Source organism: Haliotis rubra, unplaced genomic scaffold (genome assembly GCF_003918875.1).
Source record: "Haliotis rubra isolate DU_JTF1 unplaced genomic scaffold, ASM391887v1 Scf1004, whole genome shotgun sequence".
In the NCBI taxonomy this organism is placed as follows: domain Eukaryota; kingdom Metazoa; phylum Mollusca; class Gastropoda; order Lepetellida; family Haliotidae; genus Haliotis; species Haliotis rubra.
Genome location: NW_025764898.1, coordinates 117,721 through 189,809, shown reverse-complemented (window position 1 = coordinate 189,809; position 72,089 = coordinate 117,721). Strand labels below are relative to the sequence as shown.

General features: G+C 39.9%; 4 protein-coding genes and 1 long non-coding RNA gene across 5 annotated transcripts; 4 read left to right on the top strand and 1 right to left on the bottom strand.

The window, feature by feature from the left end:
- The first annotated feature begins 749 nt into the window (after positions 1 to 749).
- On the top strand, positions 750 to 4,080 carry LOC124267485 (scavenger receptor class F member 1-like). The gene is made up of 3 exons (XM_046702406.1): positions 750 to 1,446; positions 2,828 to 2,942; positions 3,794 to 4,080. The coding sequence occupies exons 1-3, from the start codon at positions 750 to 752 to the stop codon at positions 3,936 to 3,938; spliced, it is 957 nt and encodes a 318-aa protein (XP_046558362.1). The 3' UTR covers positions 3,939 to 4,080.
- Positions 4,081 to 13,437: 9,357 nt separating this feature from the next.
- On the top strand, positions 13,438 to 20,333 carry LOC124267427 (serine/threonine-protein phosphatase 6 regulatory ankyrin repeat subunit B-like). The gene is made up of 8 exons (XM_046702348.1): positions 13,438 to 13,544; positions 14,593 to 14,659; positions 14,909 to 15,190; positions 15,659 to 15,679; positions 15,856 to 16,003; positions 16,545 to 16,573; positions 16,996 to 17,028; positions 17,440 to 20,333. Exons 2-8 carry the CDS (start codon positions 14,626 to 14,628, stop codon positions 18,753 to 18,755), a joined length of 1,863 nt encoding a protein of 620 aa, XP_046558304.1. The 5' UTR covers positions 13,438 to 13,544; positions 14,593 to 14,625; the 3' UTR covers positions 18,756 to 20,333.
- Positions 20,334 to 21,122: 789 nt separating this feature from the next.
- On the top strand, positions 21,123 to 69,009 carry LOC124267435. Its single transcript, XM_046702360.1, has 11 exons — positions 21,123 to 21,213; positions 21,937 to 21,997; positions 22,295 to 22,720; positions 24,300 to 24,644; positions 47,861 to 47,916; positions 48,243 to 48,339; positions 48,584 to 48,649; positions 49,130 to 49,186; positions 65,834 to 65,890; positions 66,210 to 66,269; positions 68,449 to 69,009. Exons 2-11 carry the CDS (start codon positions 21,958 to 21,960, stop codon positions 68,862 to 68,864), a joined length of 1,620 nt encoding a protein of 539 aa, XP_046558316.1. The 5' UTR covers positions 21,123 to 21,213; positions 21,937 to 21,957; the 3' UTR covers positions 68,865 to 69,009.
- LOC124267455 lies at positions 50,707 to 53,919 on the top strand. Its single transcript, XR_006896032.1, has 3 exons — positions 50,707 to 51,128; positions 52,122 to 52,310; positions 53,403 to 53,919. It is a non-coding gene; the product is annotated as an uncharacterized LOC124267455 (long non-coding RNA).
- LOC124267444 lies at positions 54,274 to 55,234 on the bottom strand. Its single transcript, XM_046702369.1, has 2 exons — positions 54,737 to 55,234; positions 54,274 to 54,457 (listed from the first exon to the last, which is right to left on the bottom strand). Exons 1-2 carry the CDS (start codon positions 55,071 to 55,073, stop codon positions 54,291 to 54,293), a joined length of 504 nt encoding a protein of 167 aa, XP_046558325.1. The 5' UTR covers positions 55,074 to 55,234; the 3' UTR covers positions 54,274 to 54,290.
- Positions 69,010 to 72,089: the final 3,080 nt, after the last annotated feature.

Sequence of the window (72,089 nt, the reverse complement as noted above, 5' to 3'; positions counted from 1 at the left end):
GCGTGTGAAGTTACGTAACGTTTGCCCCAACCCCCGGTAACATGTAAAAAAGTTGACTTTCGTGAGTGGGGCAACTGTTCTCAAGTGTTTTCTGACACCAAACTGTCTGCAATCAGGATTTTCTAATGCATCGAATTTCAAACCGACGTCACACGACACACTACAGAATTAGTATTTTCGTTGTTCGGATACTGAGGACCTATTATCAACCTTCATGTTTCATATGTCTTCTCATTTGTGTTTGTATTTCTTGTTTACTCAATGCCATTGTTGTCTCGCAGGAACTGTACTGCCCTCTTCGTCTTTCCACTGTTATTTACTGATGCACTTGACATTATTTTTACCATTTTGTGAGGGATTTTATGATTCAATTACTGTAGTTACTTTCATGTTTGTAAATTATACATAATAACTCCATATCATTTCGAGAAGAAGATGTTCCTTAAAGGCGTTGCTAAAAAGATCAAAGGTGAATATTTATACAATTTGTTTCTTTATCCTATGTCAGTACCAAATACTAAATGGTATTTGTTGTTATGTTTTGCAGCTGAACATTGCTTGGATGGCCAAAAATGTTCGAACTGCTCAAGTACAACAAAATACTGCACTACAGAGTGCTTTCCTGGGTATTTCGGCCTCAAATGCATCCTGCCTTGTGGTGAGAACTGCAAACACAGTAAATGTAGTCAGGCGCTGCGTGGTACTTATAATTGCTCAGGCGGTTGTGTACCTGGTTTCTATGGTACTCAATGCGACGCCGCGTGCACTCGTCCGGAGGAAAGTGCACAAAATGTCCAGAAGAATGTGATGGAACGTTCCGCTATCTGACATCATCTTGTGTTTCTGGATGTCATGACCAATACTATGGGACCAACTGCAAGGATTGTTCACCCAGATGTCGACATTGTAACAGGATAACAGGCAGATGTGATGTGTGTCATGATCCTTATCATGGCCTGGACTGTGAATACTCATGTGAACATTGTATAACAACTGATTGTATACAGACATGCGCACCTGGATTGCATGGAAGTACGTGTTCCAAAAGATGCAGCCTAAACTGTCTAGTTTACCCTGCAAGCAACAACACTTTGACAAGTAACAGCTCCAACTCGTGTATTTCTGAATGTCAAAGATACAGTGGAGAGTGTATCAACGGTTGTGTAGATGGCTGGTCTGGTCCACACTGTTCCTCGCAGGTTCAGTGTAACTCAAACTGTTTGGGTTGTAATGAAACAGGTGTTTGTGTTGAAGGATGCTCACCTGGCTACTTTGGAGAAGACTGCAAGCCTTGTTCTAAGACCTGTTACAATCACACGTGTCACCCAGAGAGCGGGTCTTGTGTCAGTGGTTGTATCCGGGGACAGTATGGACAGTTCTGTCAACTATCCTGTACAGACTGTCCGGGAGGTGCCTGTGATGCTAGTACTGGGAAATGCGCTGAAGGTAAATGTTTACTATGATGAATTAAGAAAAGAGTTAGACATATCTACTCCGGGATTAATGTACTAGACGTCATAAGACGTCATTTGTGTGCAAACTGTACTGATAAGAACACTTCCTTTGTATTGTAAAGAGCGAAGGATATTTAAGGAAATGTAGAACCATGTGGTAGCCTAGTGGTTAAAGCTTTCACTCGTCACGTCAAAGCCTTTTGTTCGATTCTCATTTCTAATGTCCCCCGCCGTGATATTTCAGGAACATTGATCAAACCATACTAACTCATCTAAGGAAAGGTTTCGCAAATATATTTTCCCGCAAAGCTTAAGATTGGCATCCTACCATTTAGCTCATGAATGAGTGAGTTTAGGTTTACGCCACCCTCAGCACTTTTTCAGCTGTCGAGGAATCGAGGCTAGAAGAAACAATCCAGTGATCAACAGCATGGACATCGATCAACGCAACTGTGATAGGTTGACATGTGTCAACCAATTCAGCGAGCCTGACCACCCGATCCCGTTAATCGCCTCTTACGACAAGCATGGGTTACTGAAGATCAATATTCTATCTAGGCTCTTCACTGGCCTGTAGCACATGACAATAGAAACATTTGTTCCCTGAGTTGCTGGCGGCTTTGTGCCCATGTTTTAAGAAATATAACTAATGTTTGAAATATGAATTTTATTTATGATGAAATGTTGTTTACGGAATCGCTCTATGTCTGAGATAATGCCGATGCTGTTTTTAATGTTTAGCTCACTAACTCGTTGACATCAGCCATACCGTCATCTGCTTGACATTGTCAATGATTTTGGTATGATAAGGCATTGGTCAACGAATGATTATGTTCATGTAGTTATTTTCGAAAGCACAACATTTACCTCACATTATGCCAAGCACAGTTCCCTTTTTGCATTACTTTTCTTAAAAGCAATATGTTTATTTTTTCGTATATTTCGTATTGTCTCATTTCGCGAGCACCGGGTTTCGAGTTTCAGTAATTCATTCATGTATAATTTCCTCCACTATTTTGTTTGTTGCGCCCAAATGAATGTCACCCAGTGTGTCGTGCCTGATTCATCTCTCACGCTGATGTCTTATATTTCTTTGTACTGGGTCATTGTTTCTGCTGATGTGCTCTTTTAGATACCACTTAACAAGAAAGTGGTTTTTTCCTGAAACATTAAAGCTTTCCCCCACCGTCTTGCAAAACGAAAGTAATTCTGAAACATTTTTGGATGATACATAAAAGCCGCAGAATCCTTCACTTGCATAGAACAGAATTATATAATGTTATGTTGTTTGGCGTTTTTAGGTTTTCATGGAATGGCTTGTAACAATATGTCATTGTTGACATTTGTTTTGTTTTAATCCTCTTTCTTTTTAGACCAGAATGCCATAGGCGGTGCTACAATTGGAACGTCAACTGCGTTGGTGCTTTTGGTCTTTGGAATCATTGTAACAGTTGGATATTTTCACTGCAAAAGAGTCGTAGCAAACAGGTTTGCATATCATGTGTATCCAGTCAAGCACAATATCATCTTACATACAATTGATCTAGATTATATTTAACATATATCATTTCCAACATACGAAATCGACGTATAGTGTTAGCCATTCCGAGCTCTGAAATACTTTTGAATATAAAGTATAACCTGTTATCTCGAACAACCATATCTAGAATGTACTGACGTCACGAGCCTACGCTCCGGCCCCGAAGGATATACCAAAGGGACTGTTTTTGTCGTATTCGGGATACACAGTGCTTTCTGAAAAGTTGGACATGGTCCAAACTTCGACCTAACTGAAGAACTATGTATGTACCTCCATCTCGAAGTGGCATTTTCTACATTATTAGTTTTGAGGAGCACAAATATATTTAGTATCTGCCCCCAAACATTTGACATTGTTGTGCAAGTACTGTCGGATTTCACGAATGCTGCAACGCATCATTGAATCCAGTTTGCCACAGTTGTTGTAAAGTAGTGCCGGTAATAACATTCTATTTTGCCATCGCATACAGGTGTTGTGCTATGCATTAGGACGTTGATGCCTCGTTACGTGTATTTTAAGTCCTGATCTCTCGAAGGTACAACGCTATCCTTCAAGGTTCGAGATGTTGTTTTTACTGCAATGAACTTCAAAGCTTGTGTGAAGTTCAAGATGTTATGAATTCAGGGCACATTTTAGGGGTGTTATGGTAAGTTTTCATGTGTATCTGTTTTAGAGAAGAAACAGGGCTGTTATTGTTTTTTTATTTTTGCTTGTTTGTTTACAAGGTTGTGTTATAAGAATATAAGGGAATTGCTGTTGTATGTTGTTGAACTGAGGTTGTCCCATTAATATGTTTCAGAGAAGAAACAGCCCAGTTGCCGGCCATGCATCCACAGTGTGGTACAAACAGACGGGGCAACTCATCTTCGAGGTTCCGACAGTCGGAACACATCTACAGTGAAGTCAAGGAAGACGAGATGGGATCAGTCATAGTTTTTCTCTAAATTTATTGACATAGCAAACATCAAACACAGCGTTATATCTGAGTCAAATACTCATACTTGTAATCCTTTTCAGCTTTCAGTCATATGACTCAAACAGAACGTTAGGGAATAGTTCTTGTAACATTTCTATTGAATGTTTAACAAACACAGGTAAATTATTATTGAGTCTTCTTCCTTTTAATATGTGTTTGTCTTTGTGCGGAAAGAGAGAGACAAGGGAAAGTGAAAGGGTGCAGAACAGATAAACTCACTATGCTAATCTGAAATTTAGTCGTCTTGGAAAAGGCATAACCATTTTGTTTAAAATCAGAGTAGTCGACATTCAAATCCGCGGAGGTATATCTTACTTTATTGATATATTCCTCGGTAATAATGAAAATAATTAACTACTACATTTGCTTCATGTAGAAACTTAGTAATATCGATACGGAGGCAAGCCCCAGCCTTTAATTGTACCCAGTCTTGTAAACTGAGAAATTAGATGTTTAGTTTCTCGCACAGAAAGAATAAGTGCTCAAGAGTTTCTATTTCTGTGTCACATAAAGCACAGAGATTATCGTGGTTAATACCTATTTTACATAGAAATTACTTTGTTAAAACTATTCTGTGCATCAATTTAAAGTGGAAGTTCCTTGCCTTTACCACCGACATAAACTTAAAAAGGATATAAAACATATATGGGTGAAGGAGGTAATTATTATTATTATTATTATTCAAACCTATGTACACTATTCAGTTGATGAGGTCTTCGGCCACTACTGTATACCAAGTATTCAGTGGAATTATGATTATTTCTATGACAAAGCTGGATGCTTGGTGTGGTGATAGTATCATGAAGCATGTTGAATACAAAATATGGAGGAACCAGAGAATGCCCCATTTCACCTCATTGTCTTGGTCAGAGGTTGGGTGCTGTTACAAACCAAGGGGTGGGTATATTTACTTGTATAACGTGAAATGGGGAAATGACTACAGGTATGAAACAAGTAAAGTGGGGATCAAGATATATCCAACAGGTTTACCCTTTATCAAGCACCTACTTGGTCAGCAATAATTTTAGTATTGTCGCCACTCTGATCACTGGGGAACGTCTCTAATCAGGAATCCAAACAGTAATTGGTTTATTAAACAGGCATTGCACCTGGCCAATACTGTAAACAGTGCAAGTTTGTAGTGAGTATTGTTACAAGATTCGTTTGGTTTTCGATCACCAGTTATTTATCTCACTGTCGAAGCGTTTCGGTGAAGCAAGTGAACCACATGAACTTTATCTGGTCCTAGATATGTTACAGTCAGATTGTGAAATCAGTCATTTCGTGAAATGACTGAAATATATTGATTGTTGTTACACAAAATGACGCGAAATGTCTGGCCCTCTTAGTCATTTTACGAAATGACTGATTTCACAATCTGATTGTAAAAGATATACATCTATGGGGCAGAGACTAAGTAACTTTCAATGTACTATTGTGTATCATGAAAACAAACTAGTGATCGAAAACTGAACCAACACGAATGCAATCAACGTCATTTGTTTTACTGGCGCCATGCGTCGTCATATCCGACACCAACGTAGTTAGATCAAGATCTTGAATAATCAACAAATAATGATCAACTCAGTCACAATATACGGTGATATACTTGAATACTGACCGGTCAGTGCCAGTCATAGATAATACCCCGCTATAGCGTGCGACACTTGTTATGTTAAATTAGAAAGGAAATATTTACCCGATAAGAACATGATGAATTGAGAAAATTTTAAAATTACTACTTCAATTAATTTTTTGAAAGCACCTGTTCTGGTCAGATCGATCGCCCTGTTCCAGTTGCGGAACTGTGGCATTTATTTACATTCATAGTAACAATTATTGATTGATGGTCATGCAAGCGTTTCACGATTCGGTTGGTTCTTTTTATTTTGGTATAAAAGGTTACTAAATTACACTTTCTTAATGTCTCACATGTTCTCCACACATTGCATTATGGGTTGTTTTGCGGTCTAATAGAACCACACAAACATAATGATGAAAGATTTCAAACGTTTGGCCTTTCTTGGTACTTTGATATCGGCTAAGGTTGGCTTTTGTGACTGAATTTGAGCAATTAAATATTATGATTATAGATGTCAGCAGAGTATACATGGCGAAGGAAAGCACTTTCATGAAAGCCATGAGAGTAACGGCCTTTGGCATCTATATGACGTCACTCACCCAACGGCATACGGTATAGGCATACCCCAACCATCATGTTCCTGGTGAAAACATGAGCAACCTTAAGTTTAAAGTTGATGTCTCTATTTGTAACTAAGTAGGTTTTACGACATAAGCAGGACAGTGTGACGTGTTCTTTGACATGACACCTTTCAAATTTGACAGTTCTTGTTGTTGGTTACTTTTATTGTCCAACCGTACATATACTCTTAAAGCTTAACTTAGCGTATACATCGGATGAGCAAGTGGGGTTTTGTCCTACGATATATCAAGAAGAAGGCAACTGTACAACACTAATATCTAATAAACAGCGAGGCTTCTCGTATTCCGTTTTTCTTATCAATCGTGATTTTGAGGCCAATGAAATTTGTACATGCTGGGCAAAGGACTGGGTGAACTTGTGAAAGGTTCGTGTCGTAGGTCCTGCACATTCCATACCTGGTCAACAGGAAACCTCTCCGTGGTCTATTTTTGCCATAGGTACAATAAATATGGATGTATATATTAGTGGATGTGGACTCGTGTATTGCGTTGATATATAGGTATGTATTGTATTATTAAGTTGTGAATTAATGTTGCAAAAATGATATTTTACGAAGTTCCCAATCCAAACATTTATCACATTGTTTCGAAACGTAGTGCGTCAGCTTGGGAACCTTATTAAGTGAGGGAGTGAGTGAGTTTAGTTTTACGCCACACTCGGCAATATTCCAGTTATATGGCAGCGGTCTGTAAATAATCGAGTCTGGACCAGACAATCCAGTGATCAACCACATGTGCATCGATCTATACAATTGGGAACCGATGACATACGTCAATCAAGTCAGCGAGCCTGACCACCCGATCCCGTACAGTCGCCTTTTGTGGCAAGCATGGGTTGCTGAAGACCTATTCTACCCCGGATCTTCACGGGCAACCTTATCAAGAAAACTTGCTGCCCCTAATGACACACGCAGTTACAATGTTAACGCCACACCAGGGGCTATTGTTTGACAGCGGTGAAATCAATTTACACCGAAACCTCTCATCTTGATAGAAGTTATAGTCCCAAAAAGAATATTTGCCTTTGTTGTCAATGTGGATCGTGTGTTCGTGCCTTTTAACCTTACTGAGATCATAGGATCGTATCCCTACAGCATGATGCGAATGTAAATGTACATATATATGAGCTACACCAGCACGCACCCATTAAGACGCTATTTGTAGTGTAAACCACACTTTTCAAAGTCATCGTGTAAAAGGCTGACAGTTTACTTGGGTGCGTATCACAATCAGGAACTGGCAATAGTGGATACATACATCCTCACACCTATACACTTATACAATCCAATAGTTAACATCCACTCACACATCAGTCCACTCAAACAAAAATACATCCATCCACACATCCATACACCTACACAATCAAATAGTCAACATCCACTCACACATCCGTCCAACCCAGCACAAATACATACATCCTCAAATCTATACACCTATACAATACAAGAGTCAACATCCACTCACACATCAGTCCACCCCATCACAAACACATCCATCCACACATCCATACACCTATACCATCCAATAGTTCACATCCACTAACAAATCTGTCCACTCCAGCACAAATACATCCATCCACACACCCATGCACCTATACAATCAAATAGTTAACATCCACTAACACATCTGTCCACCCCATCACAAATACATCCATCCACACACCCATACACCCATTCAATAGACTAGTCCACATCCACCCAAACATCCTTCCACCCCAGCTCAAATAGCTCTTTCCTCACACCTATACACCTATACAATCCAATAGTAAACATTCACTCACAAATCCGTCCACTCAAACACAAATACATCTATCCACACATCCATACAACTATACAATCCACTAGTCCACATCCACTCACACATCCATACACCCCAGCACAAATACATCCATCCACACACCCATATACCTGTACAATCCAAAGTGTTTAACATCCACTCACACATCAGTTCACCCGAGCACAAATACATCATTCCACACACCCATGCACCTATACCATCCAATAGTTAACATCCACTCACACATCAGTCCTCCCCAGCACAAATACATACATCCTCACACCTATACACCTATACAATCCAAAGGTCAACATCCACTCACACATCCGTCCACTCAAACACAAATACGTCCATCCACCCATCCATACCCCTACACAATCAAACAGTCTACATCCACTTACACATCCGTCCACCAAAGCACAAATACATCCATCCTCACACCCATACACCTACACAATCCAATAGTCAACATCCACTCGCACATCCGTCCATCCCATCATAAATACATCCATCCACACATCCATCCACCTATACAATCCACAAGTTTAACATCCACTCACACATTAGTCCATCCCAGCACAAATGCATCCATTCACACATTCATACATCTAAGCAATCCGATAGTCAACATCCACTCACATATCCCTCCACCCCAGCATAAATACATCCATGCACACACCTATACACCTATACATTCCAAAAGTCAACATCCACTAACACATCAGTCCACACCAGCACAAATACATCCATCCACACACCTATACATCGATATCACCCAATAGTTAACATCCACTAACACGATCTGTTTGATTGGCATTTAAAAGTTGGTGACTAATAAGAAAGTAAGAAAGTTTATGGATAACAACTTCTTTATTATATATGATGCGACGTTTCGGTATGGATTCTTATACCGTTGTCAAGCAAGAGTCCACTCCAGCACAGACACATTCATCCACACATCCATACACCTTAGCAATCCAATAGTCAAAATCCACTCTCACATCCATACACTCCAGCACAATTACATCCATCCTCACACCTATACACCTACACAATCCAAAAGTCAACATTCACTCACACATTCGTCCACCCCTGCACAAAATACATCAATCCACACATCCATACACCTGTACCATCGAATAGTCAATATCCACTCACACATCAGTCCACTTCAGCACAAACACAGCCATCCACACTTCCATACACCCATACGATCCAATAGTCTACATCAACTCAGACATCAGTCTACCCCAGCACAGATACATCAATCCACACATCCATACACCTATACAATCCAATAGTTAACACCCACTGACACATCCGTCCACCTCAGCTCAAATACATTCATCCTAACACCCATACAATCCAACAGTCCACATCCACTCCCACACCCGTCCACTCCAGCACAGAAACTTCCATCCACACATCCACACAAATAGACAATCCAATAGTCAACATCCACTCACATCTGCCTACTCCAGCACAATCCATCCACACACCTATACAACCATTCAATAAACCAGTCGACATCCACTCTCACTTCCGTCAACCCCAGCTCAAATACATCCATCCTCACACCCATACATCTATACAATCCACTAGCCAACATCCACTCACCCATCCGTCCACTCAAGCACAAATACATGAATCCACACGTACATACCTATACAATCCAATAGTCAACATCCACTCACACATCCGTCCACTCCAGCACAAATACATCCATCCACACACCTATACAATCCAATAGTCAACATCCACTAACACATCAGTCCACTCCAGCACAAATACATGCATCCACACATCCATTCACCCATGCAATCGAATAGTCCACATCCACCCACACATCCGTCCACCTCTGCACAAATTCATCCATCCACACATCAATATACCCAGATAATCCAATAGTCAACATCCACTCACACATCAATCCACTCGAGCACAGATACACCCATCCACACTTCCATACACCTATACAATCCAATAGTCAAAATCCACTCACACATTCATACACTTCAGCACAATTACATCCATCCACACACCCATACACCTATACAATCTAAAAGTCAACATCCACTCACACATCCGCTTACTCCAGCACAATCCATCCACACACCTATGCACCCATTCAATACACTAGTCCACGTGCACTCACACATTCGTCCACTCCAGTACAAACACAACAATCCTCACATCCATACACCTTTACCATCCACTAGTCAACATCCACCCACACATCCGTCCACTCCAGCACAAATACATGCATCCACACATACATACCTACACAATCCAATAGTCAACATCCACACGCACATCCGTCCACCCCTGCACAAATATATCCATCCACACACCTAAACACCTATACAATCCAATAGTCAACATCCACTCTCACATCCGTCCACCCCAGCACAAATACATCCATCCTCACACCCATACACCTACACAATCCACTAGTCAACATCCACTCACACATCAGTCCCCCCCAGCACAAATCCATCCATCCACAAACCTATACAACGATACAATCCAAAAGTCAACATCTTATCACACATCCGTTCAGCCCAGCACAAATACATCCATTCACACATGCATACACCTATACAATCCTATAGTCAACATCCACTAACAGATCCGTCCACCCCAGCACAAATACATCCATCCTCACACCTCTACATCGATACAATCCAATTGTCAACATTCACTCACACATCCGTCCACCCGACCACAAATACATCATTCCACACATCCATACACCTTTACAATCCAATAGTCATCATCCACTCACACATCAGTCCACTCCAGCACAAACACAGCCATCCACACATCCATACACCTATACAATCCAATAGTCTACAACAACTCACACATTCGTCCACCCCAGCATAGATACATCCATCGTCTCACCTATACACCTATACAATCCACTACTCAACATCAACTCACACATCAACTCACACATCCTCATACCCATACACCTACACAATCCACTAATCAACATCCACTCGCACATCAGCCTATCCCAGCACAAATACATCCATCCACCTATACAATCCAATAGTCCATATCCACTCACACTTCCGTACACCCAAGCACAAAAACATCCATCCAAACACCGATACACCGATACAATCCAATGGTCAACATCCACTCACATATCCCTCCACCCCAGCATAAATACATCCATTCACACACCTATACATTCCAAAGGTCAACATCCACTAACACATCAGTCTACACCAGCACAAATACATCCATCCACACAATAGTTAACATCCACTAACACGATCTGTTTGATTGGCATTTAGAAGTTTGTGAGTAATAAGAAAGTAAGAAAGTTTATGGATAACATCTTCTTTTTTATATATGATGCGACGTTTCGGTATGGATTCGTATACCGTTGTCAAGCAAGAGTCCACTCCAGCACAGGCACATTCATCCATACATCCATACACCTTAGCAATCCAATAGTCCAAATCAACTCACACATATGTCTACTCCAGAACAATCCATCCTCACACCTATACACCCATTCAATGCACTAGTCCACATCCACTCTCACATCCGTACACCCCAGCACAGATGCATCTATCCACACACCTATACACCTATACAGTCCACTAGTCAACATCAACTCACACATCAGTCCACTCTATCACAACTACATCCATTCACACTTCCATACACCTATACAATCCAATAGTCAACATCCACACACCCATACACCTGTACAATCCAATAGTCAATATCCACTCACACATCCGTGAATAGTCAACCACTAGTACAATCCACTAGTCCACATCCACTCACACATCCGTCCAACCCAGCACAAATACATTCATCCACACATCCAAACACCTATCCAATCCAATAGTCAACATCCACACACACATCCGTCCACCTCAGCACAAATAGATCCATTCACACATCCATACACCTTTACAATCCAATAGTCAACATCCACTCACACATCAGTCCACCCAAGTACAAATACATACATCCTGACACCCATACACCTACACAATCCACTAGTCAACATCCACACACCCATACACCTGTACAATCCAATAGTCAATATCCACTCACACATCAGTCCACTTCATCACAAAGACATCCATTCACACATCCATACACCTATAAAATCCAATAGTCAACATCCACTCACAAATCCGTCCACCCCAGCACAAATACATCCACCCACACATCCGTACACCTGTACAATCCAATAGTCAACTTCCACTCACACATCCGTCCACTCCTTGACAAGTACATCCACCCACACACCCATATACCCATACAATCCAGTAGTCCATATCCACTCACACATCCGTGCACCCGAGCACAGATACAGTCATCAACACATCCATACGCCTATACAATCCAAAATTCAACATCCACTCACAAATCCGCCTACTCCAGCACAATCCATGCACACACCTATACACCCATTCAATAGACTAGTCCACATCCACTCACACATCCGTTCAACTCAGCACAAATACATCCATCCACACATCCATATACCTATACATTTCAATAGTTAACACACACTCACCCATCAGTCCACTCCAGCTTAAATACAGCCATCCAAACGTCCATACACCTATACAATCCAATAGTCAACATCCACTCACACATCCGTACACCCGAGCACAGATACACCCATCAACACATCCATACGCCTATACAATCCAATAGTCAACATCCACTCACACATCCGCCTACTCCAGCACAGTCCATGAATACACCTATACACTATTCAACAGACTAGTCCACATCCACTCACACATCCGTCCAACCCAACACAAATACATCCATCCACACATCCATACACCTATACAATCCAACAGTCAACATCCACACACACATCAGTCCAACCCAGCACAAATACATACATCCTCACACATATACACCTATTGAATCCAATAGTCAACATCCACTCACACATCCATACACCTATACAATCCAATAGTCACCATCCACTCACACATCCGTCCACTCCTTCACAAATACATCCATCCACATACCTATACACATATACAATTCAATAGTAAACATCCACCCTCACATCCGTCCATTCCAGCACAAATACGTCCATCCACACATCCATACACCTATACAATCCACTAGTCCACATCCATTCTCACATCCGTCCACCCTATCACAAATACACTCATCCACACACCCATACACCTATACAATCCAATAGTCAACATCCACTCACACATCAACCCATCCTCCATTTAACCAAACATTATGATTTACAAGAGCCAAAGTGAAGTAATAAAGACAGTGAAGGCAGTTACTGAACTGCGTTGTATTGACCCTTTTTCCTCATTGTTATACATGTGAGTATAGAAATGTTTTGGTGCACAACGATCGCCCGTCAGTCGCAGGGCAGGTCACATTCAAATAAGTAGCACGCATTCACTTGTATCGGGTGTGCAGACATGTAAGAGGGGACTGTGAATGGAGAGGCACGAGTCGTTTGACGGCTGTGACTGTCATCATTCGGAATGTTACTGCACATGAAACACTACTCATCTGAAACAACGTTTACATATGAAGAGAAGCTTTGGTAAGCAACCATTCAGCACTTTTACTCGTATAAGAGATTGCAATAACGTTCTTATTTGACTTATCTCAGTTGCGTTCAGCGCTTCCTACATTAAACAGCAGACACATTCCAGACCAGGTAGGCCGGCTTACATTGAACAATTGTAATGCTTTTGTGCTCAAGCTGATGTCAGTAGGTAATATTATACTTTGTGGGAAACGATTACCTCCTGTAACGTAACATATGTGGTATCACCATTATTCTATAATGGTTCAAGGATATGGGCTTTGGGTTGAGTTCGGGTTACACTATGAACGGCGGACGTATATATGTATATATATTACAGTATTTCTTTTGTGAATTTTACTGAATTGTATCAATGCGCGCATTTCATTGTGAGGACTATTCAGATTTCATGTAGCACCAGAAGGCGTTGATCGTTTCGAACTTCAAGCATGTCATCTTCGAATATCATGAAGCCTGATTTTACTTGATCTTTTTGTATTGAGCTTACAGCTTCAATGGAGTCATATGCTTGTGTGATTATTCACATGACGGTCACTATTGTTGAGTACATTATCATCAGTATGGGATATTTCACAGAAATGTTTATATACCTAATGATTCAGAAAAGAAATGATATATGATAAGTCAATTCAAATTTAATTCATATGCGAAATAAACGAACTTACACACATTTAACTCCACAACGTCTTTTATTTCACCTCGAAATGAAAACATATTCATGAAGCTTGAACATGTTATTTGTTTGATCTATATTTCTATGGAAGCCAAGTGTAAACACTGTTGTTTATGTGAAATGCAGCATTTTGATACGACCTTCTTACACATGCATGAAGCAAGTCACCAAATCCGTCAACCCAATTTCATCAGTTGATGATTTAAGAACCATAATTACCCTTTACAACAAGCAGAGGTTGCAAAAACATAATTCAAACGGAATCTTGAATTGAGTAATTATAAACTATTGAGATGTCAAAAATAATGACTTGTCTTCTCAGCCATTCCTTTCATCAATTTACCAATGATGACCACAGTGTATTTACAGGTGACCAGCAGAGGAAACGTTCAGTACAACAACATGTGGATGATTGGCATAGTTGTGTGTCTATACAGTAAGTACCCTTGAAACAGATATGTCGCCTATTACGACAAATTTTGAGGTTTCTTGAGAACATTTCTGAAAGTAATAGATGATAATGTAATAATAAAACATTAGAACGCATTCCACTTCAAATCACATGTTCAAAGTCATTCGGACAACCAACATATCATGAGCAACCTGTATTTTCTAAACAGAACAGTAGTAGTATTATCTGCACAATGACAGAGCAAAACTTGAAATAACATTTTATATATTTCAGGCTTCACTGTAAATGGTAATGAGGAATGTATTCCAGGAACATTTGGGGCTGATTGCAATCAAATCTGTTCTCAAAACTGTTATATTCCTCCAAATACCGAATTGCACTGCGACATAGAAGACGGGACCTGTCATGAAGGATGCAATGTTGGTTTCTATGGAGATCGGTGTGACCAACGTTGTAGCAAGAATTGCAAAGAACTCATCTGTTACCAGATCAACGGGCACTGCAGTGAAGGTTGTATAGACAATCACATCGGGGACTTTTGTGAGATCGCCCAAGGTAATACGATGATTGGTCACTCGATAAAATACAGCTTTATACATACTTAAACGATAGTAAAGGTGAAACGTTTTGCAATCCTTTGGGTATATTGCATAATGTTATAACGCAAAATGCTGGTCAAAAAGGTAAGCATAATCAGAAGTGATGTGATTATAAATGAATTGCGATGACCTAAATACAATGTTTATGATATAAATAACATGTGTGGATAACATTAATGGTAGTCTCTCATGGCCTCCTTTCTTCATAATAAAACCTTTAGTGCGCTACAATTACACTTGCGTTCATCAACGCGTTTATCAATAAGCAGATCCGACCATACAGTGGTTGATATCCAAGTCAGTTGGGGCTTAGTGAGATAATGTTGATGATGTTGTTTTTACCATTTGCCAAAGACGTGGGCTAGGCAACGTTCACAATCAACTTGTTATATTGCGTTAAAATGTCTTCTTCTTTTTATGACAGATCCACCTCCAGTCTTAACAGGTAAACAAAATCATTTGTAGAAAAAAGAAACCAGACACAACAAACATAAATCACAATCCTCTGAGTATCATGTCTATGCTCTTATTGAACATGATGTAAAGATACATCTTTATATTACATAGTTGCTTGTGTATGGTACACCTTCAGGTTGTCTACATTTTGTCCCACTACTGCAGGTACAACCAATGATGTTCCTACAACAGTAACTACAACTGTAATACCGCCACGTAGAACCAGCTCTGAAACTGTCGCTATCACAGTCATCATTCCTGTTGTTGTCGTGGTACTTGTCCTGGTGGTCACTGTCTGCATCATCTTAACACGGTAGGTTGTTCCATCAATCAGATGTCTTCTTGAGTTTGAAACACTCTTCTAGCGAAACCTACCTACTAAATATGAATTCACATTCAGATGTGGTCAAGGCAGCTTATCTAGGAGAATGTTATCGTTGGTTGTTGGCGACAGGACCTCCAGGAACATGGCTTGCCACAGTTGATGACAAGAATGTACACGTTGAGCATTCAGTGCAGTGCATCTGATCAAATGAATAGAAGAGTTCATTGCACCGTCGACATTCCAATTAACATATTCACGGGGACATGCTGTAACTGTGTGGTCAGCCCACGCTAACATATAGGTACACTATATATAGTTGCAGTGAAAGTTGCTAGCTCTACTGATTCAGAGCTGATAACATATTATTGCTGTAAGGTAAGGCTGTTAAGGTTGGTGAATGTGTTTGTTTAGTGTAGTTTGATTGTCAATATCCATGTCATATATTTGAATGTCAAGGCGATGGAAAAGAGAAGAATGCTCTGTCTCATTATGAGTGAATCTTTCACATTGTTTACCTTTCCTCTTTCAGGTGTAGAAAGAGGAAAACCCACAGAAAGAGTAAGTAGTATATTTCATCATCCTTCAATGAAAGTTTAAATACTTGTCACGATCATTATGGCAATTGTGCGCTGGAGTCCTTTATTCTATCATCACAGAAATATGTAGGAATGCCTTCTTGACTCCGTAAAACGACTGCCCTGAGAAGATATAATGTGGTCTCATCTATTTGTCCCTTACAGTCTCCCTTATACTCTCACAGCGTTGTATCTTGTTATTTATATCATTACTTTGTTTGTCATATATTAGCAGGCTGATATAACATATATATCCGGCATCAAGTTGTTATCAGTCACTTGCCGTCTTAATGTCGCTGCTTTTTCAAGTTATGTATTACAAGCAAGGAATATTGACAGACACAAGAAAATTGATCAACGGCATTATTCTGAACTTATTTCATCTGTTTCGTTTGATGTTTTCAGGTGATCCTGAGGTTGGGCAGGAATTACTCCAAGGTATGACAAATGGCGATATCCCAATGTTACATTTGGGATTACACTTTCTCAATAAAGTAGTAACAGATACTTACTGATACTTCAAAAAATAAGAAGTGTTACATTTGACCCCTTTCTAAACGGCATTGTTTATTCATAACTGAGTGAGTGACATTCCACAAAGACCACTACCGTTATCATCACTGTCACACCGATTTCAAAGCTGTGTTGATCATTACAAATATCATATTTGTACAAACTATCAATGATCATCCGTCTCAACAACGTTATTGTTCCAGTGGCTGTTCCAAGCACGATTGCATCCTCAAAAATATACAAAAGTACACCAGTATGATAGATTCCGTTAGATTAGATGATCTTTGATCTATGATCAGATGCGTTATTCCACGTAACTAAATGAACATTTTTCAGACATTAAATCGAGGGACAGTCGCCGAGACGACACCGCTTTGCATGATGCGTGCAGAAGAGGGACCCTTGCCGAAGTCAGACAAATGATATCTGAAGATCCGGTAAACATAAACAGCAGAGGAAAGTGTGGGTGGACACCAGTCATGATAGCAGCTGATGGGGGACGCCAAGAGCTAGTTGACCTCCTTGTGCGACAAAGGTGTGACCTGTCACTGACAGATGATGACGGTAACACTATCCTTCACGTGGCTTCTATCAAAGGACATTGGAAGACAGTGAGATATATCCTCTCAAAGAAAACAGTTGATGTAAACATTACAGGACACTGTAACAGGACAGCAGTGATGGCGGCAGCAAGGTTTGGACATCGGAAAGTGTTTGACTTACTTGTGAAGAACGGAAGTGATCTTTCAACTGTTGATTCAGATGAAAACAACATCCTTCACATCGCCTGTATTGGAGGACACGTGGAAATCGTGAAATATATCCTTAAGAATGGCTTTGGTGATATTAACAGCAGAGGGCATAACAGGAGGACTCCAGTGATGCTTGCAGCAAACTCTGGACATATCCAAGTTTTTGAACTCCTCGTCGGAAAGGAATGTCTTTTGAGAACTAAAGATAGAAACGGTACGGGTATCCTTCACTTTGCCTGTGTAGGAAATAATGTTGAAATTGTTGATGGTATCCTCAAGAGAAACATTGTTTCTATTGACAGTAAAGACGGCGATGGAAAGACACCAGTCATGCTTGCAGCAGAGTTTGGACATACAGACATGTTTACGTTTCTTGTAGATAACCAGTGTGACACACAAGTAGTCTGTGAAAAAGGAAACAACGTCCTCCATACAAGTTGTGCTCTGGGCCATGTCGACATAGTAAAGTGTATTCTGACACAGGGTCCTGTTAATGTTGACAGTTGTGGACAAAACCAGATGACACCTGTAATGCTTGCAGCAAAGAATGGACACAGAGATATATTTGACTTACTTTTGAATAACGGATGTGACACGTCCCAGTTAGACAAAGACGGAAACACCGTCCTTCACATGGCCTGTTACGGGGGAAGCAAATACATCGTTGAAGATATCCTTTCAAAGGAACTTGTTGGCATCAATAGTAGAGGACAGTCTCAGAGGACACCAGCAATGGTGGCAGCCGCATGTGGAAACCAGGAAGTGTTTGACCTACTCTTCAACAGAGGGGCAGACCTGACACTAGCTGACTGTGATGATTTCGGGATCCTTCACCTGATCGCCATGGGTGGACACTTACAGATGATGGAACATGTTAAAAACATTATAGACTGTCGCTGATACTGGACATGGTTACAGACATTTACTTGTAGCAGCGGCTTGGACAATTTGTGAACCTTTCAAATGAGTTTCAGATAAGTACACACATAACGTACCAGTTAGTTATAGTGTACTCCACAGATTTAACACTTACAACTTCAACATTAGAAAGTTAGTGACAGTGCACATTGTAGTTGCATTGCGAGACATACAACTAACTATTCTGTTTCGTTTGTGCTCTGACACTACTTGTTAAAAAAGTTCTCAAACATACACAGTCTGGAGAAAATACGTCCATATCTACGTCCTGCATCAGCTTTGTATCTCCTCCACGTTACACCGACAGTATGTGATTATTACACATAAACAGGAGAAAGCAATGTTCATAATTCTTAATATAAAACGTCCTGGTCCGTTAGTTGAGAAAGAGAGAGTAGAGGAGTGGAGCAATTAAACATCACGCGCTTTTTCATTTGAGAAATATCAACACAGTCTTAGTTATTCGGTATTCTTTGGTTCAGTTTCCCTTCCTTTCACTGCCTCTCGTGAACTCCAAGGATGTCGTAGTAAATCACTGAACCCTTTATGTGTAAGTGCTCTCCCGATGGTGCTGAAGAAATGTTTGGTTCAAAGTTTTTTTCCACATGTATTTTTTTTCGAGTTCATGTGGGCTTTTTAAGCTTATAGAAAATCTCATTTTGGACCTTGAGACAGAAATCAAACAAATCATTCAAGGTTGCCTTGACTATGTGTCTGGTTAGACTGCCGAGGATTACACAAACAATCATGTTGTCCTCCAAAGCAACAGATCCGTATTGGATTGCTTTGTGTTTGTCGCTGCTGGGAGACAGATATTACATGATGAGATATTGATTACGGAGAATTAGGTATAAACCACGTTAATCACAGTCAAACCCATATTACGTACCACCAACCTGTAGCCGTTTGGCAACACCCATGACAATTTGTTCACATGGTCTTCATATTTACATACTTTTATCTTCGGGGCACATCATTTTGTATCTTATGTTTATGTCGTGGATAAATGCTGTAGTTAAATGTGTTATCGATATGATTGCAGGATTTGTCACAATCGTCGACTACAATAGTTCCATGGACTTGTTTAGTTGTAAATAGCTGTAAATTACTGTTGCATTTTTACATGATTTAAATAGCTTCAGTTGGTTAATCAAATAGATATAATAGTCTATATAACAGTTAAAGATATATTTGAAGCTATATTTAATCTACTTTGCCAAATGTATATATTTCTATAGTCTGTTTGCAGTGAAAACGTACTGATGAATTTCACTTTAAACAAAAAAGTAAATCAAATAAATTAAATTAAGATTGCGACTCCACATAATTTTACCTTGCCAACTGAACATTTAAAATTCTTAATTTTATTCAACTTAGGATAAAAGTTGTTTAACAAAGGATAATATTTTCAAATGGCTATTAATGGTTTGTATCACAAGGGAGTAAGGGTAGCTGTTGTAACAGTAAAACAAAGGCACGTGCGGGACGTGATGAGTGTGAACCACATTGACCAACCCTACTCGTTCTCGGTGTTTCATTTAATGTCCACACACCCTTGTAATATGTATATAGTAAACGAAAATTATGTCAACATATTACAGTTTTGTGTTGTGTTTTAACATTAAATTCTCTGGTACAGATTTCAGCATTAACTAAGTGTATGTATTCGATAGAGTGAGTGAGTGAAGTGGGTTTCACGCCACCTTGGGCACGATTCCAGCACTATCGCGACGGGGGACGAACAAATAGACTTCAAGTAGTAATCATATGGGGAATCGGACTCGGGCCTTCTGCAGTGTAAGTGACCGTTTTAACCATAGTACGTCGGAAATTGACACATAACATGAGACAAAACGATAAACAATGGGGAACGGATACCACAATGTCTTCCTAAATGAATCATTTCACTTTTTCCAAATGACAGGGCATCAATTGATGCGGTTGACTATCCATAGAACTTGTTTTTCCATCATCTTTACATCTTCTAAAATGCACTCAAAGTAGTTCATCATTACCAAACTGTCAATATATTTTGCCACAGAAAAGATCCTCTAGAAATGAAATGTGACCAGTTACACAAGTAACCACCTTAACAGCTATCCGCCTGTAAGTCTCGGTGTTAATCATATACACATGGTGGTTCTCAATACATATTCAAAGCCTCTACACTTAGTCAGTGACATTAGAAAGGTGAGGTTATGAAGATACTTGAAAGGTAGCGCAATGATCGTTCAGAGACGCTTTTATCATTCAAATATCCTGCATTAATCAAACGACCTACAGTTTCATTGGCTAGTCCAAACATATTGTTATCCAGTGTAGTCGTGCCTTAGCCCGCTACACAACAACACTAACACCCAGTGGGACTGCTCTACTGACACGGTACAGACCGTGTGTTGTCGAGCTGGCAGGTGGCGGTGGTGTTGCATGTACATCTAAGGTAAGCTGTTCATATTTCTGCAGACCCGTGAAAATCCGGGGTAGAATAGGTCTTCAGCAACCCATGCTTGTCACAATAGGCGACTATGCTTGTCGCAGGAGGCGATTAACGGGATCGGGTGGTCAGGCTCGCTGACTTGGTTGACACATGTCATTGGTTCCCAATTGCGAAGATCGTTGATCACTGGATTGTCTGGTCCAGACTCGATTATTTACAGACCGCCGCCATATAGATGGAATATTGTTGAGTGCGGTGTAAAACTAAACTCACTCCCCATATTTCTGCAATTTTGTTATTACATGTCCCAGTTCTGTTACAGAAACCTTTAACTGATATATAGTTCGTAAAGTGTATTAAAATAAGGAGATGGACCGGTTTTTTACCTTGTATATTTTGTATTTTGTGTATTTGCCAATACCAGATCTGTCCTTTTGTAAGCATTATAAATAGCTCATAAAATGACACACATCCATCAGAGGAAAAGATGTACAGGTAATGCACGCTCCATGTGAAAGACAGCCTCGACATGGCTGGTGAACTTCTGACGTCATACAAACTAACAACCACTGTTGCCAACTAAGTTTAAATGAAATTTTAGCCTATATCTTGCTGGGAGTGTATATAGTTAGGAAGGCAGCGCGAATCCCCTTATACTGTTCCGTTTGGAATTTGTAATCCGCCATTCAGGAGTTTTATACAAGCTATAAATGGATTTTTTTTCAGTTTGTCTTCATTTCCTGAAGGATGTCTACCACAGATATGCCCACCCATATCATACCTAAAGGTAAGCTGACATGCTCTCACTATCAAGTTCAAATTATCAGTCAGATGAAGAAAATACTTTTTATCTGTCTGCGTGACACATGATTTCGGCAAATGGATTAATGTAGAACTCCATGAACATCATCATTTGTGACGATTTCCATGTATTTCCATCACAAGAAAACAAAAACATTAATGCAGTCGGAAAGACTTTTCGGGTCAGGAATCGTAACCTGAATGTAAGTGTACGTCCCATTACTCTCAACATAAGAATATCTACCACTGATGTGCTTACTGTATATTGTTTATGTTATTACAGTGTATTGTGATAAAGATGGCGTCTTCACGGTTGATTTCACCGACAACGAAGAACTAGCTTGGCGGCACACTACAGAGTGGAAATGTATGCCTTCATCAGGGAAATGTGAAATTGTATATTCACGAGAAGTGCACAAATACTTCTGCAATTTAGTGCATCATTTTGACAATCCTCCAACGGTGAAGTTGGCGAGTTTACGTAACCCTGAACAGAAGGTCATTCTTGTACTTAGACATGACACAAGGAAAAGCGCCTTAGGAATGATGACTCAACTGACTGATGTGAAAGACACTGTCGTGACATTTTTGCAAACTGTGAAAATACCTGCCGATTATATCAACGTGAGTGTTCAGCTGAACGGATTGACTAAACCAGCCGAGCAGCAGAAAAGGGGATTGACTAAACCAGCCGAGCAGCAGAACGGAGGTAACAGATAATGCTATATCGCCTAACATAAACAATGTAAATATTGCACAGAAGACATAATATTATAAGTCTATTATTGTAGTAAATATTATACTCATGCGTTATGTAAGGAGTCGAGAAATGGATTTACAAGCTTGACTTTTTCGTCACATGGTCAATACACTTCTCTGACACCTGTGTTCGAGCCCATAATACGATGTGTTATGACGTGAAAACACAATGTTAACAACAAAACAGACTTTAACACCTATGTGATTATTTCTGCAGAGGGTATAGAATGGAAACAATATCACACTGTGCATTTACATATAAATACCTGAGGTCATCTCTCAGCACCTGTGAAGCGCCATTGCAGTAGCCACTGTATTGTATACTTGTAGTCTGGGGCGTACCATCCATGTATTGTTCACTTGTATAGTCTGGGGCGTACCATCCATGTATTGTATACTTGTAGTCTGGGGCGTACCATCCATGTATTGTTCACTTGTATAGTCTGGGGCGTACCATCCATGTATTGTTTACTTGTAGTCTGGGGCGTACCATCCATGTATTGTTCTCTTGTATAGTCTGGGGCGTACCATCCATGTATTGTTTACTTGTAGTCTGGGGCGTACCATCCATGCATTGTTCTCTTGTATAGTCTGGGGCGTACCATCCATGTATTGTTTACTTGTAGTCTGGGGCGTACCATCCATGTATTGTTCTCTTGTATAGTCTGGGGCGTACCATCCATGTATTGTTCACTTGTATAGTCTGGGGCGTACCATCCATGTATTGTTTACTTGTAGTCTGGGGCGTACCATCCATGTATTGTTCTCTTGTATAGTCTGGGGCGTACCATCCATGTATTGTTTACTTGTAGTCTGGGGCGTACCATCCATGCATTGTTCTCTTGTATAGTCTGGGGCGTACCATCCATGTATTGTTTACTTGTAGTCTGGGGCGTACCATCCATGTATTGATTACTTGTATAGTCTGGGGCGTACCATCCATGTATTGTTCACTTGTATAGTCTGGGGCGTACCATCCATGCATTGTTAACTTGTATAGTATGGGGCGTACCATCCATGTATTGTTTACCTGTAGTCTGGGGCGTACCATCCATGTATTGTTCACTTGTATTGTCTGGGGCGTACCATCCATGTTTTGTTCACTTGTATAGTCTGGGGCGCACCATCCATGTAATTCCTGGTTAAGACTATACTCCGTGATATTGTTTATCCTTATGAGTAACAAATGCAGCGGTTTTCATTGGGCATTGGGGAATGGGTCGGTGTTAGCAATATGAGAAGCAATTCATGAAGTTATCGGATGTACCAAGTGTTGTGACTTAACCCCAAAAGAGCTGGAATTTGTACTTCACTGTGAAAGTGAAATCGCAAATATATTCCTTGTTATACGTTACATATGTGTATTTTAAGGGTTATGTGGCATGGTTACCGATAAGGAGATGCATACAGCAATATTGGTAGAACGTTCATTTTCTGGTTAGCATATGAGATTATTCAGATGTGTGGGAAAGTTGTCTAAAATAAAACAGTTCAAAGCTGAAATCTATCAATCTTTTCTTTCATCTAAGGGGGGGCGTGTCTGTACGAGTCGACGCCGGACACTACTAGGAAATATACGTCGGAAACAATATGGCTGTGTGAAACTGATGTCGGGTTTAAGGTGGATGGCGGTGAAACGTCACAGAGACATTTTTCAAACTTGAAGGGCGCTGTGAGAGAAAAATACAGGGCATGGTTGAAATGTATTTGGAGCGGATCTGTTAAATTCTTCGTTCATCACGAAACTACACAAGACGCCCTGGAGATGACCAGTAACTATGAGGAAGTCATGGCTCTGATACTTACGTGTCTCCAGGGGATAGATTCTACAGTGAAGGAAATCCAGATGGACGTCCAGCTGCAAGACTTCATAGGTATGGTACTAATTGATTTAACAAGCTGTCCGTTGTTTGCAGATATGACGCAAAATGATTGAGATGCATACGAGGTGCGTATTGTGCGTATTGTTGTGCGTTCCCAGGGTCAGATCGGGTAGGGTAATAGGGGATCGGGTACCCGGGTAGAAATTTTGGACCCGTCCAAGCCCTAGTGTCCACCTTTTCGGACCGCTAACTGACCGCTCAAGTTTTTCGTGACAAGCACCTATTCAGAATTTTCCGACGTTTGAGCTGATGGGTGTCAATAAAACAACTGATGCTATTTAAATTGCGATCAACTCAAAATTATAAAGGAAGAAACGGAATAAGGGTTAAGCTGCAGTTGTGAAGCAGTCTGTGTCGTCTGAGTTGAGTGTGCAGTTGTAAATCTGCCTGTGCCGTCTGAGTTGGATATGCAGTTATGAAGCCGTCTGTATCGTCTGAGTTGATTATACAGTTGTGAAGCCGTCTGCGTCGTCTGAGTTGGTTGAGCAGTTGTGAAGCCATCTTTGTAGTCTGAGATGGGTATGAAGTTATGAAGGCGTCAGTGTCGTCTGAGTTGGGTTTGCAGTTGTTAAGCTGTCTGTGCCGTCTGAGTTAGGTATGCAGTTGTCAAGCTGTCGGTATTGTCGGAGTGGGGTGTGCAGTTGGCAAGCCGTCTGTGTCGTCTGGGGTGTGTAGTTGGGTATGTGGATGTGAAGGCGTCTGTGTCGTCTGAGGTGGGTATGTAGTTATGGTCTGTGTCGTCTGAGTGGGGTATACAGTTGTGAAACCATCTGTGTCGTCTGAGTTGGGTTTGTATTTGTAAAGCTGTCTGTGTCGTCTGAGCTGGGTATGCAGTTGTGAAGCCATCTGTGTGATCTGAGTAGGATATGCGGTTGTGAAGCTGCCTGTGTCGTCTGAGTTGGGTGTACAGTTGTGAAGCCGTCTGTGTCGTCTGAGCTGAGTATTCACTTTTAAAGCTGTCTGTGTCGTCTGAGTTGGGTATGCAGTTGTGAAGTCGTCTGTGTCGTCTGAGTTGGGTGTACAGTTGTGAAGCCGTCTGTGTCGTCTGAGCTGAGTATTCACTTTTAAAGCCGTCTGTGTCGTCTGAGTTGGGTATGCAGTTGTGAAGTCGTCTGTGTCGTCTGAGTTGGGTGTACAGTTGTGAAGCCATGTGTGTCGTCTTAGCTGGGTATACAGTTGTAAAGCTGTCTGTGTCGTCTGAGTTGGGTATGCAGTTGTGAAGTCGTCTGTGTCGTCTGAGTTGGGTGTACAGTTGTGAAGCCATGTGTGTCGTCTTAGCTGGGTATACAGTTGTAAAGCTGTCTGTGTCGTCTGAGTTGGGTATGCAGTTGTGAAGTCGTCTGTGTCGTCTGATGTGGGTGTACAGATGTGAAGCCATGTGTGTCGTCTTAGCTGGGTATACAGTTGTAAAGCTGTCTGTGTCGTCTGAGTTGGGTATGCAGTTGTGAAGTCGTCTGTGTCGTCTGAGTTGGGTGTGCAGTTGTGAAGCCATGTGTGTCGTCTTAGCTGGGTATGTGTTGTATATACGTCTCTTTGATCGGAAAGGGGCGTGGCCGAAGAGCGTCGTAGCGATTGGTTTCCGATCATAATTTCACCCAATTTCACTCAATCGGAGGCACTGGACCTCGTGACGTCACGAAAAGACGCGGTACCGTCACCGTCGGTTCATCGTCCTCTTTGTCTCGAAAAAAAATCGATACATTCGCGAGCCGCGATTGGTTCCGATCATAATTTACCAAAGGGAACGATTGCTTGCTATAAAAGACTATAGCGTCCCCACACTATCGTCATTAGCGTCATCAACATTCGAAATATCGTTCCGAGGACGTCAAATATTAAAAAATCGAGGTTCATACGTTCATTTTATGTATTACTGTATATATTAGGCGAAATAGAACTGACGATTTAAAAATAATAATCATAATAAAACCACACAAAAGCATTTAAAAAATAATAATAAATTGACCTAAGCCTTTAACATGACCCCTTTTGTTTCAACAGCATTTATTTCGATGCCGGTAAACTATACTATAACCTTTAGGCGCGTAGTAACAAGTCCTTATAAGCATAGACAGAAATCTATTTTCGGAAAACCACCAGCAGTGGTACACGAGACAATACAAAATTTACAACGATAAATATAATGAATAACGAGATGGACGGAGTTTACGCTGATTCAAACGCGCAAACAGTTGAAAATATATCGGGCAATACGGGTATTACGTACGAAAAAGGGTATATAAGTTCTTAGTCCGTTCACGATTGCCGGTAAGAGTATTAGGGCGGCGATAGTAACAGTTCGCGGACCCGATCCAGCCTAATGAAACGAAAGAATTCCATTCAAGGCTTAGCCTGACCCGAACGCGTGACCGGACAAAAGAATTTCATCGACCTCGCCAGGCCGTTTGATCGATATTCAACGGCGATCGATATTCAACGGCGATAACAGCGACTTTTACGCTATGACTATACGGGTGTGAGAAGCATTTGACGAAATGAAAACATAAACTGAAAGTACTCACCACGAGTATAAATCCAATACAATTCCTTCGTAAACTCCAAACACACCGCGAATGCCGCTCCAGATCCTGAGAAAATCTTCTTATTTTCCCCGGCGTTTTGTCGATTATTCGAGTCAGGTGAATATCTTATAAAAATGCGGCCTAGATTGGACAAAAAGAGCTAGCATTAACTATGGAGCTGAAATGCAATAATAAAACACTAAAGATGGACAATAAATTATAACTGAACAGTTTAAAGCGAAAGTTTTAAAGATGTACAGAAAAAAGACCATTTTAGCTTAGAATAAAAACAACAATAGCAATAACAATAACAAAATACTGCACAATAAATGGATAATCTTTGAAAGTTGAATCCTACCCGAAAAATATATGTCTGTATGAAAAATGAAATGATGAAATTAATATCGGAATTATTTTATTTATTTATTTATTTATTATTATTTTTTAGAGAACTTAAAATTTGAATAATTAATCGTAGTTGTCAGTAAAATAAAATAATGTACTTTAAAATCTAAAGGATAATTTGAGATACTAGACCGGGTAGGATTCAAATTCCAAAATTTACATCGTAGAGATACGCTCCTCATTTCTGATATGATTGCGCGGCCCAATTGTACTAGCAGTAGTAGATCTTGCTTCATCTGCAAAAGATAAGGACAAATACAATTCAGAATTAAAATAAATCTAAGTCGCGTTAGCCGTTTTATTTTCGCATCTATTAGTATAAATGAAAACTCACTTTGTCTGGGGACGAACTTTTCCCACTGACGGCTGTCTCCTCGATCCAGGAAGGAGACTGGGGGGAATCTTTCTGGGGGGAGATCTTTCTGCATTTTCTAAATTCACAGAAAACAAATTCAGGATTAAACGTCTTATATACGTTAACGCGCAGTAGAAATTAACCGCGTATGCGTGAAGATTATAGCTAAATCTAATTTGTACTGTTAACAGTGCGCTGGTTTAATGATACTCGCATATATCGTGTATGAAATCGATTTTGATACAAATGAAATCTAACTTACATTACTGACGACACTTCCCCGCCAAAACTAAGGCGTTGTCGCGCCTTATAGGGGTTCGCCAAGCCCAAAGGTGTGCTCACGGTCGTCTCCGTTATCCAGGACGGCGATCGTGGAGGACATGCTGCCGGTGTGTCCATCTTTCTGGATTCGCTAAATTGACAAAACAGAAACAAATTCAGAATTATGCGTCTTATATACGGTAACGCGTAGTAGAAAATAAACGCGCGAGCATCAAGATTATAGTTAAATCAAGTTTGTACTCTCTGCAGAGGACTGGTTTACTCATACTCGTATATACCGTGTATTATATCGATTTTGATACAAATGAAATCTAACTTACATTATTGACGGCACTTCGCCATCAAAGCTGAGGCGTTTCCTAGTCTTGCCGGGGTTCGCCAACCCCAAAGGTGTGCTGGTGCATCGGCTAGAAAAGCCGCCTCCTGTCACCGACAGTCAATTTTCTGGGCCTCCCTGCGCCTCCCTGGTGCTCAATGCCATACCCATTTGCAATAGTTTCAAAACACGATAAACAGTGGACAAAGGGATGCCTGTTCTACTTGAAATCACTTTAGCTGATTTGATGTCCTTGTTAATATAGTCTAAAATCAACTTCCTCTTCTCAAAATCATCCATACTGAGGATCACTGAAAATGTCGTCTGCTAGCAAGTAAACAAAGGGGGATAACTCTTCACAAACTAATGAAAAAGGATTAACGGAGTTGTCTTTCTAGAATGAAACCAAGCACTTGATAGCTGGTCAAAGTTGTTTATACTAGAAATCCAATTAAACATATTCCTAAAATTCTGAATAATTTCTGGTCATACTATACTTTTATGCAGTCATTTAGCACAATAACAATCCATTCCATTTGTAAAATCCGTTTTTCTTTACATGAAACAACGGACGCACAAGGCCAAACTCTTTCTTTCTTTATTGCTTGCTTAACGTCTCACTCAGCAATATTCCAGCTATCTGTAAATAATCGAGTCTGGGCCACACGCACCAGTCATCAACAGCATGAACATTGATCTACGCTACTGAGATACAAACTCAGCGAGAAAGATCACCCGATCCCGGTAGTGACCTCTTCCGACAATCATAGGTTGCTCAAGACCAATTCTAAACCGGATCTTCACGACCCATACTATTCACTGATTAAGGCTGATCAATGGCGTCCTTGTCCACGAATCTACCTGCGTTTTGCTAAATACCGTCTTTTTGAAGACCTGACGGAAATGTTAGGCATCAGAGGTATATTTCGATGTTGTACCAGTCGGCTTGGAATGACTCCCTAGTAACAGTTATATAGGTTTGTAAACAAATTTACCCTGAAGTATGAGTCAAGTCAAGTCAAGTATTTTTATTCCCTATGTAGGCTACAGGCCCATATACAACATACATACTTTTGTTTACAAATATAGATACACTTTAAAGGGCATACATATCAATAATACACGTGTTATTTGTTCAAATAGATTTCTTGTCAGTATCAATATAAATATTTAATATAAACATATATGCACACCTTTAAAAACATTTAAAAGGAAAAGTGTGTGGTTTAAAGAAAAGTTATTGGAGTTTGATTGCTCTGATTTTATAAGCATGAAAGATGTATTTACACAAATTTCTTAAAAGTGTTTCATTATTTGTTGATAACAGGGTCTTAAATTTATAGTAGTTTGGTTGTTTCTGATATACATATGGCAAGTATTTTAATCTAAAGGAGTTATATTCAGTACATATAAAAATAAAATGATACTCATCTTCTACACCCAGCTTACACAATGGACAATTACGTTCTGCAACCTCAACATTTAACCATCTTCCCTCATTATACTTTAACCTTAATAACCCACATCTAAATTTGATCAAAATATTTCGAAACTTTTTGTCCAAGATACATGATAAATATTTTTCTGGAGTTAACAGACTTTTTAAACTCTAGGTAAATACGGTATCGTGAACTGTTATTCAATGTACAATTCCATGATTGAAAAACATATTGATTGCAACAGTCTTGAATCTATTTACAAATGAAGCTGCATCACCCACTGTCTGAGACATCCAGACGTAACCAAATCCATGTGAAAAAGTATTTCTCTAATATATGAAGCATATGTCTTATATCCACGGTTATCGTAATACATTTGCATTTTGTACACTTTCAAGGGAGTTCTATCTTGATGCATATGAATAACCTTTAACCAATACTTTAAAGTTTTACACAATGCGTTTATAAAGAGAGGATATCTTCCACACTCGCCATATACAATAGCAGTAGGTGTTTGAGGGCTGACATTCAAAAAACGTTTGCAAGCTGTTAGATGAACCTTTTCAATTTCATAAAAATTTATGTATTCCCCAGATTTCTGCCCCATACAGTAATATCGGCTGTATCTGCGCATCAAATATCTTAAAATACACACTGGGGTCTACTATTCCAATTCCATTTAAATTACTTATTACTTCCATTAAAGCCCGCTTACCCCTCAGTGCTAAATCATTGATGCATTTTCTCATCATAAATGTTGATGAAAATATAACTCCTAAATATTTATAAGTATTTAATGTTGTTATTGGTTGGTCATTTAAAAACCACTTTTCATTTCTTGCTAAGCGCCCTCCCCTTCTAAAAACAACAATATTTGTCTTGTCTAAGTTTACTTTTAGACCTGAATATTCAGTGTAATTATGTAGAATATTAAGTTGATTCTGTAAGCCTGGAATTGTATCAGACATAAGAACAACATCATCGGCAAACATAAGTAACATGATTTTTAATAAGTCTGGAAATAACTGCACTCCATATTTACCATATCTAGATATGTCGTCTGATAATAGACCGATCCAGTCTGTCAATCAAAACTAACGCATGCGTCACTTTTGGCCAATCAGAAGGCCGGGTGCGCTGTGTGGATTTGTCAGACTTATTTCCGGGGTCAAACGATGCCTCCGAAGCAATGTGCTTCGAATTATGCCATTTAAACACGCTATATCTATTACATATTTCTGTGATTTGATGTGTACTTTTTAACAAAAACATTACGGTCAAGACAAAACAAACTGAGGCGGATCAAGGAGCGCGATAGGTCTCGCGATCAGATAATTGTCTGCACCATCGTTCACGAAACCTACGTCATGCCCGCAGATAAGAATTTGCACGAATTTCCACACTTTTGCACATATGTAAAATCATTACCAATTGATGACAACAAATAGCAGTTTAAGACTTTGCAAGTGTTATAAACACGGACAATTCTTGTAACTACAAAATTGTTTTTACTTAACGTTTTTTAGTCACTACTGGGCATTGAGTTGGTACGCCATACAGCTGAAGTGAGACACGCGAGAAAACCGTGACACAATGTAAACAAATCTGCCAGCGATCTGATTTCGGTTCTAGGGTCGACCGAAATAGCAAAACTTGTTACATTAAAGAACAATGTGGCGGATACACATAGATCTTAGATATTCCTAAATTTGTCACACATTTTAGGATGTTTTAAATTTCAAAAGCGCAATCTGAAGGCCTACTGCACAGTACCTTGTTAATAGTGCAAAATATTCGAGAATTAATCATGCAATATCCAAATATCAAAATTAATTCATATGAGTGCCTATGAAACTATGCTTCAAATATTTCAGAATATGTATAAAGAGATGGATGGGACTTTGAATTGAGTTACGTTCCTCCATGTGGAGCGAATACGAAAACTATGTGAGAAGAATAGTGACTTTCTGGAGTATTGGGCGGAGTGAAATAAAGTGTATATCTTAATTATGAGGACATTTGAAGTTTTGTTACAACATAAAATTATTCACATATATTGGTACATTTTAGGAGCAATATTGCAATTGTCATTTTGATTAATTCACTGGAAATGATAGCAAGGTATGTTTTAAGAATCTTGCTCTTTTTAGTAAATGTGGAAGGGTAATGAATAAATACTAATCTAATCAATTATAAATTATTATTTAATTGATTGACAAATCAGATTCATGTGATTTTAAGGCAGAACTAGGCAAACAAACACTATACAAATCATGACAGGACAATCACTTGGTATTAACTTAGTTTGTTGGCTCCTGCTTTTAGATTTGTTTTTTTAAATAATATATTTACTAATAAGATAATTCTGAAAGTGATTGCTAGTATCATAACTCATCGAAGTTATTTCAACATCCAGAGAATTTGATAAAGCAACCCTATGTTTTGGTCACATCCTGGTCAGGCATTATCCAGTCCAGGAACAGAAATAACTTACAGAAATCTCAGTTGACTTTTCATGTAATGGGATAAATATTGAAACATATATTTAACCCAGATTTGATGTAATGTTTCTTATAAATCATCAGTTTTTTAGGAGGCTACTAATATTTGAAGACTGAGCCAAAGCTAGTGTTTATTAAGATGTTTGTTTTGGACAAATTGTTCAAGGTTTGTTGATGGTTATTTGGAAAATGAGCTTAATTAAATTGCACACTGGTTGTAAGAGGTGTTTTCCTAACCTCTTGCTATGACTTTTACCAAATTTTGAATCAACCTTACTATAATTTGTATGACACTATCTCAGAAAAGGAAATAGATCAAAATTTAGAAATGTCCTCTAGGGATATAGTCTCAGATCCAATAAAACAGAGATTGTCATTGTTTAAGAAGCAATAATGTCAATATATGTATTTGTATTGACAAAAAGCTTTGCACCTTATTTGCACTAGTAGTTAGCAGTTAAATATCTCTGAAGAAAAAACAATATTTTTGTATTTTGTGTAACATTCTATTTCAATGCTAGTTAATTGTTCGGATAACAGCTAGTGGATCATCTGTTCAAAGATTTTGCATCACAGGTTTCCTATTTCTGGAAGATGGGTGGACAGGTGCAGACTGTATCTTGGATCTTCTTTGTGCTTTGGTGCTGTGACATACCTGTACATAAACGCTTGCAGTTCATGAAGTCAAGTATTGTGGAAGTTTGTATGTAAGTTAGGATTCCACAACAAACTACATACATTGTATAGAAAAATAAAATGGAAAGGATGGTTTTAAAAAATGGATTTCCTTATATTCAGTGTCATTTTAGGATGGTGTACAGATTTTGAAGAGGGAAACTTTACTGAGAATTGCTGCAGATCAGCTGTTGAATATTTGCTTCTGGGTCGGTTTCGGAGTACATCCATGGAAACATACTGTTTACAAGCCAAATCATATTTTCCAGATTTCCAAATAAGATCAAATAAGTTATGCGCTGTGACTGATTTGTTTACATTAATTATATACAGACAAATAAGATGCACGAAGTAGTAAACGGGAAATATTTTCTGCTTTTTATTTACCATTCATTTAATTCATTAAAACAAAGAAACCCATGTTTTCAGATTATTTAACTAAGTTTGAACAACACCAACGGATAACTAAGTAAAGGCACCACGCGCAACGTTGACAATCTATTTATAGATACCGAAACGATCTGCAACATGAACATGTGGATGTGTTCACGGTTTTTATAAACTTATGATGGGAATTTTTAGGGGGAAAAATCCAAGCAACAAAAATTCAGTTACCCTTCCCCTGCTAATATCTTTGACGGGGGTCAATTGCCAGATAGATTAATTGATTCGAAAGAAAATACGTTTCCTACTCTTAGCAGCTCAGGTCGAGACAATTTTTCATCGGGCATGTAACTCGTTTTCACTCGCCAATTGTAATCTGCCAACTAAAATATATTAAAAATCACATTCCTATAACTTGCCTCTTTAAATATCATTCACAAAGGACGGATACCAAAGTACCAGAAGCATAATTCATCAACAATGTTCTCAATCACGTACGTTTCGCCGGCGGTGACGCCATTGTGATTAGTCGGTGGTTGTCTCCCCTTACGTCAAAAACGAAGTGGGCGGGGCTTATCGGCCGGGACTGGATCTGTCTATTCACTAATGAGTCAGTACCACGATTTGTAGCTGAACACGAGGTGCCAAAGCACAAACAAAATGTGAAAATCATGCTAGTTTTGTGCCTCCCTGGCACAGTGGTTAGTGAGTGTTTTACTGAAGTGTGTGTTCTGAAATAACTTTAATCACATATGTTAAGCTGTTTATCTGACAGTGAACGTATATAATTCTAATGAGCTATCGGCAACTGGTGTGTTATCCAGGCAAGTACCATATTTAGATCGATGTACAAATGCAAGTGAAATTACCTGCCAGACAAATCAGAATGAAGGTTTCATCGGTTTCACGGTAGAATATAGCGTGTGGTATGATGCTATTTGATAAGGTTCTAAGATCATCCTAGACATAAATGCAACTATGATTCACAATACTTGGAACATTGCATTTGTGACAAGGTACACATTTGTGCGGAAAAATCAATACATTTGACATTTTGAAAAAGACGAAGAAAAGGACCCTTATTTATTGGCTATCTAGACCTATGTATATTGCTAACTTCATGATAAATCGTCACAAGCATTAATTGTTTCATGTGCACAAATATATTGTCCATTATAAAGTTGGTATAAGTTCAACCATTTTAAATATCTAAAAAGGGTCCGCGAAGTATTCATATATACATTGGCTTCAGCATCCTAAACGAGTACATTATGGAAAATATACCTGAAAGTTATATTCATGTGATGCCACACATTGGTTGCAAATGTTTTGCATGTGACTTAAGAAAACACCATCACCGAAGGAAACCATATATAATCGTGCTCATTAGGGATACCCGTGAAGGTCCGGGTTAGAACATTGGCCTTCAGTAGCCCGTGCTTGTCGTAAGAGGCGACTAACGGGATCGGGTGGTCAGGCTCGCTGACTTGGTTGACACATGTCATCGGTTCCCAATTGCGCAGATCGATCACTGGATTGTCTGGTCCAGACTCGATTATATACAGACCGCCGCCATATAGCTGAACTATTGCTGAGTGTGGCGTAAAACTAAACTCACTCAGTCACTCACACATGAGGGACCCTGATACACAACTTGCATACATCTCTTAGGGTCCTGAAGGACGGCCCTGTCTGGGCACAGTTGTCAGCCATCATTAAACCAAAGCACGGCTCATGTGTACATGCTGGCGGGTATTACAGGTTATTTGCATATAACGGCGCAGGAAATTCTCACTCACTCCGATGTTTCCCTCTAGCCGCTTTAGTCTGTCCGTACAGGTTTTGTGTGATAAAAATGACGCTCAGTCGTCTATGATGACACCCCTGAGTGAATAGCAGCTCCATGTCTTTCGAGTCCAACACTTGGACCATCAGATCGTCCAAAACGATGAGACAGTGCTGACAATCGGCAAAGTCTTCGATTTCTTCGGGTGCGGGTAGGCCAGAATGTAAACTCAGTCGTGGCATTGTTCTTTCCATCTGGTCAAAAAAACGGTTGATAGATGCCATAACAGTATAAGAGTTTGTTGGGTGGATCTTTCACGTACATACCAGTTACATTTTGCAACAGTCTAAAGACCCAATGAGTCTTTCCGCTGCCTGTAGGACCAGAGATGCAGATGCTGGAACACAGTTCGGATGGAGTTAAACTTTGCGTCTCCTACCAGGGTTTCATGGGATCGATGACGGCTTCGGGACTCCAAGTAATAGCACTCTTGGGTACGGTTGGTTGAACATCTACACATTTCTTCCTTTTAAGAGTATTTATCCACGGTGATTTAGATTCACTATCCATTTTGTGTATTGGTGCGAGGTGATTGGACAGTCTCAATAAATTTTTAGCTGTACAGCCAGGTACTGGACAATCCTTTCTGACACGACCAATATTCACGTCTTAACACTACAAATTGCATAAAGAAAATGATATATTTCGATGAAAACAAAAATAAATATGGAACTCAGAACCACACACCACGTGACATCGTGGCCCCTGTGCCGCGTGTAGATGTTCAACCAACCGTACCCAAGAGTGCTATTACTTGGAGTCCCGAAGCCGTCATCGATCCCATGAAACCCTGGTAGGAAACGCAAAGTTTAACTCCATCCGAACTGTGTTCCAGCATCTGCATCTCTGGTCCTACAGGCAGCGGAAAGACTCATTGGGTCTTTAGACTGTTGCAAAATGTAACTGGTATGTACGTGAAAGATCCACCCAACAAACTCTTATACTGTTTATAATGGACAATATAGTTGTGCACATGAAACAATTAATGCTTGTGACGATTTATCATGAAGTTAGCAATATACATAGGTCTAGATAGCCAATACATAAGGGTCCTTTTCTTCGTCTTTTTCAAAATGTCAAATGTATTGATTTTTCTGCACAAATGTGTACCTTGTCACAAATGCAATGTTCCAAGTATTGTGAATCATAGTTGCATCTATGTCTAGGATGATCTTAGAACCTTATCAAATAGCATCACACCACACGCTATATTCTACCGTGAAACCGATGAAACCTTCATTCTGATTTGTCTGGCAGGTAATTTCACTTGCATTTGTACATCGATCTAAATATGGTACTTGCCTGGATAACACACCAGTTGCCGATAGCTCATTAGAATTATATACGTTCACTGTCAGATAAACAGCTTAACATATGTGATTAAAGCTATTTCAGAACACACACTTCAGTAAAACACTCACTAAAAAATTGTGCCAGGGAGGCACAAAACTAGCATGATTTTCACATTTTGTTTGTGCTTTGGCACCTGGTGTTCAGCTACAAATCGTGGTATAGACTCATTAGTGAATTATGAGACGACATATCTAGATATGGTAAATATGGAGTGCAGTTATTTCCAGACTTATTAAAAATCATGTTACTTATGTTTGCCGATGATGTTGTTCTTATGACTGATACAATTCCAGGCTTACAGAATCAACTTAATATTTTACATAATTACACTGAATATTCAGGTCTAAAAGTAAACTTAGACAAGACAAATATTGTTGTTTTTAGAAGGGGAGGGCGCTTAGCAAGAAATGAAAAGTGGTTTTTAAATGACCAACCAATAACAACATTAAATACTTATAAATATTTAGGAGTTATATTTTCATCAACATTTATGATGAGAAAATGCATCAATGATTTAGCACTGAGGGGTAAGCGGGCTTTAATGGAAGTAATAAGTAATTTAAATGGAATTGGAATAGTAGACCCCAGTGTGTATTTTAAGATATTTGATGCGCAGATACAGCCGATATTACTGTATGGGGCAGAAATCTGGGGAATACATAAATTTTATGAAATTGAAAAGGTTCATCTAACAGCTTGCAAACGTTTTTTGAATGTCAGCCCTCAAACACCTACTGCTATTGTATATGGCGAGTGTGGAAGATATCCTCTCTTTATAAACGCATTGTGTAAAACTTTAAAGTATTGGTTAAAGGTTATTCATATGCATCAAGATAGAACTCCCTTGAAAGTGTACAAAATGCAAATGTATTACGATAACCGTGGATATAAGACATATGCTTCATATATTAGAGAAATACTTTTTTCACATGGATTTGGTTACGTCTGGATGTCTCAGACAGTGGGTGATGCAGCTTCATTTGTAAATAGATTCAAGACTGTTGCAATCAATATGTTTTTTCAATCATGGAATTGTACATTGAATAACAGTTCACGATACCGTATTTACCTAGAGTTTAAAAGTCTGTTAACTCCAGAAAAATATTTATCATGTATCTTGGACAAAAAGTTTCGAAATATTTTGATCAAATTTAGATGTGGGTTATTAAGGTTAAAGTATAATGAGGGAAGATGGTTAAATGTTGAGGTTGCAGAACGTAATTGTCCATTGTGTAAGCTGGGTGTGGAAGATGAGTATCATTTTATTTTTATATGTACTGAATATAACTCCCTTAGATTAAAATACTTGCCATATGTATATCAGAAACAACCAAACTACTATAAATTTAAGACCCTGTTATCAACAAATAATGAAACACTTTTAAGAAATTTGTGTAAATACATCTTTCATGCTTATAAAATCAGAGCAATCAAACTCCAATAACTTTTCTTTAAACCACACACTTTTCCTTTTAAATGTTTTTTAAAGGTGTGCATATATGTTTATATTAAATATTATATTGATACTGACAAGAAATCTATTTGAACAAATAACACGTGTATTATTGATATGTATGCCCTTTAAAGTGTATCTATATTTGTAAACAAAAGTATGTATGTTGTATATGGGCCTGTGGCCTACATAGGGAATAAAAATACTTGACTTGACTTGACTCATACTTCAGGGTAAATTTGTTTACAAACCTATATAACTGTTACTAGGGAGTCATTCCAAGCCGACTGGTACAACATCGAAATATACCTCTGATGCCTAACATTTCCGTCAGGTCTTCAAAAAGACGGTATTTAGCAAAACGCAGGTAGATTCGTGGACAAGGACGCCATTGATCAGCCTTAATCAGTGAATAGTATGGGTCGTGAAGATCCGGTTTAGAATTGGTCTTGAGCAACCTATGATTGTCGGAAGAGGTCACTACCGGGATCGGGTGATCTTTCTCGCTGAGTTTGTATCTCAGTAGCGTAGATCAATGTTCATGCTGTTGATGACTGGTGCGTGTGGCCCAGACTCGATTATTTACAGATAGCTGGAATATTGCTGAGTGAGACGTTAAGCAAGCAATAAAGAAAGAAAGAGTTTGGCCTTGTGCGTCCGTTGTTTCATGTAAAGAAAAACGGATTTTACAAATGGAATGGATTGTTATTGTGCTAAATGACTGCATAAAAGTATAGTATGACCAGAAATTATTCAGAATTTTAGGAATATGTTTAATTGGATTTCTAGTATAAACAACTTTGACCAGCTATCAAGTGCTTGGTTTCATTCTAGAAAGACAACTCCGTTAATCCTTTTTCATTAGTTTGTGAAGAGTTATCCCCCTTTGTTTACTTGCTAGCAGACGACATTTTCAGTGATCCTCAGTATGGATGATTTTGAGAAGAGGAAGTTGATTTTAGACTATATTAACAAGGACATCAAATCAGCTAAAGTGATTTCAAGTAGAACAGGCATCCCTTTGTCCACTGTTTATCGTGTTTTGAAACTATTGCAAATGGGTATGGCATTGAGCACCAGGGAGGCGCAGGGAGGCCCAGAAAATTGACTGTCGGTGACAGGAGGCGGCTTTTCTAGCCGATGCACCAGCACACCTTTGGGGTTGGCGAACTAGGAAACGCCTCAGCTTTGATGGCGAAGTGCCGTCAATAATGTAAGTTAGATTTCATTTGTATCAAAATCGATATAATACACGGTATATACGAGTATGAGTAAACCAGTCCTCTGCAGAGAGTACAAACTTGATTTAACTATAATCTTGATGCTCGCGCGTTTATTTTCTACTACGCGTTACCGTATATAAGACGCATAATTCTGAATTTGTTTCTGTTTTGTCAATTTAGCGAATCCAGAAAGATGGACACACCGGCAGCATGTCCTCCACGATCGCCGTCCTGGATAACGGAGACGACCGTGAGCACACCTTTGGGCTTGGCGAACCCCTATAAGGCGCGACAACGCCCTAGTTTTGGCGGGGAAGTGTCGTCAGTAATGTAAGTTAGATTTCATTTGTATCAAAATCGATTTCATACACGATATATGCGAGTATCATTAAACCAGCGCACTGTTAACAGTACAAATTAGATTTAGCTATAATCTTCACGCATACGCGGTTAATTTCTACTGCGCGTTAACGTATATAAGACGTTTAATCCTGAATTTGTTTTCTGTGAATTTAGAAAATGCAGAAAGATCTCCCCCCAGAAAGATTCCCCCCAGTCTCCTTCCTGGATCGAGGAGACAGCCGTCAGTGGGAAAAGTTCGTCCCCGGACAAAGTGAGTTTTCATTTATACTAATAGATGCGAAAATAAAACGGCTAACGCGACTTAGATTTATTTTAATTCTGAATTGTATTTGTCCTTATCTTTTGCAGATGAAGCAAGATCTACTACTGCTAGTACAATTGGGCCGCGCAATCATATCAGAAATGGAGGAGCGTATCTCCACGATGTAAATTTTGGAATTTGAATCCTACCCGGTCTAGTATCTCAAATTATCCTTTAGATTTTAAAGTACATTATTTTATTTTACTGACAACTCCGATTAATTATTCAAATTTTAAGTTCTCTAAAAAATAATAATAAATAAATAAATAAAATAATTCCGATATTGATTTCATCATTCCATTTTTCATACAGACATATATTTTTCGGGTAGGATTCGAATTTCAAAGATTATCCATTTATTGTGCAGTATTTTGTTATTGTTATTGCTATTGTTGTTTTTATTCTAAGTTAAAATGGTCTTTTTTTCTGTACATCTTTAAAACTTTCGCTTTAATCTGTTCAGTTATAATTTATTGTCCATCTTTAGTGTTTTATTATTGCATTTCAGCTCCATAGTTAATGCTAGCTCTTTTTGTCCAATCTAGGCCGCATTTTTATAAGATATTCACCTGACTCGAATAATCGACAAAACGCCGGGGAAAATAAGAAGATTTTCTCAGGATCTGGAGCGGCATTCGCGGTGTGTTTGGAGTTTACGAAGGAATTGTATTGGATTTATACTCGTGGTGAGTACTTTCAGTTTATGTTTTCATTTCGTCAAATGCTTCTCACACCCGTATAGTCATAGCGTAAAAGTCGCTGTTATCGCCGTTGAATATCGATCGCCGTTGAATATCGATCAAACGGCCTGGCGAGGTCGATGAAATTCTTTTGTCCGGTCACGCGTTCGGGTCAGGCTAAGCCTTGAATGGAATTCTTTCGTTTCATTAGGCTGGATCGGGTCCGCGAACTGTTACTATCGCCGCCCTAATACTCTTACCGGCAATCGTGAACGGACTAAGAACTTATATACCCATTTTCGTACGTAATACCCGTATTGCCCGATATATTTTCAACTGTTTGCGCGTTTGAATCAGCGTAAACTCCGTCCATCTCGTTATTCATTATATTTATCGTTGTAAATTTTGTATTGTCTCGTGTACCACTGCTGGTGGTTTTCCGAAAATAGATTTCTGTCTATGCTTATAAGGACTTGTTACTACGCGCCTAAAGGTTATAGTATAGTTTACCGGCATCGAAATAAACGCTGTTGAAACAAAAGGGGTCATGTTAAAGGCTTAGGTCAATTTATTATTATTTTTTAAATGCTTTTGTGTGGTTTTATTATGATTATTATTTTTAAATCGTCAGTTCTATTTCGCCTAATATATATACGGTAATACATAAAATGAACGTATCAACCTCGATTTTTTAATATTTGACGTCCTCGGAACGATATTTCGAATGTTGATGACGCTAATGACGATAGTGTGGGGACGCTATAGTCTTTTATGGCGAGCAATCGTTCCCTTTGGTAAATTATGATCGGAACCAATCGCGGCTCGCGAATGTATCGATTTTTTTTCGAGACAAAGAGGACGATGAACCGACGGTGACGGTACCGCGTCTTTTCGTGACGTCACGAGGTCCAATGCCTCCGATTGAGTGAAATTATGATCGGAAACCAATCGCTACGACGCTCTTCGGCCACGCCCCTTTCCGATCAAAGAGAGGTATATACAACAGGTATGCAGTTGTAAAGCTGTCTGTGTCGTCTGTGTTGGGTGTGCAGTTGTGAAGCCGTCTGTGTCGTCTGAGTTGGGTGTGTAGTTGTGATGCCGTCTCTGTCGTGTGAGTTGGGTATGCAGTTGTTAAGCCGTCTGTGTCGTCTGAGGTGGGTATGTAGTTATGGTCTGTGTCGTCTGATTGGGGTATACAGTTGTGAAGCCATCTTTGTGATCTGAGTAGGGTATGCGGTTGTGAAGCTGTCCGTGTCGTGTGACTGGGGTACACATGTTAAACTGCGGGACTAGTGCTGTACTGTAACACGGACACAAGCGCAAATGTGAACCAGGCATCAGGACCAGACACACGTGCATGCTGGTCGCTATAAGCAACGTAGAAATATCACGTCACCAACTTTTTGAAATATCATGTGCACACAGAACAGCTTGACAGGTGTACACACACACACACACACACACACACACACACACACACACACACACACACACACACACACACACACACACACACACACACACACACACACACACACACACACACACACACACACACACACACACCAAAAAACTGGCCCCTACACGTTTAGAAGACGTTAGTATACGAACAATAAGGTGGTCCACCTTACCACGTGGTTGGGAGTAGAATGGATTTATTTAAACAATAGGTATGGCGTTTATACATCCTCGTGACGTTTCAGGTTTAGACTGGTTTATAATTTGAGCGGCGGTGTGTGTGTCGCGTGGTGCTGGGCACGGGGGTCACTCTCAATGTTGATCACTGGTTTGTCTGGTAGGATTATTTACCTTCTGCTGTTATAGAAGTTAAATAATGCTGACAACCTAGAGATAGAATCATAGCTTTCTTTTAAACAATAGTTCCCGGCAGTCAGAGACCACCATTAGTTGAATCATCAAGCAGGGTCTCATCACACTAAGTTACCGTCATGGTTGCTGGCCGTCAGCTGGCTTTGTGTACCGCTCTGTGACGCTCTGACGTCGCGGTTTCAAGAAGGTATACGTTGTATATACAAGTGTTACAACGTTCCTGTTTCTGCACCAAGTGACACTGAATGGTATAAAGATCAACTTGAGTTTATTGTCTTTCCAACATCCAGTACAACAGGTAGGAAAGTGCCGGTATTCTAAGTTGGCTACTTTGTTACATCAATCGTAATATCGAGGCCTACCAATGTGGCAATTCACATGATTATTTACTTGGCTCTGTCAAGACATAGTGAGTGGGTGAGTTGGGTTTTACACCGCTTTTAACAATACCACGGCGAGGGACACCAGAAATGGTCTTCACACAATGTACCCATGTGGGAATCGAACCCGGGTCTTCGGCGTGACGAGCGAACGCTTTAACCACTAGGCTACCCCACCGCCCCTGTCACAGTATAGCACTGGTCTGGTTTGGTCTTTAAGAAAACGTCAAGGTAGGTGAGTAGAGAAGGTGTATGATCCCTCGAACTTCCAACACCAAGAAGCAATTTCATTACAATTTCTTTCATTACACTCGTGCATTAATTCAGCACCACCCTATTTTGAAAATAAGATGTGATGCTACAGAAAATTTAGGGTATAGCCATCAATTTAATCAACCTATGTCCATTGACAGTTTTACAAATACCATAACCTTTTCTATTCTTTATAAAAGAATATGTTGATGAAAATGTGATGGGGCTGAATTTTTACCCAAAATATATATCCCTCTCCTGCTCAAACAACACAATTAAGTTAAGTTTTGACTAAAATAACAATTCTGTTATATACCAAGATGACATTTACACATCAAGTAAGCTTAAATTATGTATAATCAGGAAGAACCCGAATGTCAAAGATTCAGACATTTTTTCCAACAATTCAGATTGTTAATTAACAAAAACTCAAAAAAGGCCACATTAATAAGATTTTGGAATAAATCTTTTATGATTTTGAGTTTATTGTATTGAGTAAACACCTTTCCTTGTCGGATACTGATACTTACAGCTAAAATGTTTGTTTTGTTTGTAACTTTCACTGCATTTTGAAATTCTACTAGTTTTAGTTTGACTGTAACTTCTCCTCAATCTTAGTTTACAAACTTTCATCCATTCTCAATAAATAACGAATTTACAGGCCACATAACAATCAATTATTACTTTCACTTTTCAAAATAAGGTAACTTGTTTTAGAACAGAAAGACACCTGGTATAAATAAAGGCAATTATTCTAATTAAAGTACATGGTAATTTCAATGATGTTTTCGGGTTTGAAATGTTAAATGCCTGCTCTTTCAAATTATAAACGTTATTTTTTTTAAAGATATTAGAATGTTCATTTCAGGCAAAATTAATTAGTAAAAGTACAGGGTGGTGTTTATTTTATGCACGGATGTATGTGTATACAAGGGAATCAAATTAAAAGAAACAAGGTGTCGAATACACATTTGAATTTAGATCCCAGTCATTAACGTTTCAGAATGTAATGTGTCAACCAAATTACTGGAAAGAAAATTGCTAAAAGACGACTCTCATGTGTTGCTGTTCAGTTGGGGAAAGAATCATTGTTGCAAAATTAGGTTGGGTTTGCTTGTTGTTTAACGCCGCACTCAGCAACAATATTCCAGCTATGTGGCTTCGGTCTGTAAATATTGGAGTCTGGACCATACAACCCAGTGATCAACAGCATGAGCATCTATCTACCCAATTGGGATAAGATGACATGTGTCAACTGAGTCAGCGAGCCTGACAAGCCGATCCCTTTAGTCGCCTCTTACGACAAACATTGGTTACTGAAGACCAGTTCTAAACAGGATCTTCTCTGGTAATGTTTTTGAATGTCTACATCGTGTAAATATTGGAGTCTTGAACAGACAATCATGTGGCTGATATCAGGGGCATCATCGCGAGCATCAAATACATCTGTGTTTGTTACATAATGATTGTTGGTAGGTTTTTGAACATTGTTAGGCCCACGAGTCAGCGTGTGTCGAATGTAAGAGGACGTACATTTGGTGATAAATCATTACGACTTTTGTTGCATCTATACTTTTGCAGCTGTATTTCCTTTTAAACAAGGCATACTGTATCCACAGAGAACTGTTTTACCATAACCATTGCTCCATGTGATTCAGGTAATAATGTCCACATTATATTGAAGGCACAACTAACATGATTTTCATTGAAGCGATTCTTTCTAAAACTCGTATTGTACAGGGATGAAACTGTTCTGACGTCAAAGTTATATGATTCTGTGTTAAAATTACAAATAGTAATCAGTGTAGCTTTTGGTGATAATTGTTATATAGATGTATCTAGGCATCTCGAATAACACTGAGACCTCAGTAGATAAATAGACACGTGTTACTATAATTCAGTGCATATACCGTATACGTACAGTGCATCTGTTGTCGTGTGAATGTGGAATATAGAGGCCAGCGGTTCCTTTGATCTCGCTACTTATTTATATCTCCAGTACCGTGTAGTACATGATGAAGGAGTTTAGTTAATGTTGACTATTGTTGTAAGTCGGGCAGGTTTCACCCCACCGTCTATGAAATAGGGAGGCGAGGCTGGATGGGGAAGACGCGGGGATGTCTGTTTGTAAGTGTGGCGGGTTGCCCAGTTGACCATACCACAGCAATCCAGCGCCAAACTCGGTGTTGCTCCTGATATGACACGTCACAATGACGTCATAACTCGCTGCTTAGTGCGACCAGTGTCGCTAGTCAGGGCATTTCCAGGTTGACAGTGAGATGTGTGTGTTGTGTGAAGACGGTAGTTTCTTTATCAAATTCTTTAAAACATAAACAGCAATACAATGTATGATTAATTTGGTGACATTAAGTACCATTGGAATCAAACAGTAATAGAGTTATCGTTCCCGTTTAAAGTTGTTCTGATGTTCATCTACCACTATGAAATCCTTCCAGAGGGGCACGAGTCGCTGTTCGGGTTGTCCAGGAATAACACGTGTTGGTCACGAATGTAAAATTACTGTGAGCAGCGAGTTGCACTCAACTTAATAAAACTTAAAGGTCACATGCAACGTAAAACACAACTTTGCAGATTCTGATACCTTTCGGGATGGACTTACCGAAACAAATTATCAAGAATGCAAATTCAACTTAAAAAGTTGAAAAATAACCCGATGAAAAAAACCGCGCGAAATCGTAGTTTAAACGATTCACTAATTTTCCCCCAGCGCTTGGGGGAATTTAAGTTGTTTCAACAGCTGGGCTGCTCTCATAGCACGTGCGCAGTGAAATAGGTTCGCGCAGCTTGGAAGCGGGTTGTCCGGTGAATAATCGGTGAAGGCTTTGGTGTGAGCTTCTTTTCTAATGTTCTGTTGATATTTCACAGGCACGAGCTTTTGATATGTTATGACAGTAGATTACCGATTTAACTGTTTATATAATTTCATTTGTCTGTTTCACCACACGTTCTTCTTACAGAGTCACTCTCTCAGTTCGATACTTAAAAGCAATGTCACAGAATTTCTAACTGTGATATAGATATGTCGTTGTCACAGACAAAACTCAATGTCTGTTTTATTTACACCTATTTGTCTGCCTGCCTGTCTGCTAATGACAATATTCAATACACAACTTCGATCACTGATCACATGCAATTTGAACTTCACACCTATCAGGCTATACACCATAAACAAAACGCATTGATTTATGGCCCGAGTTCGGTCTCTGTCACATTATGTAATTACACAGACAGGCAGGTGGGATACTTGTACACATGACATGTTATGATGTCTGTTGATTGCAAAATGTTTTACACAAAAAATGAGCATGTATTTACAAAACCCAACATCTCTATATTCCCACACAATGAGCCGTGAGGGCATCTGCAAATGAACCAGCCGTTACACTTGAGTGCACACCCACCCGCTCTGACTGGGTTCGGTATTCCGGCTGCTTCGTTTCTTGGGAAGTAAACCCAAGTACAAAATATTGCACTTTAGATTTGCGATTGTACGCTTATAAAATTTGTTTATATGTTTTTTCATAACCAGCAATGTATATTATATGTCATGAATAAGTGATAATTGTGTTTAAATTATGTTTGATTTTTTTGGTTGCATGTGACCTTTAATGTCTCTGAAAAACTGATTCGAATACAGATTTGTTTCAGTAAATATATGGCATGTCGCCCAGTTGTGAAGGCCTCCATTGTGGCCGCCATTCGGTAGCCATTGATGGCATGGCTCGATGCTTCTGCTATCCTCTTCGCCATGTATGTGGCTTTGACTCCGAGGCCCATCCATGGTATGACCATGCCCGGGGCGTCATGGAAACTCATGCTTTGAAACATCTTTAGGATAGTCCCAAATACAGCCTCAGAAGAATTCCAGCCAACAAACCTGATCTTGTCCTTTTTGATAAAGCCACTGACTTTATTCATATCATTGAATTTTCTGTCCCTTTTGACAGCAACGTCATTGGCAAGATTCAGGAAAAGCATGCTAAAATATGAGGAAATGTCTCGCTTGCCTCCGAAGTACACTGTCGTCAGGCTCCCCATTGTTCATATTCTCCGGAATGTTCATGGTGGGTTCGACTTGGCAGTGCTTCCTGGTAGAAGACCCATTCGCTGTCTGGGCTGCGTGTAGAGGGGCCAAGGGCCCTGAGCTGTGGCCTTACCAGCCCGACTGTGCCAGGATCACCTGAACCCTCTCTTCTGCATTTTCATCTTAATCTGTAAAACATAATTATAGAATAATAACTACTAAATACAAAACGTCACAATGGCTTGCCTCATTTGTATTGGCCATGGTTATGACCCTGAACATGTCCTGTAAGTCCTGGAAAACGGAGGATTCTCCATGTCCACTGAGAAGCTCTTGTCATATTGCACGCACACGTTCCAGCTTCAAGTCTCATAATACCTGTGCTATTGGCAAACCTGTATTTTGTGGACACAGTTTACCTGCCTTTCTTAAATCTATTTTGGAAGCCTCTTTCATCATCAGTACAGGTGACGTTAAAAACGGAATCGATCCGACTTTAGGTCCACTGTAATGCTCATTGTATATGCTTTTGACGAATAGTTAAACATGTATGAATGGGTAAAAAGTTCTAAACAAACTGTTGACTAAGAACTGCATTTCAGATCCTCCTTCACTGCCTGAACATGGCGACCAGAATCAGAGATACGTGGACAAACAGGTATCTGTAATCAACACGCCTGTCACTCATCTTGTTTGTTGCATCATGCAAGCAAGCAATAGATATCTGTGAACCTTTCCGACGCAGAAAACCCGCCTAATAGGTCCTTCTTTTACACGTGTTAACGATTAAAGCATTCCATGTTCAGTGATGCATTGTTAGTGAGAGTTAACCACACTTGTTCCGCAGCACACTCCCCGCAGTGATTTCTGAATTGTTTTAAAAGGAAATTGTCCTGATGTACGAATACCTGACGTATATTAACTAAATATTACGTTAACATACACAAACAAATGTAATTAATGAAGCCTGTCCGTGTTTTGTAGGAACACGACAAAGAGGTAAAGGACCTGTCAGAACAAGTGGCAACATTGACGCTACAATTACAGAAGATGAAGGAGAAGGAACGAGCACAACTGGCAGGTACACGTTGTACACCGTGTGTTTGAAAGATTAAATATATTTGAAACTCTAACCAATCGTAAAGGTTCAAACAAGTACAATTGACTAATTCCATGGAGTGGCGTGTTCTGAAGATATGAGTTAATGGAAGTTCGCCAGAAATACGTATGTTGTGAAATACAGTATAGTTAACGAGGTTAGGAGATCTAATACTGTTTGATTGCTATTATGTATTAATTCTCACATGTTCCTCGGTTTGCTTCAGACATGCGGCTGTCAATGTGGAAGACGAGGCCAGGTTCTCCTCAGCCCTCAGAAAGCAGTGGAATCTGTAAGTACAAACTGTGACCAGGAACAATTATTCAAGAAGATCTGTACATAACTGTAACACATTACATGACAAGCCCCGTCTTGTAGCTGGGTCCTACTGTCCCTGGGCGTGATAATGCTGGAATATTACTAAACGCGGTGTAAAACCAAACTCACTCACCCACTCACTTCTGTAGCTGTGAGTTTGCAGAAGCAAATAGGACAGCGGCACGAGGCATGGCACACAGAAAAACGATATGAAGCTTCCAAGCGTCTATTTACTGTGTAAATGTAATAGGTACATGGGATGGCAAAGACCTTCCAATTTGTTATCTCATTAAATACACCCACAGCTATAAATCTTGAACAGTTGGAACGCAGAAGGCATTTTTTCACTTCAATCAACAGAATATCGGTATTTGTGTCCAGTTCATGATAAATTCTTACTTAAATGGCTGTAGTACATCTGTAAATCCTATAGCTGCAGACCTAACTGTTTCAGTCACGGTACCAGACACAATGACAGAAGTTGGTGACGAGGAGTTTCAGGATACCACAGGTAAAGTAGAACAGGATCGGTGTTTGTTTTATGGGCAACTACTTTGTTGCAGCTGATGCGATGTGTCAGCATAGATGCTAACACCGTTATCAAGCTAGTGATACACAACATTATGGACAAGGCGAATATATACATGGATGCTATTTGAGATTATACAATTAACGAGGTTGATGTACAGTGTGATGACATTACTAACAGAGGTTGTGGTAATAGATAATGGTCATGAATCCAGATGGACAAAGGGTAGGGGCCGTTTAATCTTGACTGGCCTTGATCAGATAATGGTAAGCCGTAGGGATGTAATAACCTTGATTTCTGTAGAAAAACTTCTGGACCATAATCTTTACAGTATTTTACGTATAGTGTCACTAAGCAATATGCTAAATAATCTTTTGTTTAGATTTTTTGTCATTTGTCGAGCTTACGCATAAATTTATTGAAGCCAAGGCTTGCCGAAATCACGTTTTACGTTTTGCGGGATGGCAGTTGCTTCGTACCAACTTCAGGTTAGGGTGGGTACTAACACTGTCACGGAAGAATATTACTCCCACGCAAACCACCTGTCGAACTGTCAGTCACTGTCTTGTTATCTCCGGTGCCTCCCATCAAAACTCAGTTTGTTTAGTTGAACACGATGCTGCAGTTGAAATTTGATAATAAGCTTAATCTGATCACATTTAATCTGATCACATGTGATCCCGGAGTTATTTTGTGAAAGTTTTAGCGTAAATAATTTCATGTCTTCCTATATTTTTCAGTATGACAGAAGGATACTTTAGTTACTGGCTTCTATGAGAACGTGTGTTGAGATCGCACACCGGAAAGGTAACCCTCGTCAAGTGTTACAGTATTTTCACGGTTGTGTGCGTTGCTAGTGTTAGCCGTCTCGATGCTTTTTATGCGCGAAAATACGACAAACCAATCAGAACGCGCGTAATGGTCGGGGTGCTTTGATAAATTTAATCCAGACTACTTAAATCGTTTATGGCATTATGTTATTGTTTAAAAATCATGAAAAATATATATCGTCTTATTTAAAGTACAGAGAGCGTAGCTAACAGAATTTTTGCTGTCTAATGTGAAGTTTTTGATAAGAATCACGTCAGGGACCAATTGAGTGTATTTCTGGCGATCCTGCGGGCTTGTTGTGGTGATTGTACGTGCGTTTCCGACAGTTTTTTGGAAATGTAAATATAGATCGCTACGAGTTTCAAACAATAATATTATATCTGTATGTTACTAATCAACTTTAATCTTCAATTTTCGGCATATATTTCAATTCACTGGGGATATTTTAGTCCGACCTTTTTTTTGTCATTCATATATTTTTCAGCGAACTCATTTAAAATTCCACTTGGGGAATGACTGCAAGGTTATGTCCCAGAATAACACGAGTTGGTCACGAATGTCTCTTGCGCAGATATATCACAATAAAAGAGCAACGCAACCATCCTCTTTCTACATTAATACCATCAACACTCTTCCCATACCAAGATGTTCAACAAACAGCTAAAGGTGCGTTCACACGTTGCAACTAGTTGTATAAAACTTGTGGCATGCATCAAATTTCACAGTGTGAACAGGGGAGTTGGACAGATTTTTGTTGCATGCAACAAGTTGCAAGCGAGTTGCAAGGAATAGAACTTGCTCTATTTCCATGCGACAAGTTGTACGGTTCTGGCCAATCAGATCGCGTTTCGTAGTCACGTGGTATTTACGCAGACATCAAACATGGCGATACCACAACAACGGACGACACAACAACGCCGGAAAAATGTTAAAGAAAGAATTGACCTCAGCAACCATGACATTGAAAGGTTTATTTCATACTACCATTCCCACGAGTGTCTTTGGAATGTGTCTAGTTCGTTTTATTCAAAACGGGAACACAGACAGGCCGCCTACGTTTCCATTTCCGAACTGATGAACGGTGTTATGACAGGTGAGTGACAGAAATATATTCGACGTGCTTCTATTTGATAAACTAATCTTACTTCTTTGCTTAACAAATTTAGTATGACTTTACCTAAATTTGGTCATGAAGTATCGCCCACATTATCATCGATGGCGAACCAGAGTCACGATCCATAATCTCGATCATTCATCTGAAGTTCGGATAGACGAGGTCTGACTGTACAACCAAAACACAAACATTGAACCACAGACTGCTATCAGTACAAATTTAGGCAATTTAGAAGCATTGTTGATGGTTTTTTGGTAAAAAAAACATATGTACAATATGAAAAGATCCATTTATAAAGGTTTCATTTTATTATAATAACGCAACATTTTACCGAAAACATTGACCGAGTATCTGTCAGTTTACGTGGTTCTCGCAGAATGACCTATATTTGGTGAGGCTTTCAACCGGGGGTAATTAGATCTAATTGGTCTTGAATATTTACATTAAATGTTTATTCTAAATTTATTTCTTGTTCATGTTTAATCATGTTAAGTAAATTGGTTTTAAATATGAACATAAGATAACTGGACATTCTTCTGACTGTTTTTCAACCAATGATGACGTTTAGGCCTATCAATTTTCTATAAAAGACGTTTTCCTATTAAACTTAACTATTTTTGAGTATTAACATGATGTATAGCTCCACCACCCCCCAAAAATGAGACAAATCTGAATTTTAATCAACGATAAAAGTGCCTCACTCTTTTGGGCAAAAAACTATACATGTATTATTTTAAAGTTTAACATGTTAGTGATATTTTTGATCAGTAGTAGTTGAGCATTACAGCAATATTCATTGGAACATCTACAGTATTTTACATTATCATGATTATTGGAGATCTGTTAGCATGGTCAGGGTAAAAAGTAAAAATATGCATATTTTTGAGGTTACACAAATGTTTGCATTAAAGTATACATTTATCATGATTATATGTCAAATGAAAACATTTTAATTTCATTTTTTCATTATAGCGGATCAGGTCCCAGTTAAGATTTCTGCTCTGCGGACCTACTATTGCAAGGAACTAAGGAAGGAAACCCTCTCCCGGAAAAGTGGGGCTGGTCGAGATGATATTTATGAGTCTACCTGGGAATGGTTTAAGCTGTTGGATCCTTTTCTTAGAAGCCAGGTTCATCAAAAAAACAACTATAAGTAACTTGGTTAGTATTGTAAGAATGTAAACTTTTAATAAACCATGTACATCCATTGGTATTGATAGATATATATTACAAAATTTTATTAATTACATAAAACAAGTTACTGTCAGCATTGACATAAGCTGAACATGAATAAATCAAATAATTAGTGCCATTTTACTGTATTGGACTTGGAAAATAGCTGCAGGTATGGCTGAAAATAGCTTGTTCCATATGAACACTTCATTTGACTTCATGCATAGGATCAGACAATGTGATCCCACTGCCAATCAACTTGGCCATTAGAACAGAAATAATCTGCAAATTCTTCCCTAATCTGCCTTGCATTATCGGCACTCCTGTTGCCACCCTGTTGAAGTAGTGATTGGGGCCTGCTTCCATTATCCAGTGGAAAAACTTCTGTTTCTGTGTATTTTTTGTCTTTTGTTGTACACAGAAAGTTGTGTAGAGCAATACATGCAAGAACAACCTTTGTACATGTCTCAGGTGTTAATGATAAGCTCCTTTGAAATACTCCAAAGCGGTTGGTCAGTATACCAAAAGCATTTTCTGATACACGTCTGGCTCTGGAAAGTCTGTAATTGAATACTTTCCTTTCCATAACTAAGTCCCGGTGGGGATATGGCTTCATGATGTTATCTTTTAGTGGAAAGGCATCGTCCCCAACAATCACATAGGGAGTATCAAGACATCTTCCAGGCAATGGCTTTGGACCTGGAATTTTCAAGGAGTTACTGTTCAGTGCCTGATTCAGTGATGAATTGGCAAATATACCTGCATCACATGACCTACCATTTGCACCAACATCTACATACACAAATCTGTAGTTAGAATCAACAAGAGCTAGGAGTACAATGCTAAAAAAGTTTTTATAGTTGTAGTAGAGTGATCCTGATTTGGCAGGTGATTTTATAGATATATGCTTTCCATCCAAAGCACCAATACAGTGTGGAAACTGCCACTTCTCCTCAAATCCCTCTGCAACTTGCAGCCATTCTTCTTCTGACTGTGGCACCTGAAATCAATTTGAGATATTTTAAAAATATATTTTTCGAAATAATACCATATACTTACACTACCAATTTTATGTGACAGGAAACCAACATACTGTCAACTGAGCAGGATGGACCCAGTCAAGTGGAACAAGTGGTTCAAGAGGAGGAAAATGTGGAACCAGACAATGCGCAGGCTGAAACCATGGATTGTACTCCACCACCCCCATCTAAAAGAAAGCGACAGGACAGTGTTCCCCTCCAAGTTTTGGCTACTCTTAAGTCAATTGAAAACAGAAGATCACAAAGTGAAAATAATGGAGAACTATGTTTTGCCAAATATTTGGCTTCAGAGATGGCCCGAGTTTCCAATCTAAGTAAAAGGAATGAATTGAAAATTAAAGTTCAACAACTTATTTTTGAATATCAAAATGAAGAATAAGATTTTATATGTATTATGCACATGCCATCTGTCCTTAATGATAACTCATTGAGATAATTATATGAAGCTTGACTTGAAATCCTAATATATGCAAAGAATATGTATTTCAGGTCAGCTGCAAAGCTTTTTCCCAAGACATTTGTCAGCCAGTTTAAATAATAAATTATAATTCATGTTATTAAGGCTTTTCTGTTGTACTTCAGTGTGAGTGGTGTTCAAATATCATTGGGAGTGTGTTAGTTTTGTTACAGTAATTTATGTAGATTTTTACACCAAGTGAAGCAAACCGATTCATTACAAAGCCCTACAGGTGAAAAACTTAAGTTATATAATATTATGTTTACACAAGAGTGCTTTGAGATGATGAGTATTAATATTATTATTTCGATAAATCACATGGGATTTATTCGTTTTCCTCATAATGCTTGGACATCTGAAAAAAAGTCATGAAGTCATAATAACAACGTTTACACAGAACTACAGAAGTTAAACCTATAAGTAAATACACATTGTGTTTCATTACAGCTTATTGATTTATTTAGTCATCGTTTAAACATGGGGAAAAAATATCAAGAATTCAAGTGTTGACATGCACCTCACCTTCAGAAAGTCCTTCTTGAGAGTTTCATAAATTGCAACACACACTTGAGGGACGAAATTGCAAATTGTGTTCTTTGGTACCCGATACAAGAACTCTAGAGACTTGTAACTGTCACCTAAATAAAAAGAAAAACAGATGATTCAGTCAGAATAATCAAAAAGTTATTGAGCGTATACATGTGGCACACCTTCGGAAGCCTCATAATACTCTTTACAGGGTTAGGGACAGCGGCTTTGCACTCAAGCATTTGGTGCTAACGCAGTCAGGAGTGGTTGGTTTATTTATAGATTGCCACGCTTATTGACAAACACAAAACAGCTGATCGACAAACAGTAGGTGATCTGTGTGATACATTAACTATAATTCATGAAATTATGACTGTTCATAGCCCTACCTGTGGCCAAATATCGAAGTGTGATGGCGAGTTTTTCTCCAGGGGGTATAGAATCACGCATGGGTGTATCAGCTTTGGTTATCATCGGTGACACTCTGCCCAGCAGTTGATCAAAACTCTCTCTGTCCATGCGTAAAAAATTGACAAAACTTTTTGTGTCCTCAGCTTCAAGTTCCCTCATTAAAGCTTTATAAGCTCCTAGATCACTTCGTCTTGCAATCCAGGGACGGACCCAGCACGAACGGTCGGCTTTGCCATGGTTAAAATCAACGAGCATTGCGACAACCGCCGCTTCCAGAACATCGTCATCACTGTCGCTGTTGTATAGGGACGCCATGACCGTATGCTAGTTTCTACAGTGCGTTGCTAAGCAACATGTAAAACGAGATCTCACGATACCGAAAATTGTATACAACTTGGCCTGTGTGTGAACGCAACTCAAGACGTGCAACTTGTTGTATGCAACATGTTGTAACAAACTAGTTGCAACGTGTGAACGCACCTTAAATCAGATTGAAATATCCCGAGTGAAGTGAAATGTAAGCACAGTATTTAAGATTAAAGTTGATTACTTTTATAGAAATGTATTGCTTTGAAACTTGTAGTTATTCATATTAGAGTACCATAAACTGTAGAAAGCGCGCGTAAAATCTCCACAGCAAGCCCGCAAGATGGTCTTAGAAAACGCTCAACGTGAGACCCGTTCTGTAAATAAACGCACAAATACAAACCTAGGTGTGTGTATTTTAATCTGTCACCGTCCATGGTCCTATCCTTATTAAAAATTCACATTAGGCAATACAATTTTCTAAGCTACGTTCCTTATAATGTCAAAATGACAATGTATATTTTTCAGTCACATATACCACAAACGATATAAGTACGACATAAATTAGGTTTGCACTTGTGAAGCCGCCTGTGTCGTCTGAATTGGGTGTGCAGTTGTGAAGCAGTCTGTGTCGTCTGAGTTGGGTATGTAAATGTGAAGCCGTCTGTGTCCTCTGACTTGGGTGTGTAGTTGTGAAGCCGTCTGTGTCGTTTGAGTTGGGTATGTAGTTGTGAAGCCGTCTGTGTCGTCTCAGTTAGGTGTGCACTTGTGAAGCCGCCTGTCTCGTCTGAGTTGGGTGTGCAGTTGTGAAGCCGTCTGTGTCCTCTGAGGTGGGTGTGTAGTTGTAAAGCGGCCTCTGTCGTCTGAGTTGGATGTGCAGTTGTGAAGCCGTCTGTGTCGTCTGAGTTAGATGTGCAGTTGTAAAGCCGCCTGTGTAGTCTGAGTTGGATGTGCAGTTGTGAAGCCCTCTTTGTCGTCTGAGTTGGATGTGCAGTTGTGAAGCCGACTGTGTCGTCAGAGTTGGATGTGCAGTTGTGAAGTCGTCTCTGTCCTCTGAGTTGGGTTTGCAGTTGTGAAGCCGTCTGTGTCGTCTGATTTGGGTGTGTAGTTCTGAAGCCGTCTGTGTCGTCTGAGTTGGGTGTGTAGTTGTGAAGCCGTCTGTGTCGTCTGAGTTGGGTGTGTAGTTGTGAAGCCGTCTGTGTCGTCTGAGTTGGTTTGTAGTTGTGAAGCCGTCTGTGTCGTGTATGCAGTTGTGAAGCTGTCTGTGTCGTGTTAGTTGGATGTGCAGTTGTGAAGCTGTCTGTGTCGTCTGAGTTGGATGTGCAGTTATGAAGCCGTCTGTGTCGTCTGAGTTGGATGTGCAGTTGTGAAGCCGTCTGTGTCGTGTATGCAGTTGTGAAGCTGTCTGTGTCGTGTTAGTTGGATGTGCAGTTGTGAAGCTGTCTGTGTCGTATTAGTTGGATGTGCAGTTGTGAAGCTGTCTGTCTCGTATTAGTTGGATGTGCAGTTGTGAAGCCGTCTGTGTCGTGTATGCAGTTGTGAAGCTGTCTGTGTCGTGTTAGTTGGATGTGCAGTTGTGAAGCTGTCTGTGTCGTGTTAGTTGGATGTGCAGTTGTGAAGCTGTCTGTGTCGTATTAGTTGGATGTGCAGTTGTGAAGCTGTCTGTCTCGTATTAGTTGGATGTGCAGTTGTGAAGCCGTCTGTGTCGTGTATGCAGTTGTGAAGCTGTCTGTGTCGTGTTAGTTGGATGTGCAGTTGTGAAGCTGTCTGTGTCGTCTGAGTTGGATGTGCAGTTGTGAAGCCGTCTGTGTCGTGTATGCAGTTGTGAAGCTGTCTGTGTCGTGTTAGTTGGATGTGCAGTTGTGAAGCTGTCTGTGTCGTATTAGTTGGATGTGCAGTTGTGAAGCTGTCTGTCTCGTATTAGTTGGATGTGCAGTTGTGAAGCCGTCTGTGTCGTGTATGCAGTTGTGAAGCTGTCTGTGTCGTGTTAGTTGGATGTGCAGTTGTGAAGCTGTCTGTGTCGTCTGAGTTGGATGTGCAGTTGTGAAGCCGTCTGTGTCGTGTATGCAGTTGTGAAGCTGTCTGTGTCGTGTTAGTTGGATGTGCAGTTGTGAAGCCGTCTGTGTCGTGTATGCAGTTGTGAAGCTGTCTGTGTCGTGTTAGTTGGATGTGCAGTTGTGAAGCTGTCTGTGTCGTCAGAGTTGGATGTGCAGTTGTGAAGTCGTCTCTGTCCTCTGAGTTGGGTTTGCAGTTGTGAAGCCGTCTGTGTCGTCTGATTTGGGTGTGTAGTTCTGAAGCCGTCTGTGTCGTCTGAGTTGGGTGTGTAGTTGTGAAGCCGTCTGTGTCGTCTGAGTTGGGTGTGTAGTTGTGAAGCCGTCTGTGTCGTCTGAGTTGGTTTGTAGTTGTGAAGCCGTCTGTGTCGTGTATGCAGTTGTGAAGCTGTCTGTGTCGTGTTAGTTGGATGTGCAGTTGTGAAGCTGTCTGTGTCGTCTGAGTTGGATGTGCAGTTATGAAGCCGTCTGTGTCGTCTGAGTTGGATGTGCAGTTGTGAAGCCGTCTGTGTCGTGTATGCAGTTGTGAAGCTGTCTGTGTCGTGTTAGTTGGATGTGCAGTTGTGAAGCTGTCTGTGTCGTATTAGTTGGATGTGCAGTTGTGAAGCTGTCTGTCTCGTATTAGTTGGATGTGCAGTTGTGAAGCCGTCTGTGTCGTGTGGCGTTGTGAAGCTGTGAAGCTGTTCTGTCGTGTTAGTTGGATGTGCAGTTGTGAAGCTGTCTCTGTGTCGTGTTAGTTGGATGTGCAGTTGTGAAGCTGTCTGTGTCGTATTAGTTGGATGTGCAGTTGTGAAGCTGTCTGTCTCGTATTAGTTGGATGTGCAGTTGTGAAGCCGTCTGTGTCGTGTATGCAGTTGTGCAGTTGTGAAGCTGTCTGTGTCGTGTTAGTTGGATGTGCAGTTGTGAAGCCGTCTGTGTCGTCTGAGTTGGATGTGCAGTTGTGAAGCCGTCTGTGTCGTGTATGTGTATGTGTTGAAGCTGTCTGTGTCGTGTTAGTTGGATGTGCAGTTGTGAAGCTGTCTGTGTCGTATTAGTTGGATGTGCAGTTGTGAAGCTGTCTGTCTCGTATTAGTTGGATGTGCAGTTGTGAAGCCGTCTGTGTCGTGTATGCAGTTGTGAAGCTGTCTGTGTCGTGTTAGTTGGATGTGCAGTTGTGAAGCTGTCTGTGTCGTCTGAGTTGGATGTGCAGTTGTGAAGCCGTCTGTGTCGTGTATGCAGTTGTGAAGCTGTCTGTGTCGTGTTAGTTGGATGTGCAGTTCTGAAGCTGTCTGTGTCGTATTAGTTGGATGTGCAGTTGTGAAGCCGTCTGTGTCGTCCGAGTTGGGTATGCACTTGTGAAGCCGCCTGTGTCGTCTGAGTTGGATGTGCAGTTGTGAAGCCCTCTTTGTCGTCTGAGTTGGATGTGCAGTTGTGAAGCCGACTGTGTCGTCAGAGATGGATGTGCAGTTGTGAAGTCGTCTCTGTCCTCTGAGTTGGGTTTGCAGTTGTGAAGCCGTCTGTGTCGTCTGAGTTGGGTATACAGTTGTTAAGCCGTCTCTGTCGTCTGAGTTGGGTATACAGTTGTTAAGCCGTCTGTGTCGTCTGAGTTGGGTATACAGTTGTTAAGCCGTCTCTGTCGTCTGAGTTGGGTATACAGTTGTTAAGCCGTCTCTGTCGTCTGAGTCGGGTATACAGTTGTTAAGCCGTCTCTGTCGTCTGAGTTGGGTATACAGTTGTTAAGCCGTCTCTGTCGTCTGAGTTGGGTATACAGTTGTTAAGCCGTCTGTGTCGTCTGAGTTGGGTATGCAGTTGTTAAGCCGTCTCTGTCGTCTGAGTTGGGTATGCAGTTGTTAAGCCGTCTGTGTCGTCTGAGTTGGGTATACAGTTGTTAAGCCGTCTGTGTCGTCTGAGTTGGGTATACAGTTGTTAAGCCGTCTGTGTCGTCTGAGTTGGGTATACAGTTGTTAAGCCGTCTCTGTCGTCTGAGTTGGGTATACAGTTGTTAAGCCGTCTCTGTCGTCTGAGTTGGGTATACAGTTGTTAAGCCATCTCTGTCGTCTGAGTTGGGTATGCGGTTGTTAAACTGCGGGACTACCTGTACTGTAACACCGACACAAGTCAGGACTAGAACAGCCAGCTACAACGTACATGCTTGTCGCTATTAACAGCGTTGAACCAGGTTTCACGTCACCAACCTATTGAAACATCATGTACACACGTGGAACGGGACGTTACTCTCAATATAGATCACTGGTTTGTCTGGTAGGATTATTTACCTTCTGCTGTTATAGAAGATAAATAATGCTGACAACCTAAAGATAGAATCAAAGCTTTCTTTTAAACGATACTTCCCGGCAGGCAGAGACCACCATTAATGGAATCATCAAACAGGGTCTCATTACACTAAGTTACCATCATGGTGGCTGGCCGTCAGCTGGCTTTGTGTACCGCTCTGACGTCGCGGTTTCTAGAAGTATACATTGTATAAAAAAGTGTTGCAAGGTACCTGTTTCTGCACCAAGTGACACTGAATGTTATAAAGATCAACTTGAGTTTATTGTCTTTCCAACATCCAATACAACAGGTAGGAAAGTGCCGGTATTCTAAGTTGGCTACTTTCTTACATCAATCGTAATATCGAGGCCTGCCAGTGTGGCAAGTACAGATACATAAGTGCCTTTGTTTAGTAGCTACATGTCAGGTAATTCATGTCATTGTTAAGTACAATAGTTGACGTCGACATTTATGTCAAAATATATACTCATTGAACATTTGCGACGAGTTATATTTGTTTGACATCAAAACGAAATTGATGGAAATTCACATGATTACTTACTTGGCTCCGTCAAGACATAGTGAGTGAGTGAGTTGGGTTTTACACCGCTTTTAGCAATATCACGGCGAGGGACACCAGAAATGGGCTTCACACAATGGACCCATGTGGGAATCGAACCCGGGTCTTCGGCGTGACCAGCGAACGCTTTAACGACTAGGCTACCCCACCGCCCCTGCCAAAGTATAGCACTGGTCTGGTTTGGTCTTTAAGAAATCGTCATGGTAGGTGAATAGAGACGGTGTATTATCCCTCGCACTTCCAACACCCAGAAACATTTTTTGTCCTTCAGTACACCCGTACATTACTTCAGCACCACCCTATTTAGAAAATAAGATGTGATGCTACAGAAAATTTAGGGTATAGCCATCAATTTAATCAACCTATAGTTAAAGAAGCTCTATCCATTGGCAGTTTTACAAATGCCATAACCTTTTCTATTCTTTATGAAAGAATATGTTGATGAAAATGTGATGGGACTGAATTTTTACCCAAAATAACTATTCCTCTCCTGCTCAAACTACACAATTAAATTTAGTTTTGACTAAAAATAACAATTCTGTCATATACCAAGACGACATTTACACATCAAGTAAGCTTTAATTATGCATAATCAGAAAGAACCCGAATGTCAAAGATTCAGGCCTTTTTCCAACAATTCAGATTGATAATCAACAAAAACTGAAAAAGGCCACATTAATAAGATTCTGGAATAAATCTTTTATGTAACTTCTCAATCTTAGTTTACAAACTTTCATCCATTCAAAATAAATAACGAATTTATAGGCCACATAACAATCAATTATTACTTTCACTTTTCAAAATAAGGTAACTTGTTTTAGGACAGAAAAACAATGTTTTAAATAAAGGCAATTATTCTAATTAAAGTACATGGTAATTTCAATGATGTTTTCGTTTTTGAAATGTTAAATCCCTGCTCTATCAAATTATAAAGGTTATTTTTTTAAAGATTTTACAATTTCATTTCAGGCAAAATCAATTGGTAAAAGTACAGGGTGGTGGTTATTTTATGCACGGATGTATGTGTATACAAGGGAATCAAATTAATAGAAACAAGGTTTCTTTCCAAAACTCGTATTTTACAGGGATGGAAATGTTCTGACGTCAAAGTTATATGATTCTGTGTAAAATTACAAATAGTAATCAGTGTAGCTTTTGGTGATGATTGTTATATGGATGTATCTAGGCATCTCGAATAATACTGAGACCTCAGTAGATAAATAGACACCACGTGAAGCCGTATTACTATAATTCAGTGCATATTCGCAGTGTATGAAATAAGCCAAACCCTAGCCAGACATCTGGGCTGGAAACTTCAAAAACTTACCAGCCCAGAAGAGATTTAACCAGTACTTTTATACTAAATAGACAGTGCCTGTGGACACGTTACCAATATATATTTTTTCACCCGTCCATCGGGCTGGCTAGCTGTAAAATTAGACCGTCCGGCAGAAATCTGGAACGTCTCGGGCGGTCGGACGGGCCTTAGTTCATACACTGATTATCTACAGTGCATCTGTTGTCGTGTGAATGTGGAACATAGTGGCCAGCGGTTCCTTTGATCTCGCTACTTATTTATATCTCCAGCACCGTGTTGTACATGATGAAGAAGCTTAGTTAAAGGTCACATGCAACCAAAAAATCAAACATAATTAAAACACAATTATCACTTATTCATGACACATAATATACATTGCTGGTTATGAAAAAACATATAAACAAAATTATAAGCGTACAATCGAAAATCAAAAGTGACTATTGTTGTAAGTCGGGTAGGTTTCACCCAACCGTGCATGAAATAGGGAGGTGTGGCTGGATGGGGGAGGGGTGGGGTGTCTCTTTATTAGTGTGACGGGTTGCCCGGTTGAACATACCACAAGCAATCCAGCGCCAAACTCGGTGTTGCTCCTCACATGACACGTCACAATGACGTCATAACTCGCAGCTTAGCGCGACCAGTGTCGCTAGTCAGGACATTTCCAGGTTGACAGTGAGATGTGTGTGTTGTGTGAGGACGGTAGCGGGGTAAGTTTGTTTATCTCTATATTTTGTACTGTTAGAACCAGTAGATAAGGTTGTGAACAGAGCACGATGGACAATGACTACTGTAGGGATTAGGCAGCAGGTACTTGCTTTGTTAAAATGTGAATAGATGCAATCCTCTTTCAGTCTTTGTGCATGGTGGGTTAATGTGTACAGTACAAAATACTGTAGAAAGTTTGTTTCGAGGAGATAAGTTCGTGGCAAATGTATGCCGTTCCTATATTTGTATGTAGATGTTATGTATGTACTTGTATGTGTACAAGTATGCTATCGTCGTGTGCCTGGGTGAACAATAACGACAGCCTCTAGATTTACTTCCGTTCTCCGTATCCTAGATACCCTCCATAACTTAATGTACATAAGTTACAAGATCTTCCTGACAGGAATCACATGGACATGCAGATCTATGATGATCAATGTACACCTATGATGTGACATTGTCATCTGACTTGGTTCTATAATAATGCTACTGTGAAGACCATACAAAAGATTTCATGATCTGAGAAACTACTGACACCAGTGTACAGCCGCCACCATTACCTTCCTACAAGTCGCTCTGTTCATAAACTTCAGAAATAAAATATGCTTAGAATGCTGCATTTACATTATACAAACAGGGCAAAAATAATTACCGTGTGCATGTTTTGTACACTGACTGGTAACTGTTGTAGCAGCCGTGAGTGAATGTCGTCACTTTGTTGAAAGTAGCAATATCTGATTTACAAGACACGACATACAACTTGTAAATAGACGTATTAGCTGGTCAGGTTGGCAAGCCAATGATATTTACAATTTTAAAACCTTGATTCATGCAAATGTAGACATATGGAAGTTCACACAATCACAGCTCAATGTAGAAAACACTGAATCTTGTAATATTTACGATAACAGCAAATTTCATCTTGGTGTTGTTTATCGGCCAGATATGTATCAACTGACAAGTCCATAAATTACGACAACGAAAACAACCACATGTTTGCAATGTGGTCTCGAGGTACAGATCCGTGGCAGTTATATTCAGCGACTTGATGTAATTCCTTTACACTTACAATTTAATTTAGTGTAGCATAATTAATTTTCATGAATATAATTTTCATAAGATCCAAGTTAGCTTTTGCACATTTGTGAGGAATCGTCTTACTTACAATCACATAATTTCGGTTTAATTTTCCGTTGCTTATTTATCGAATGACAACAATTTAATCAACATATTAATGCCGTTAACTCCTTCAACATGGCGGCCTATGGGATTGTGCATTGTGGAACCATACGTAAGTTGATAAATTATGTGCGCAGAGCAGAGATAATTTCAAATTTGCCTGTCACATTTGACAAAGATCTATCCTAAACTCACTTCATGAAAATTATTTATGCTACACTGAAATAACATGTAAGTCTATGGAAATTACGTCACGAGTCGTAATATAACTGGCACGGGTCTGTGTGTATGTCATAGATGAGGTTACTACTCAATATTGATGTCCAGGGTTTTGTTTGTGTTTGTGAACATATACTATTATGATATTTATGATAAAGGCAAATTTCAACTTGGCGTTCAACTATTATCGGCCAAATTGAAAAGGCTAAAAATTAGGATAATTTTAGAGTAATCTTCTGTTTAGTATTAAAATGGTTTTGGTGAATGTTTTTCAACAACCACTTGTTTGAAATGTGGTCTCGAGGTATGTCATAGAATAAATCCAAGTCCCGAGTAATTTTCCTATATGGTTGTCCCTGTTTTTGTGTGTATGAATATTTTTGATATTCAGGTTTAGTCACATGAAACCATAGTCGAGTCAGTTGGATCTTCGTCGCTCTATTTGTAAATAATAACACTGTTCCTAACAAACAGTCAATGAACGTCCTGGAAAATGCACGTGAACCATGTTCATTTACCCGCTGTATGTAAAACAATACGACAATATTCTGACAAGTACATAAGTACTAAACCTCCGAGTTCACCAACACCATTCTACAAGAATCGAACCCACTCACTCCCAGATGTAAGCGTCGTTGTCAGGGGAGATTGACAGGAGATTGGAACGATATGTCATACACATAATAAACATAATTGACAGCTGATTGGATGTTTGGATGTCATTTCAGGTGAATTTGTTAGAAAGAAATGACTCCGGAACGTACATATTTTCTTTTTATAGGTCTTTCTTAACAAATACCCTTACAATATGTTTTTAACTTAACAATCTGAATCGATGAAAATCACAGGTTATGAAACAACAAAAATGTTGCAGCCTTGAGGCACAAAGAATTAAGAACCATCCCTCATGACCATCTAATACCACCATACACAATAATACCACCATACCCAACTATACCACCATACACAATAATACCACCATACACAATAATACCACCATACCCAACTATACCACCTTACACAATAATGCCACCATACACAACTATACCACCTTACACAAAAATACCACCATACACAACTGTACCACCTTACACAATAATACCACTATACACAACAATACCACCATACACAATAATGCCACTATACACAACTATACCACCTTACACAATAATACCACCATACACAACTGTACCACCTTACACAATAATACCACCATACACAACAATACCACCATACACAACTATATTACCTTACACAACAATACCACCATACACAACTGTACCACCTTACACAATAATACCACTATACACAACAATACCACCATACACAATAATGCCACTATACACAACTATACCACCTTACACAATAATACCACCATACACAACTGTACCACCTTACACAATAATACCACCATACACAACTGTACCACCTTACACAATAATACCACCATACACAACAATACCACCATACACAACTATATTACCTTACACAACAATACCACCATACACAACTGTACCACCTTACACAATAATACCACTATACACAACAATACCACCATACACAATAATGCCACTATACACAACTATACCACCTTACACAATAATACCACCATACACAACTGTACCACCTTACACAATAATACCACCATACACAACAATACCACCATACACAACTATATTACCTTACACAACACCACCACCATACACAACTGTACCACCTTACAAAATAATACCACTATACACAACAATACCACCATACACAACAATACCACCATACACAATAATACCACCATACACAGTAATACCACCATACAAAATAATTAAGAATTAAGAACCATCCCTCATGACCATCTAATACCACCATACACAATAATACCACCATACCCAACTATACCACCATACACAATAATACCACCATACACTACAATACCACCATACACAATAATACCACACATACACAATAATACCACCATACACAATAATACCACCATACACAATAATACCACCATACACAACAATACCACCATACACACTAATACCACCATACTCAACAATACTACTATGCACAATAATACCACTCTACGTCAAACGTGTATTGTTGTAGTTATTTCTCCCGGTATTGTTGTAGTTATTTCCAAGTCAGATCCCGAACCTGTGTTGAAGTGTTCTACATGACATATTCTGTATTGAATTTTTCTACATGACATATATTCTGTGTTGAAGTGTTCTACATGGCATATATTCTGTGTTGAAGTGTTCTACATGACATATATTCTGTGTTGAAGTGTTCTACATGACATATTCTGTGTTGAAGTATTCTACATGACATATATTCTGTGTTGAAGTGTTCTACATGGCATATATTCTGTGTTGAAGTGTTCTACATGACATATTCTGTGTTGAAGTGTTCTACATGACATATATTCTGTGTTGAAGTGTTCTACATGACATATTCTGTGTTGCAGCCTGGAGCCAGATGGAAGCACGGAGACCTGGACCTACACCGAAGTCTGATGTACCCGGTAGGTGGGAGGATATTCTGGCCTAGATGTGATAGTCGCACGTCGCACTGTGTATACATGGTATCAGGTTATCAGATCTGCCAGAAAGCTTTGTCCTTTCTAAAAACAATCCCGGTGTCATCTACCGGAAAGTTGTGTGGCTTGTAAAAGTTATCCCTTTATAGAAATTAACTATATGCATTCAGCTTATTGATGTATATCTTATATATGAGTAATGTGATATCTTCGGTGATAAATGTAAACAAGATAACAACTCTGAGAATGTAATGTAATGTAATGAACCTGGTGTTCATTCTAACCCTCCTGATTGTCTCCACAGCCACGATCAGAGAGAGGGACACACGGAAGTCTGGAACCCCCTCCAGACCTGACACACGAGGTGGGTGGAGACAATGTCACGTGTGTTGTAGTGGGCAGACCACTCTCCACACACACACAAAACTGTGTTAGAACTGTTAGATGACATTCTAATCATGTAAATGACCAATACCAGTTCTTGTGATTCCCTGTACACCCGCCATGTTGCTGTCAGTTCTTGTGATTCCCTGTACACCCGCCATGTTGCTGTCAGTTCTTGTGATTCCCTGTACTCCAGCCATGTTGCTGTCAGTTCTTGTGATTCCCTGTACACCCGCCATGTTGCTGTCAGTTCTTGTGATTCCCTGTACTCCAGCCATGTTGCTGTCAGTTCTTGTGATTCCCTGTACACCCGCCATGTTGCTGTCAGTTCTTGTGATTCCCTGTACACCCGCCATGTTGCTGTCAGTTCTTGTGATTCCCTGTACACCCGCCATGTTGCTGTCAGTTCTTGTGATTCCCTGTACACCCGCCATGTTGCTGTCAGTTCTTGTGATTCCCTGTACACCCGCCATGTTGCTGTCACTTCTTGTGATTCCTGTACTCCAGACATGTTGCTGTCAGTTCTTGTTATTCCCTGTACACCCGCCATGTTGCTGTCAGTTCTTGTGATTCCCTGTACACCCGCCATGTTGTTATCAGTTCTTGTGATTCCCTGTACACCCGCCATGTTGCTGTCAGTTCTTGTGATTCCCTGTACACCCGCCATGTTGCTGTCAGTTCTTGTGATTCCCTGTACACCAGCCATGTTGCTGTCAGTTCTTGTGATTCCCTGTACACCCGCCATGTTGTTGTCAGTTCTTGTGATTCCCTGTACACCCACCATGTTGTTGTCAGTTCTTGTGATTCCCTGTACACCCGCCATGTTGTTGTCAGTTCTTGTGATTCCCTGTCCATCCGCCATGTTGTTGTCAGTTCTTGTGATTCCCTGTCCATCCGCCATGTTGCTGTCAGTTCTTGTGATTCCCTGTACACCCACCATGTTGCTGTCAGTTCTTGTGATTCCCTGTACACCCGCCATGTTGCTGTCAGTTCTTGTGATTCCCTGTACACCCGCCATGTTGCTGTCAGTTCTTGTGATTCCCTGTACACCCGTCATGTTGCTGTAAGTTCTTGTGATTCCCTGTACACCCGCCATGTTGCTGTCAGTTCTTGTGATTCCTGTACACCCGCCATGTTGCTGTCAGTTCTTGTGATTCCCTGTACACCCGCCATGTTGCTGTCAGTTCTTGTGATTCCCTGTACACCAGCCATGTTGCTGTCAGTTCTTGTGATTCCCTGTACACCCGCCATGTTGTTGTCAGTTCTTGTGATTCCCTGTACACCCGCCATGTTGTTGTCAGTTCTTGTGATTCCCTGTCCATCCGCCATGTTGTTGTCAGTTCTTGTGATTCCCTGTCCATCCGCCATGTTGCTGTCAGTTCTTGTGATTCCCTGTACACCCACCATGTTGCTGTCAGTTCTTGTGATTCCCTGTACACCCGCCATGTTGTTGTCAGTTCTTGTGATTCCCTGTACACCCGCCATGTTGTTGTCAGTTCTTGTGATTCCCTGTCCATCCGCCATGTTGTTGTCAGTTCTTGTGATTCCCTGTCCATCCGCCATGTTGCTGTCAGTTCTTGTGATTCCTGTACACCCACCATGTTGCTGTCAGTTCTTGTGATTCCCTGTACACCCGCCATGTTGCTGTCAGTTCTTGTGATTCCCTGTACACCCGTCCATGTTGCTGTCAGTTCTTGTGATTCCTGTACACCCGCCATGTTGTTGTCAGTTCTTGTGATTCCCTGTCCATCCGCCATGTTGTTGTCAGTTCTTGTGATTCCCTGTCCATCCGCCATGTTGCTGTCAGTTCTTGTGATTCCCTGTACACCCACCATGTTGCTGTCAGTTCTTGTGATTCCCTGTACACCCGCCATGTTGCTGTCAGTTCTTGTGATTCCCTGTACACCCGTCATGTTGCTGTCAGTTCTTGTGATTCCCTGTACACCCGTCATGTTGCTGTCAGTTCTTGTGATTCCCTGTACACCCGCCATGTTGCTGTCAGTTCTTGTGATTCCCTGTACACCCGCCATGTTGCTGTCAGCCATACTGCATGTATAGATGATGTATCAAGTGTTTTGTATCATCAGTGTAAGATGTGAAAAATGTAGCTGTAAGATGAAGATGTCCGACCTGTGTACAGAGTTTACTTTGTGTTACAGCGACACCGACACTCGCACGGAGAGACGCCGGGGCAGACTACGACCTCCGTGACGCCTGCAGGGAGGGGAACCTGGCGAAGCTGAAACGGATCCTGGCCACAGGTCAGGCTGACGTCAACTGTAGAGATGTGATCGGGACGACACCGGTTATGGAGGCAGCACGTGGGGGACACAGGGATGTGGTGGACTTCCTTGTGAGTCGAGGTGCTGATGTGTCACTGGTTGACAAGAACGGTAACAACATCCTTCACTGGGCCTGTCGGGGAGGAGACAGGAAGACAGTGAAGTTTGTCCTGTCTCTGGACGGGGTGGACATCAACGCCAGGAACAACAACGGGAAGACAGCAGCCGACGTGGCGAGAGACTGTGGACATCATCAACTGTCGGATCTCCTGGTGTCACGTGGTACACAGTGAAGTGAATGTAGTGTTGATGTAGACAGTGATGGAGGACATGTCGTTACTGACACTGACGTTGTGCATGCCGTTCACGTCGTCGCGTTGTTTATAATTCAGTATGAAGGTGAGAATATTTGTTGTGAAATAAAACTTGTTGAGAACATTTTCAGACATTTTGTTGTTTATGGAACTTTACAGAATCAGGTAAGGATATTGTTGACTGTAAATATTGATGATATGTCGTTGGTATATGAACGCCGCATCTCGTTATGTAATTCTGTTTAATTATGTGTCATAATTTTATCATTAATCGTGAGGCAGACAACAACAAACTGTTTGTTTACATCTCGCTGCACTCTGTGACCTCAGACTGAGTCAAGGTTCGCCAGCTGGCGTGGCGCCAAATGTACAATGACGTCACACTGCTGATGACGTCAGGGTGTTGTGGTCGTGACCAGCTGTTTTCTGTGCCAAGTGTTACACTGCCGCACACTGCTGGCTTGATGACAGGGTTACTGTATCACCTGTATAGAACAACACAGGCACCCGTTGTTCATTGTTCAGTGTTCATGGGGGCGGTAGGGTATCCTAGTGGTTAAATCACGCCAAAGACCCTGCTCGATTCCCACATCGGTACAATGAAGCCCATTTCTGGTGTCCCCCACTGTGATATTACTGGAATGTTGATCAAAGCGGCTTAAAACTAAGCTCACTCACTCACTCAATCTTCAAGGATTAGCGTTTCAGTTGGTTATATAAAAATAGTTTTCTCGGGGTTTTTTCGACTCAAATTTTTCGGTAAAAGTCATATACATAAACTAACCCTAGATTTTTTTCTCTGACGCACATTTTGATCAGGTCTGAAACTTTGTGCGAGAATTGCGTTTGTGAGGCGTTGTTTTGCTTGTTTGTTGTTTAACGCCGCACTCGCCGCACTCGCCGCACTCAGCAACTTTAAGATACAAATCATCAAAAATGCAAATTCAACTTATAAAGTTGAAACATAACGCGATGAAACAAAACCCCGCGAAATCGAAGTTTAAACGATTCGCTAATTTCACCCTAGCTTCAGGTGAAAAGTGATTTCAACAGCTGTGCTGGACTGCGCTCATTGCGCATGCGCAGTGAATAGGTTCGCGCAGCATGGAAGCGGGATGTCCGAATGATAAGGCCGTGAGCAGGAGTAGTCTAATCAAAACAAATAGTAAATAATCTACTAGTTACATAAAAGAACCTTGGTAGGATCTAGATCTACTCAGGCATGTGTCAACCAGTGAAGCGTTCGACATTTCAAGACGGAAAAACTTCGCTGGCGGTGAATACTCGATGAAGGCTTTGGTGTGAGCTATTTTACTAATGTTTTGTTGATATTTCACAGGCGCGAGCTTTTGATATGTTATGACAGTAGACTACCGATTCAGCTGTTTATATAATTTCATTTGTCTATTTCACAACACGTTCTTCTTACCGAGACACTTTCTCAGTTCGATACTTAAAATCAATGTCATTATTTAGCATTGACAGAATGTCTAACTGTGATATAGATATGCCTCTGTCACAGACAAAACTCAATGTCAGTTTTATTGACACCTATGTGTATGCCTGCCTGTCTGCTAATGACAGTATGCAACTTCGATCACTGACCACATGCAATTAGAACTTAACACCTATCAGGCTATACGCCATAAACAAAACGCATTGATTTATGGCTCGTGCACCCGAGTTCGGTCTCTGTCACATTATGTATTACAGAGGTACAGATAAGCTGCGTATCTGCGTAAATTACGCAAATATTTATGTGAAAACTCAATTCCTATTACGTCTATTGCGTACAATACGCTTGATTTTTTGTAAATACTCAATAAATGTGATCTTACACGCGTACACACAAAAATGTCAAATCTTAATATGCGTACCGGTGGATAGATACTATAACTGAGGTATACTGAGACGTTCTATTTCAGGATATTAACTTGACAACTTGCAGTTTTTCTTATCGCTTCTCATATTACAGATCAAATATAAATAAAAAACACTCAAATTTAAACTTTATTATATTTTTAAATTATTGGAAAATGGCAAAATACCCAATTGACTTTGAGTGAGATGAGTACAATGTATTTGGTTACTCAAAGGAAAATTAGGATACCCAATTGAGATGAACACAAGCGAGTACATAACTCAATGACCCAAAAAAGTTATCTGTAGCTCTGGTATTATGTACACAGACAGGCAGAGGGGTTCAGGCTAAAACGTCACCCGACCACATGAAAACGGCACCTGGTGAAAACGGTACCAACTTGACATAACGGAACCTCGACTTGACGAAAACGGCTACAAATCTTATGGCGAAAACGGCACCAACTAAAATCTTATGGGGAAAACTAGTTTGTTATAAGATAATCGGATTGCAGATAGTAAATACATCTACTATTATGTCGGAACTATCAATATTTAAGAACAAGGATGTATTTTTATATTCAAGGATACGATGTGAAAACTACTTTAGACGGTAACGGCGCATTTCTAAAAGTAACCGCTTCCAGTAATTATCAACTCTACGTATATATTCAATGTATGGCAAGTTTTATATAACTTGATTTTCTGCGGCTGCTCATTTCGTTGCTGGGCATAACAAACACCATATCGAACATATTTATTATTCAAACATATATCTGTTATGTTGTCACAGTATTTTTCTTTTGTTGTCAAATTATTTCAGTTATGTATCCAGCTATTGGAACAATGTACTGGAGTTGCGTCTATATAAGCCACTACGCTTGTTCGCCTATCCAGGTTTCTTTGACGAAATAAAAATGTGTTTAAACCAAATATATCTACTGTTCCGACAATGATTAGAAATGGGCATCCCATAGCTGATAATCGGATTGCAGAATGTTTAGATACTAAATACATCTACTGTGCGGACAGTGATTGGAAAGGGCATCCCAATTTAGCGTGAAAACATCGCAACCTTTGATGTTTTAAGTACATTTACTCAACTGAAATCAAATTTAAATACCACATCTGTGACATCAGCCACTGGAGTTGTGACACATGGACACTGAGTAAAATTGGGTGGTGTAAAGTAAATATAACAATAAATTTTCCCTAATTGTGTTACTGTAAAGTGTAGAAGATACTGGGATAAGTTTAAGGCTTAAGTTTGTCGGATACAAACATCTGACATAAATATGCACGGATTTTGAGAATGACTCATATGTTGATATAATCTTGCTAATG

Bases quoted from the DNA above. Each gene is read 5' to 3' on its own strand.
- LOC124267485 (XM_046702406.1), top strand. From the start codon at position 750: ATGCGACGCCGCGTGCACTCGTCCGGAGGAAAGTGCACAAAATGTCCA. The intron at 1,447-2,827 runs GTAAATGTTTAC...CTTTCTTTTTAG, and splicing joins TACTGGGAAATGCGCTGAAG to ACCAGAATGCCATAGGCGGT. The intron at 2,943-3,793 runs GTTTGCATATCA...AATATGTTTCAG, and splicing joins AAAAGAGTCGTAGCAAACAG to AGAAGAAACAGCCCAGTTGC.
- LOC124267435 (XM_046702360.1), top strand. From the start codon at position 21,958: ATGTCTACCACAGATATGCCCACCCATATCATACCTAAAG. The intron at 22,721-24,299 runs GTAACAGATAAT...CTTTCATCTAAG, and splicing joins AGCCGAGCAGCAGAACGGAG to GGGGGGCGTGTCTGTACGAG. The intron at 48,340-48,583 runs GTACACGTTGTA...GGTTTGCTTCAG, and splicing joins GGAACGAGCACAACTGGCAG to ACATGCGGCTGTCAATGTGG.
- LOC124267444 (XM_046702369.1), bottom strand. From the start codon at position 55,073: ATGGCGTCCCTATACAACAGCGACAGTGATGACGATGTTCTGGAAGCG. The intron at 54,458-54,736 runs GTAGGGCTATGA...CTTTTTATTTAG, and splicing joins ACTTCGATATTTGGCCACAG to GTGACAGTTACAAGTCTCTA.
- LOC124267427 (XM_046702348.1), top strand. From the start codon at position 14,626: ATGTGGATGATTGGCATAGTTGTGTGTCTATACA. The intron at 15,191-15,658 runs GTAATACGATGA...TTTTTATGACAG, and splicing joins CTTTTGTGAGATCGCCCAAG to ATCCACCTCCAGTCTTAACA. The intron at 17,029-17,439 runs GTATGACAAATG...AACATTTTTCAG, and splicing joins TGGGCAGGAATTACTCCAAG to ACATTAAATCGAGGGACAGT.